Raw genomic sequence first — 72,089 nt, 5'->3', positions numbered from 1 at the left:
ATTGAATTTTCCACATTGACTTACTCGCTCACCTATTGCAATATTGTATTCTATGTATGACACCCGATATATGTAAATTTCTCTTGTTTTCTTCAATACAACCCTTAAAATTTTTTTTACAAAAACGAGTTAAGATATCTTTAAATAGCTGGATTTGTTAAAATATATTTGTAGTAAACTGTGAATATTTACCTGTGGTTGCAGTGTTTTGTTATATTTGCCTGCTGAATTTGCTAAAACGCAACAGGCATCCCTGTATGAGTGCGTGTTTATCAGTTAAATAAATGTGGAAATGTAAAAAAAAAAAAAAAAAAAGAATGTGGCCCCGCAACCTCTTAACGATGTAAAAAGTCACGCTAAGCGTGCTTTTCGCCTGATTGTTTCACCTCCTAAAATCCTAACTTATCCATCCCCTTAATGGGAGGTGGATCATCAGGCTAAGTCCTCCATGGCGTATCTACAAGGGTTTCCCTATCTCTGTAGTTATAACACTGGATTTCCAGCGATATCCCCCCAAAACACCGCTATCGCTGGATTTTTTATCGCCCTGGTTATAAGCATTGTTAATAACGCGCTAACCAGGCAATAAAATCCAGCAATAGCTGGCGATAAATAAAACCGCGCTAAAAGCGGTTAGCGATATTTATCGACATCTGTAGATAATATGCCCCTACTTTTTAAATACTGAATTTCAGAGGTAAGTAAACAGTTTAATTAAATGCGTATTTACGCAGCAAAGCTTTCCTATATAAGAAAAAGGTATATGTTGAATACAGTTATTTACGGTCTGTTTCCGGGGGTCTCCTTCAGGACCTAGGCTTGTAGGAGGATATGGTCCAAAGTACCACTGGCAGTTACTAGTTACCTGCCCTGGAACATCTGGGTGCAGAGGTGCTGGTCTGGTTGGTAGATGTGCCCGCTACGCCGGTGTAAAGAAGGGGGGCCATCTGGAAACAGGCAGCAGAGGGGGACAAGTCTGGGAGCTCCCAACGGGTGACTCGGGTCACAAGGGTCCTGAGAGCAAGCAGGCACAGCCGGTTCATCTGTGCATGGGCTGGGTCGATTGGGTGCAGAGCAGATAAGTTGACTAGACTCTGTGCGCCAAAGGTCCTTGCTGTTGTCGGTCTAGCTAGTTGAGGGTGTAAAATCAGGACATTTGGTCCACTCTCGAGGTGAGTCTTCTAGATCCATAGAAATCTAAGTTCTTGGTATCAGGGATGCCCCTTAATAAAAGGGAAGTGTAGGGAAGTGACAGGTAGTAGCCAATGGGCTACTTACCTTTAGGGTGACTACACTCTCTATATGACCACTTCCTGTGGGAAGTGGGCATAATCCTGATCCAGTGAGCCTAATTCCACCAAAAACTAAGATGGTGGGTTTCTAGTTTTTGTGTTCAAATCAGGTAGCTCAACTTAGGGGTGGAATTGGCCTAATAGTGAACACGCCTACAGACTAGCTCATTGTAACGCCTGTCCTGGTGCCAAATGAGCCCAGGGCAGTGGGTTGGCATTTGCACTGTCTGGGGAAGCCGAGGTCACATATCAAAAGACGGCAGAGGCCTTTGAAGTCTCCTGCCTTGATATGCTGATTACTTAGCCATCCTGCCCTAGAGGAGGTAAAACCGCCTCTGCCCAGAGCAGGTATTGTTTCTGAACTCAGAGAGTACAGGTTCTCACCTCCAGGGGGGTCAGAAACTTGTCTGTGGTGGCAGGCTGATCAGGACCAGCCACCCAGTACACTACTAGAAGGTAACTTTTCAGGTGGCAGCTCTAAGGTGCCCTCTGGGTGATTGTATTAATAAATCCATCACTGGAATCAGTGTGGGTAGATAGCCCTACAGCCGCCCATGGTGGTCCCTGCGTTTGCTGCACCGCGGTGGCTCCATTAAAGAGGGGGGTGCTGGCAAGATTTGGCTCTGATTGCCGCACCTTGAAGGCCGCAATTTAATGCCTGGGGAGCGATTGCCACCCCCGAGACAGCAGGTAGGAATGGGAGGAGGGTGCTGCCCCCCAAACTCCTGCCGGCCTGGGCAGACCACCCCCCCATTGCTACGCCACTGATTAAAAAGAGATGTTTGATAACAAGCATCTTTGGTTTCAGTGAAGCCATCATGTAGTTGGTGGCCAGCACAAGTACTCAAAATGACTTCCCTGTTCACTTGTAATATATAAGAATCAACTTAGTCATCACAGGGGCATATCTGCTCATGCCGATATGTCCACACATGTAGTGTAACGCAGGGCTATAAGGCCTGCAGTACGGGTGACTAACCTATACTGTATGCAGTGTCTGCAGGCATAACACACAGGGATGTGTGCCATGTTGTTTTTTCACTTTTGTCTGCCCTAAGACACGCAGCCAGCAGTAGCAGTCCTCATGAGTTTAGTGAGGGGTCCCTTGGGTGGCACGATGTATGCTGCGGCCCTTACGGACCCTCTTTAGCTTCCCTAGGAACCAGGGGTGCCATTTACAAGAGAATTACATGGGGTGCTAAAGGTATTGCCAATTGAGGTAACAAATGTACAGTTTTAGGGATAGAGATATTGCACTGAGGACCTGGATAGCAGGAACCCTGTGCACTTCTGTCAAAATTACCTCAGATGTCAGGCAAAAAGTGGAGGTGACCATGTCAAAAAGGGGCACTTTCCTTCAGCGAACATGAATTATCTCAATAGAACCCACTGGATATTTTTCTCATCACAACCATAAAACCGATATAATTATAGTCGGCAAATAAAAATAGTGTTCGTCCTAGTAGACTGGAATGTATTATTTTATATGTTTAAAACATTTGTCTTTCTGCCGTAATTTAAACAAGTATTAAAACATTATATTCCAACTCCTTAGCTGCAATTATAAAAAATTCAAAACAAGGAGGTGAAATTAAGGTCACTCAGGGGACAACACAGGCATGTCTGGTGTTCCCCCTACTGTTCACCCTGTTGATTGAACCACCTGCTATTTCTATATGCAAAGATTATTGTATATCACCCCTGATGCCTAGAATAGCTACACTTGAGCATTACTCAGATTACATGATTTTTTATTCAAAGACTGATTGAACAAAAATCAAATACTTTCGATTGAATACAAGACCTCACTGAGGGAGGTAATTCAGAAATGTTGTTGTCAATGCATTGATAAATGATCTCATACCTGTTCTGCAATCCAGAGACGTTCCATCTCGCCCTATAAAATATCCGGGTGATTTATGTTACTGCTATTTATTCCGATCTTTTTTATTTAAATTACTTATCTGCTATGACAAAAGGCACAATGCTGTCAGATAGTTGGAAGTTACTGACACTTTCAATCGTTGGTAGGTGGCCTTAGTAAAAATGGCCATTCTTCTACACTTCTGTTTTTATTTCTAAACATTCCTATCAAAATGTCAAAGACATTTTATATCAAGTTAATAAAATGATTTCCAATATTATTTGGAAGGATCATAGTTCATGATTAAAGATAGGATTTACTTAGCTTGATAAAGAGGGTGAAATTTCAAATTCAGTGCCCCTTGGAATGCATGGGAATAACTTCAAATTCCAGATCAACTTAATCCTTCATAGATTTGGTTTAGTTTCCAACAGATTAAGGCATTCCTGCAGTCATTTACTATTTACTACATCCCGTGACAAGGTACAAACTATTCCAAAATACCTATTTAAAAATCACTCATCGGCATTGGATGTTATGTTGGTATAGGGTCCTTAAGCATAATGATGAGAAATCTCTACTAGTTCATCATTTCAGGAAAACTGAGAAAGAAACAGGGCTGAAAATCAGAATCAAATATTGGCTCAAACCCTCCCAGTACAGTGATATATGCTTTTGCACAGCAAATTTGAGAAGAATAGAGTTATTCTCTGGATGGTTGTTATTTTATACTCCTAGATTGTTTAATATGGTTTTCTCTATGATACTCAAGCTACTGCTTTAGCATCTGAAATGGCGTGCTGGGAGATTGGCATCATGTGATTGCAGTTTGCGGCCAAACTGTGGAATTCCCTCCCTGAGGAAATCTTGGGACAACGATCTCACACTCTTTTCCGAAAGGTTCTAAAGACCTGGTTGTTTCCTTAGATGTTTGTCCGAGTGTGCCTTACCTGCCTGCATATTGCTCTGCTGTTAGCGCCTTGACGCCCTTGGGCTAAGTTAGCGCTCTATAAATTTTATATTCATTCATTCATAGTCGCAAACCCTTCTGGATTGGGATATTTGGATTTCTTAGCCTTAAACTTGATATTCATATATCACCAGATCCATATTCTGTTTAGATATGTTAAGAACTCTATTGGATTGGTCAGCGTGAAAAGATGATTTATAGTTATGTTAATGTCTGTTACACGCTCCCCTATCTTACAATGATGGATATTCAATGGAAGCTTTTTTATTTATATGCTAGCTGGGTAAAATGGAACGAGTAAGGTTGATGGACTCATTATACGCCTTAAAGAATGATCATGTGTCTAAATGTCATAAAGTATGGAACTTTCCTGATAGTAATTAATGCAGTTTATAAATGTAATTGCTTTTTATTAGGAGTTTTTCTCTATATGTTTGTGTACTACTACAATAAATCTATTGGGCCTTATTTAGAGTTTGATGGAAGGCAAACTCCTTCGAAACGTGATGGCTATTCTTTCCACCATATTTCAAGTGCCATAGGCTATAGGGGGGGGCAGATGGGAGTATTTTGTGCATGAATACCGTGTTTAATTGTATTTATTTAATTGGAGAACAGACACTCATTAACCATTTTTTGGACCAAAGGTAGTTCAACCTGTGGTGTACGAATGAGGCTTTGATAATAAACGTTGGATGATGACTGCGTGCAAGATCCCATGTGCTCCGTCTTCAGTAACCCTAACATTAATCCATTGGCTCCACCTGGAATTGTACTAGTCCACGAACGTCATGGTTCGTTTGGCAGTCCATTTAATCCAAAGCAACTTCCATAGACTATAAAGGGATAATGTTGTCCTGTGAGAGTTCAGCCCCACGGAGAGCTCCTGAGCATTCTTGGTGGAGAACGTTTTTAACAAGGGAGTTTCTGGAGGTGGACCAGGGTACTAGAATTCACAGCATAATTGAGGCAGATTTTGATGGCACAAATAGTGTCTGTCTTTTTTATTGTTTTGTTTTATTAAAAAAGTCCTCTTATTTCAGTCAAAATAACATTACTTCACAACTTTTTTCACTTGATCCCTCCAAATATTTTATGTTTCTGATTTTTCCCTCTGTCAGCCTGTGTGTTTTTTCCATCCCTAATGATTTCATGATGTACATCTAACAGCTCATCAACATGTGATAATGTCCCCAGCCTGGCTCAGTTCCCTCTTTCTAATCCTGTCACCAAGGCGATGGTGCATCCTCCTCTGTTTGTAATTGCGTAGATCGAGTGTAATATTCTGTTTTTTCTTTTCTGTGCTTCACTTTAAATAGCTTGAAAATAAACCCATATTTGGAATGGTTAAAGCATGTACATTTAATCGTCTACAGACTCTGACTAGTAATACATGTCGTTCCGCCCATGGGCCCTTTCAGTACTGAAGAGTGAAGCACGGAGCTTGTGATTACACAACAATGCTGCTATTGCAGAACAACCTATTGTTAACCCAAGAACAAAGCATCGGTGCTTAATTAAAAATAAGTGCAGGGGCCCAAATGTATTTCTTTCAAGCCATCCACCAGTGCTGATGATTACCGAGGTTGCCCAATACCAAGGCTGCCTACTATTGTTTTCGCCTCTTTCTTCCACCACCCTACATACACTTCCTGTCTCTCGATCTCTGTCTTGTAGGTTCTTTTTCACTCGTTTTCCCCCTTTGTCAGTGTTTTCACATCTCTCTCTTGCCCTTTTGCCCCGTTCTCTCTCGCCCTGGGGCAAGGACAGTGAAAAATTAGTACGGGTCACTAAAATGAATGCTGGCATCCAACACTTGCATAAATTAAGCACTAAAAGCCACATATATGAAATGATGATTTTGTGATTACCAAATAGCGATTTTTACTGAATCGCTATTTGGTAATCGCAAAATGCTATTTATGTAGGAATCGACAAAAATGACGCGATTCCTTAATATTACCTAATAATAATTCAGTAAATAGCAAATCGCTATTAGGTAATATTACTCCATTCGTTCCTATGGGTCGAAAGGCCTATATGTGCCAATTGTTTTACAATATCTAATTTGCGATTACCTAATTGGTAATTGCAAATTAGCTAATGCAAAGCCAAAGGTGCCTGGGGGCCTATGGCCCACCTGAAGCACCCCAAAAAAAGAAAATGTGCACATGTAAAGCACACACATGTCCTAAGGGCATGTGTGCGCTAGATGGCACTTTGAACATTTACGTTTTGTGCATTTTTCAAAGTTTGCACATGGTTACCATCAACTTGCAGGTGATGGTAATAGTGTTTCCTAAATGCACAGTTTGCATTTAGGAAAAGCTTCTTACATGTGCATTAGGGATTCATAAATTGCGATTCCCTGTTTGCATTCGCAATTTAGGTAAAAATTGTGATTACCTAAATTGCGAAACCCAAAGCCTTTCATACATTCATGAAGGCCATTTTGCATTCGCAACTGGGTGAATTTAGCGATTCGCACCGTTTGCAAATGCAAAATTCTTTGATATATGTGCCCAAAGCAACTTAAGAGCCCTGGGGCTTTCAAATAGAGGCTAGCCAGGAGCCTGTACATGAAGAAACAAACCTCCTTCTGCAGAGCTCAAACCATACACGCCAACCTTCCCGATTCAGGTGGGAGACTACTGATTTCAAGGCTAATCTCCTGCCTCTCAATTTCTGCATGCAGAAACCCGATTGGCGAATGATAATCTGCTGGTAACAAGGCAGTTTAAGCTCCAAAAGGATCCCTGCCCCCAGTAGTTGTCAACAATATGAAGGATACATATAAACTTTCAGACAGTTGTGCGTGCTAGTCAGTGGATTTTCCAGCTACAAGGCAGCCTAAATCTAATGGCATCTGGAAACAAACACATGTTCCTACACGCTTCAAACACATATGTACCTATAAACCCGATACAGGTAGGTGATTCCTGATTTTTTTAAGCCAAAATAGCTTAATTTGGCTGCCTCCAGCCTGAAATTGCCTCTTCTACAATAGAAGTCATTGGTGGAAAAACATTCTCCAGATTTTTTTTTTTATCTCCCACTTTCCTCTTCTAAAATGTTGGCATGTCAGCCATGCTAAGTACTACGCATCAGGAGTCAGATGGACGCATTTTAGTGCTGTGTCCGCATCACTGCATTAAAATGCATTAGTCAGGCATAATAGCTCTAAACTTGATGCAGAGAAGCAGAGAAGTCTCAGACCGCGATGCTGCACAAGGCTGTGTGGCTTATCTCATGCTTCATAGATTAACTTGCAATGTGGAAATAACCCTCACACTGTAATATCATTATATATAGAGTGAGTTGTCCAACAGGACTCCCATTTCTAGGCGCTATAGTTTTTTTTATCAAACTGTGAGCTCACACCTCACTTTCCCTTTCTACCATTCCTTGTGATTGTTTGAGGTGTAACAGAGGTCTTCAGTTTAATCCTTTTAGAAATGATGTGCAAGTTGCAGACATGTTCGCATGCACTTCAGTGCACACAAATGTGTCATTTGTGAAATATAACTAGTTACAGGGACACAGCTGCTTTGCTCCACTTGTGCGTTACTCAGAGTGTCACACCTAAGACATTGAGCAGGCGCACCCTCGCCTAGAGGAGGGGCACCCTTAGTCACTCCATGGGCCGAAGTCCCGCCCTGCACCGGAAGTGCAACTGTCCTCGGTGGCTGGGGGAGCATAACTTTTAGGGCTCTCTGTGGTGGGCCGGCACTCTACAGGGTGAGGCGGCATGTAGGACGCCCTTTGGCTTTCCAGCACTCGTTGCCTTGATTTGGAGGTCCCATGCGGTAGCCTCCAGTGAGGTGTAAAGCTTGCCCATGGCCATCATCCTGTAGCGAGCCAGGAGCTGTGGCTCGGAGGCAGGGTTTAGGGCCATTAGTGTCACAGGCCCATCCAATATGCTGCATACACACAGGCCAATTGTGTCCTCCCGCATCGTGGCCCAGGAGGCCGTGCGGGGCTAGGGAATGGATATGAGGTGTGGGTCTAGCCGGCATGCATAGGGCGGCTGCATCTGTTCCAGCACATAAAGAAAGGGGCGGACGGGGTTGGCTACCAGGGGGGTAAGGCGTAATCCACCAGATGCCGTTCAGAGTGCAGGGAAGGCAGGTTTGAGCCCAACTTAATGCAACTCCATCCAAACTATGGGGTACGTCGGGGGTATCTTATGCTTGGTACATGAGACAATGACAGCATGCCACTCAGAGTGGGTGAGTCTCTGGCTTGTCCCTTCTACTAAAGGGTCTTTTCATTAGTGTGAGTGAGGCTGTAGACTCTTACTCTGTGGGGTATTTTCAATGCCTGGTTGTGACATGGTTCTGTGCGGGTGTTCTCCTTGGGTTGGGGGCAGGTGCAACTGGGCATGACCGGTAAAAGGATGCTGCCAGCACAACACTTAACACAGCAATTTCATATGCAGAAAAGGTCCTGTGGCAGTCATGACAGAGATAGGTCGCTAGTGTCACTACGGTGTGGTTAACAAGCGGTTTCCATTGTTTCAGCTAGCATCCACAGGGCCAGGTACCTTTGGTATCCTCAATAGTAGGTAGTGGCGACATGGCGCCAAAGCGTGCACACTCAACTACCCGGAACCTGGTGGCACAGGAAGAATTCCGCACCCTCGGCAAGCTTTGGAAAGCTGCAAAGCGTCACAGCATGTACTGGGCACTTCAGAAATTTGCAGGTGACCGGAAACAGAGCAGCAGCCAGATACGCCTGCCTCAAAGCGACAGACACAGGTCCCAGCGGAATATAGGAATGGGCAACCCGAGCAGCAGGAGAAGCCCAGGGCGCAAGCACAAGCAGCATTAGCGGGTGTGGGTGAGTCAGCCGCACAAGTCCCAGCATCCTGCAGCATGGATCAGGCAACTGGGGGTCCGGTATTCAGCGCAAGTGTGGGCACGGTGGGGCAGAGAATAGTGGTGATTGCCCCTACGGCAGCAGGTGGGGTTCTTCGCAGGTAGAGCTGGCTCCGGCAGTGATACAACCGGTGGGAGGTACCTCTTCCCGCAGGCTCTCTCACCATTGGGGGAGGCACCAGTGGCCCCCACTCTGGTCCCAGCCCCGCAGTCATGGGGGTGGGTCCAATGCAATCAACGGGCCATGCGGTAGCAGCAGAGATCCAAGGGTGGTGGCAGCGCAAGTATGTCCCAGACGGGTGCTTCACACATGACCACAGGGGCAAGTACAGTACAGTCTCTGCCTGCAGTCAGCCCCATGATTTTTGGGTCTGCTTCTCTGTTTTTTACCCCCCCCCCCCCTTCAGCAATTGCATGGTATGTCCCTGCAGACACAAAAGAGAAGATTTGTAAAAGTAAATTTATCGATATTTTTACTTAATGGGTGGGTGGTCCCAGGCAAGGCTAGGTGGGGAAGGAGAGTGAGCAGAAGCCTAAGATGGTATGAGTGGAATGGTCCCTAAAAAACTGAGTGACAGAGGTTCTCAATTTATGTGGCAATTCTGACTGAGAAGTACCCAGCACTGGTGTCCCAATTATTTGGTTATATGTCCCTGATACATGGGGCGGCCTCTGAGTTCCAAGGTTCTGCCTGGCTGCAATATGATGTTAAGTTTAGAAAGATGAATGCAGTTAGGCCAGAGATTGCTTGAGACCAGGGGGAAATTAACATTTGGCATGCCAAGTTCAACATGTCCCAGTCATCAGCAAAACCTGTGCAGCCCTTTCCGTTTGACAAAACCCTAACAAAGTATCAACACCCATTTGCTTCCACATACTTACTCACCTCCTCAGCAAGCATAATAATGGGCAAGATGTGCATATGCTGTACTACGATTTAGGGATGGGTTCTGCAACCCCTTCCACTCCCCTCCACGTCTTTCCTACCCTGGTTCTCCCCAAGAACCAGTTGTCAGTGCTGCAACAGCCTGTGGTGGTGCGAGAGAAGATGATGAAGGAGGTGGGCGCAGAGAGAGTTGCAGGACCGTTCAAGTCTCCCCCATGCTCTTCTCTGGTGTGCTCACCTCTGGGTCTTGTCCCTAAGAAAGAACTTGAAAAATTCTGCTTGATTAACAATCTGTCCTACCCTACCAGGTCGGCCGTTAACGATGGCTTAGACCAAGGACTGTGCACGGTGAGATGTTCAATGTTTTCATGGACTCAGTTAAACCATGTCTAGCAGCCAGGAAGGTCTCTTTGCACCAGTTGCAGGTCTTCGGACAGTTGAACTTCGTCCTGAGAGTGATTCTCATGAAATGGGCCTTTTCAAAGAATATTGCTAGGGCGATGTCTGGCCTGCAGGCAAAGCATCACCTCACTAGGCTGTCTGCAGAAGTCAGAGACTTGGTCATATGGAAGGGCTTCTTAGATCATTTCAATGGAACCCTTTTGTGGCAGCAACCAGCACAGTCTAGCAAGGAGGTGGCCCTCTACACTGAAACGGTGGGCAGTATTGGTTTTGGGGCAGTCTAAATAAGGGTAAGGGGTGGCAGGTAAAGGGAAAGCCTCAGAAGTATGGGCACTAATTGTTGTTAAGTGTAGCCCAAGGTATATTATCATTCAGACCAGCGTTGTCTGTGTTAAGGCGATGCACCCATCTCTGTTCAATCCTAAACAGTGCTTTCTGTGTGATGCTCTGAAGTGCCTCAAGCACCAGTCACCTAAGGCTGTCTGCTGTGTGTTCGAGCTCCCTGCAGTGTGCTTACAGCTTAGTAGTGGTCTTCAAGCATCTGACATTGCTCTTATGTTCAGTTATTCTTAGTCTCACCTGTCTCATTGTCATGCCTATATACCTCATGTCACAGGGACAAGAGAGCAGGTAGATGCACTTGGTTGTTATGGTGTGGGCATTCCCTTATTAGCAGAACAGCTCAGGAATTTTGCGGTTCCAGCCTTGAAAAGGCCCAGTTGAATGCAAGATTTATGCACCACAGGGTGGGTATTGGGGGGCTTAGATTGCAGGACCCAGTGAGCATCTTTGGGCATCTTAGGTAGGCCTTGGGGAGAAGCGGACTCCACACACCAGTTGTTTTGATCTTTCATGCGGGGGGGGATGATATGATCCCATTAGGTAGGCGGGGAATGAGAGAAGCCTTATTCTCCACTATATCTAGGATCAGAAACCTTTTACCTGCAAACTCGATACTGTGGTTGAAGGTCATTTCACGGTCAGTCTGGGGCAGGGGTGCACCAGTAAAAGCCATGAATGAGTCAGTGAAAAAACTGAATCAATCAGTCCAAAGGATCTTGGCAGGTTCCACCATGGGCACGATTCGGCATAATTTGCTCCAGCTATGGAGAGTGGAACAGTTTCACCATGACGGCGTTCACTTGTCTGTCAGGGCTCAAGAGCTTTTTATCCAGACGATACTCGGGGCAGGTGCAGAGCTCAGGCAACATCATTTGGGGGGGAGGAGGAGTGCGGCAGTAAGCTTCTCACCCTGTGGCAGGTCCCAGGCAGATAATAACAAACGGGTATACACAAGAATAGAGATTCTGAGACTGGACTGACCCAATGAGGGGGTATGATGTGTGTGTACACCGGTCAGGCAGTGGGGGCTGGACTGACCTGCTGGTGGTCCTGGACTCTCCTGCCCTAACCCGCAATGTCTGGATTGACCAAAACTTTGGGGATACTGCCTATGTTCGGGTACCCTAGCGGGCCGGTGCGCTATGCGGTGCCCAGAATCTCAATTCTTGCTAAACTCCTCTATTCCACTTGATTCTTGTGCTTTCTTTTCCACATTGGTCTAGATTTCAGCGCGGGGACACACTGTTTGGGTATAACCATGCCCTTTACAAATCCGTTTTTGTTATTATTAAGTGGTGCAATGATCTTCATGGCCAGGCCTCATTGAGAGGGCAGCAGGGTTTTGCATGGGTGTCCTGGATGGAGCCAGGAATGGGATGGGCACGTTGGGGCCTTCTGGCACAATGCGTGCAGCGATGTCACAACAAGATGGGCTGGATGCACCTAGAATGGGGAGGTGATATTTTAATGATGCGCTCATCTTCCTTACAGCCTTTGATGACTATGAATGTTTGTTTTGTAAACTAATGCAAGAATACTAAGAATACTTCTCTTTCTCGCCTTAGCTTTTGAATAACCTTGTGTGATGTAAATAAAAGGCTACGCCTTGGAAAACCATGACATTCATTTTTTCTTGAGCATTCAGCAAAGCGGTTGGAGTGAGGCGGTGTTAGAAGGAGGCCCAAAGTGGCACGTTGTGCACGTACTATGAAATGTTACACATAACCTAAAAACATAGAAATTTCATACAAGACCACAATGAAAACGAGGCAGCTATTGACATGTATGTGAAACATCAAATAGAGCAAAAGTTCTGAGCAAATGCAATCTTTAGTCCAAATGAAAGTACTCCAGAAGTCTTCAGGTTCTTTAAATCTTGTGTTTTTAATCAGATTGCATATTTCACACCTTATTATTTATAATCAATGTATCACTATCAGTTGTGGTTTCTAGGTGTCTAAGTATCCAAGGAATCTGGTTGCCACCTACCGAGTGTGGGCCAGCGTTTACAATTCCTCAGCACGGAGTATGGGTCCGTGTCAGTCGATCGAAGCCAGGCGTCTGACTCCTTGGATACTTAGACCCCTATAAACCACAACTGATAGTGACACATTGATTATAAATAATAAGGATATGATACATATGAGTCAGAGACACACTACGTGAAAGAACAAACAGCCCTGATGGAGTCGTAGGGTGACACCGGAAGACGAAACACGTGTTGGCTAGTTCAAGGCTGGTGGCAGGTTCGAGGCTGGTGTGAAATATACTATCTGATTAAAAGACAAGATTGGAAGATTCTGAAGACTTCTGGAGTACTTTGATTTGGACTAAAGATTGCATGTGCTCAGAAATGTTGTTCTATTTGATGTTTACTTGGGGATGTGGGTTGACATCCCTACTCTTGGAGCACTGTTTTGATTGTTCGCATTGAAATTACTATGGTCACAATGTTCCAGCGCGCCTAACAAAGCTTTGCGCTCTTCCTCCCCTCGCTATCTGGCGAATAAACTCAGACCGTCTGGAGGCTCAAGACCTTCTCGGAATGTGGAAAAGTGCCTTCTTGAACCCCCCTCCTTCAAAAGAGAAAAACTGTTGGCACAATCGTTCTCAGGTAATGCGGTGAGAACCTGGAACTCGCTTCCTCCTTCGCTCCGTGCCATCACCTCCATCCAGATCTTCAAAGCGGACCTCAAATCTCTTTTATTCCAAAGACACTTTCAGAACTAATTCCCTCCTTCTCAGACCCTGCCAGGAAGTTCTTTAGTCATTGTAAATTTGTCACATATGTTTATATTGTTGCTTATACATCCTGTGCTTGCTGCGTTTGAAATTGTGTTCCTTTTGCCTGCGTTGTTTTAATTCTACGGCCTGCTATTGTTCGCCAGGAAGTTCTTTAGTCATTGTAAAATTTGTCATATTTATTCTTACTTTTGCTTGTACAGTCTGTTCATGCTATTTTTGTTTGTTCTATTCCTGCAACAGTTCTCTCATGTAACGTAACTGGTTCTATTGTACAGTGCTCTGACACCTTCGGGTAAAGTACGCGCTTTATATAAATGCATTAAATAAATAAATAAAAAAAAATAAAAAATCTCGTTTCAGGCCCCCTCATTAGTAGAAAAACGAGGGGCCGGGGCCTTAGGCATCAGGGTTGGGGAGCCCAATGAAAAACTTGTTTTTCCATTGGCGTCCTCGGGTCCACAGGCCTAACAAAGCACCGACAGCCCCCCGCGATGCGGGAGGCCTCCCACCTCCGGGGTCCCATCCCGCAGGACCCTGGCCTGAGAGCTTCAGACTGGGTCTGGAAGGGGGGGCTGCATGTAATTTGCAGGGGGGCCCTCACGTTTCATTACGCCACTGCTCGGGGTCACCTCACGGGAACAAACGCTTTTAAAATAGTTTCCTCTCTCCGGTGCTCCGGGAGCGGGGGCCGAGCCTGGCGGCAGGCCTGCTGCCCGTGGCCTCACACAGACGCAGCCTGGCCTGGCGTCGGTCTCGGCGTGAGATCACAGCCCCCACCCTGCGTCGGTTCGGGGCGCCCGGTAACCTCTCATCACAAAAACTTTCCACAGCTGCCTGAGAGATGCAGCGGCCTCCTAAATATAGAAGAGGCTGGATGTCTGCCCGGCGAGGCCTTATAAACCCAACAGCTGCCCGGGCCCGTGTTTTATTCACTCGGCTATAAGAGCACAGCGAGGCAGCCCAGCCACCTGGAACCGCTCCGGCTCAGAGGCACCTCACGGAGTCATCGCGGCCGCCACGGTTTGGTTAGACCTCATTTTTTCACCAATCTCTTCCAAGCCCTCCTTCGTCAATGAGCCTGAAATCCACCTCTGCCTTCCGAAAGGAGCACAGCTTCAAGCAGAGCTCGTCCTCGTCTTCCTCCTCCTCGCTGCCACCCCGGGATCAGTACATGGAGAAGACCCTTGGCATTTTTGGCGATGACTTTGGGAACTTCCGGAGGCCCCGCACTGAGGCCCTTGGGTTTCCAGGCAAGTTTGCGTGTCTTCATTTGGAAATGCCTGTTCGCCCCCACTAGGCTCAATTGGGTTCGCAGGCAAAGTGTTGTCTTATTTGGAAACTTCGACAGTGCTTGGAAGGAAAGGTAAGTATGTATAAGAAACTTGCAGACCACCCGGAACGAGCCCCTGGGGTTGGTGGCTAAGTTTCTTTCTCATCTAAAAAGACAAGAGGTCCTAAAACGAACCACTGGGGTTCACCTGAAACGTTTGACCTCTTTGGGAACTTCCGGAGGTGTAGCTTTCAATGGTGGAGCAGGTGCAGTGGCACCAAGGCCCAGAGGCATGAGGGTCCATCGAACCCCGATTATTGCTGTATTTTATAATTCAGACAGAAACTAGGAGACCATTGTGCTTCCTTATAGTAGGAACCATAACACTGTGGCTATGCCGGTGCCCAGCGCTCCTCTATTGCTACACAGGTGAGTCTTTCTCTCCTCTCTCTCCTTGGGGGGCCTATTTGAGGCCAAAGAATGGGCCCCTCATATGTCGAGGTAAGTTTCTCTCATCTGAACATCCTAGAAGCCTGAAATCAATCCAATAGAGGTCATAAAATTACCCTTCTCTCTCTGGGACCTTTTTTTTGGGGGGACGGGGGGGCAGGAAGAAGCCTTCGGGGTTCACTGGCGAGTTTTGCCCTCCTTCAGAATCCCTAGACTAGAGTTCATGGGATGCGTCAGGTGGTTGGCACACAACTCGGTGGCGCTGTTGGCGATACTGGGTGCGTGGGGTCGGTGCTGGAGTCGTGATTGTCAGTGAATGCGTAATTGTGCGGTAGCACCAGCTGTGGCGTGCCCATGTGGAATGGGTCCGAAGCGCCAGGCCCGATGCTATAAGGAATGGCGCGCACGTGGAGACTGGTGAGCTGTGCTTAATGACGCAGTGAAACGTAGAGAATAACGCTGGAGTGCTGTCTTTGGAACGCTGTACGGTATAACGTGATAGTGCCTCTTAGGGGAGATGTAGGGAATAACGCCGGAGTGCTGTCTTTCTTTGAGGAGCTGTAGCGAATGACGTCGGAGTGCTGTTGTTATTCATGCCGCTGCGCTGCCTGTAGAGAGCTGTAGTGGATGAGGTCAGAGAGATGACTTTCTTTGAGGCGCTGTAGAGATTGATGTAGCAGTGCTGTGGTTATCCATGCCGCCGTGCTGCCTGTAGAGAGCTGTACTGGTTGACACCAGTGAGCTGTCTTTCTTTGAGGCGCTGCAGAGATTGATGTAGCAGTGCTGTGGTTATTCATGGCACCCTGCGGCCTGTAGAGAGATGTAGTGGATGACACCAGTGAGCTATCTTTCTTTGAGGAGCTGTAGAGATTGATGTAGCAGTGCTGTGGTTATTCATGCCACCCTGCTGCCTGTAGAGAGCTGTACTGGTTGACACCAGTGAGCTGTCTTTCTTTGAGGCGCTGCAGAGATTGATGTAGCAGTGCTGTGGTTATTCATGGCACCCTGCGGCCTGTAGAGAGATGTAGTAGATGACACCAGTGAGCTATCTTTCTTTGAGGAGCTGTAGAGATTGACGTAGCAGTGCTGTGGTTATCCATGCCGCCGTGCTGCCTGTAGAGAGCTGTACTGGTTGACACCAGTGAGCTGTCTTTCTTTGAGGAGCTGTAGAGATTGATGTAGCAGTGCTGTGGTTATTCATGCCACCCTGCTGCCTGTAGAGAGCTGTAGTGGTTGACACCAGTGAGCTGTCTTTCTTTGAGGAGCTGTAGAGATTGACGTAGCAGTGCTGTGGTTATTCATGCCACCCTGCTGCCTGTAGAGAGCTGTAGTGGTTGACACCAGTGAGCTGTCTTTCTTTGAGGAGCTGTAGAGATTGACGTAGCAGTGCTGTGGTTATTCATGCCACCCTGCTGCCTGTAAAGAGCTGTAGTGGTTGACACCAGTGAGCTGTCTTTCTTTGAGGAGCTGTAGAGAATGTCGTAGCAGTGCTGTGGTTATTCAAGCCGCCCTGCTGCCTGTAGAGAGCTGTAGTGGTTGACACCAGTGAGCTGTCTTTCTTTGAGGAGCTGTAGAGAATGTCGTAGCAGTGCTGTGGTTATTCAAGCCGCCCTGCTGCCTGTAGAGAGCTGTACTGGTTGACACCAGTGAGCTGTCTTTCTTTGAGGAGCTGTAGAGATTGACGTAGCAGTGCTGTGGTTATCCATGCCGCCGTGCTGCCTGTAGAGAGCTGTACTGGTTGACACCAGTGAGCTGTCTTTCTTTGAGGAGCTGTAGAGATTGATGTAGCAGTGCTGTGGTTATTCATGCCACCCTGATGCCTGTAGAGAGCTGTAGTGGTTGACACCAGTGAGCTATCTTTCTTTGAGGAGCTGTAGAGATTGACGTAGCAGTGCTGTGGTTATCCATGCCACCCTGCTGCCTGTAGAGAGCTGTAGTGGTTGACACCAGTGAGCTGTCTTTCTTTGAGGAGCTGTAGAGAATGTCGTAGCAGTGCTGTGGTTATTCAAGCCGCCCTGCTGCCTGTAGAGAGCTGTAGTGGTTGACACCAGTGAGCTGTCTTTCTTTGAGGAGCTGTAGAGAATGTCGTAGCAGTGCTGTGGTTATTCATGCCACCCTGCTGCCTGTAGAGAGCTGTAGTGGTTGACACCAGTGAGCTGTCTTTCTTTGAGGCGCTGCAGAGATTGATGTAGCAGTGCTGTGGTTATTCATGGCACCCTGCGGCCTGTAGAGAGATGTAGTGGATGACACCAGTGAGCTATCTTTCTTTGAGGAGCTGTAGAGATTGATGTAGCAGTGCTGTGGTTATTCATGCCACCCTGCTGCCTGTAGAGAGCTGTACTGGTTGACACCAGTGAGCTGTCTTTCTTTGAGGCGCTGCAGAGATTGATGTAGCAGTGCTGTGGTTATTCATGGCACCCTGCGGCCTGTAGAGAGATGTAGTGGATGACACCAGTGAGCTATCTTTCTTTGAGGAGCTGTAGAGATTGACGTAGCAGTGCTGTGGTTATCCATGCCGCCGTGCTGCCTGTAGAGAGCTGTACTGGTTGACACCAGTGAGCTGTCTTTCTTTGAGGAGCTGTAGAGATTGATGTAGCAGTGCTGTGGTTATTCATGCCACCCTGCTGCCTGTAGAGAGCTGTAGTGGTTGACACCAGTGAGCTGTCTTTCTTTGAGGAGCTGTAGAGATTGACGTAGCAGTGCTGTGGTTATTCATGCCACCCTGCTGCCTGTAGAGAGCTGTAGTGGTTGACACCAGTGAGCTGTCTTTCTTTGAGGAGCTGTAGAGATTGACGTAGCAGTGCTGTGGTTATTCATGCCACCCTGCTGCCTGTAAAGAGCTGTAGTGGTTGACACCAGTGAGCTGTCTTTCTTTGAGGAGCTGTAGAGAATGTCGTAGCAGTGCTGTGGTTATTCAAGCCGCCCTGCTGCCTGTAGAGAGCTGTAGTGGTTGACACCAGTGAGCTGTCTTTCTTTGAGGAGCTGTAGAGAATGTCGTAGCAGTGCTGTGGTTATTCAAGCCGCCCTGCTGCCTGTAGAGAGCTGTACTGGTTGACACCAGTGAGCTGTCTTTCTTTGAGGAGCTGTAGAGATTGACGTAGCAGTGCTGTGGTTATCCATGCCGCCGTGCTGCCTGTAGAGAGCTGTACTGGTTGACACCAGTGAGCTGTCTTTCTTTGAGGAGCTGTAGAGATTGATGTAGCAGTGCTGTGGTTATTCATGCCACCCTGCTGCCTGTAGAGAGCTGTAGTGGTTGACACCAGTGAGCTATCTTTCTTTGAGGAGCTGTAGAGATTGACGTAGCAGTGCTGTGGTTATCCATGCCACCCTGCTGCCTGTAGAGAGCTGTAGTGGTTGACACCAGTGAGCTGTCTTTCTTTGAGGAGCTGTAGAGAATGTCGTAGCAGTGCTGTGGTTATTCAAGCCGCCCTGCTGCCTGTAGAGAGCTGTAGTGGTTGACACCAGTGAGCTGTCTTTCTTTGAGGAGCTGTAGAGAATGTCGTAGCAGTGCTGTGGTTATTCATGCCACCCTGCTGCCTGTAGAGAGCTGTAGTGGTTGACACCAGTGAGCTGTCTTTCTTTGAGGAGCTGTAGAGAATGTCGTAGCAGTGCTGTGGTTATCCATGCCACCCTGCTGCCTGTAGAGAGCTGTAGTGGTTGACACTAGTGAGCTGTCTTTCTTTCAGGAGCTGTGGAGATTGATGTAGCAGTGCTGTGGTTATCCATGCCACCCTGCTGCCTGTAGAGAGCTGTAGGGGATCTGTACAGAGTGCTGTCTTTCAAGAGCACTTGAACATGGCATGGAGTGCTGTGGGTGCTGTTGGGAGTGATTCCACCGTGCTGTCTTCTCTTCGGAGAGCTGTAGGGGATGATGTAGGAGTGTTAGGTTGGCGCTAGCTGCTGTCGGAGTTATAAGAGTGCTGTGTTTGAGAGCTGTGAGGGCTGATGCATGAGAGCGGCCTCCGAGTGCGCCGCAGGGGCAGGGCATGGTGTACTCGAGCTGTGTGAGACGTAGAATCAGTGCAGGCGGAACTGAGGATGCGTGTTGTAGGAACGCTCTTAGTAGATGTCATGTAGTGAATGTCACGGAGTCGCCGGTAGCAATGAGTTTGCTGGGAGCGGTGTGCAGCCACTGCCTGTGAGGGAACTGCAGGGCCGGTTGCAGATAAAAACCGTGGATAAGGATTATTTTAGGCCCTAATCCAACAACTCTGGGTGCAGGGGTCCTGTGGGGAATGGTGCAAGAGCCCTGGGTATGGGATCCAGCAATGAATGATGCAGAGGTGCTGACTGCTGAGTCATGCAGTGCCGTTGGCTGTGGGGTCTGCAGGGAATGGTGCAGGGGCGCTGGCTGCTGAGTCATGCATGGAATGGTGCAGGGACGTTGGCTGTGGGGTCTGCAGGGAATGATGCAGGGGCGCTGACTGCTGAGTCATGCAGGGACGTTGGCTGTGGGGTCTGCAGAGAATGGTGCAGGTGCGCTGGCTGCTGAGTCATGCATGGAATGGTGCAGGGACGTTGGCTGTGGGGTCTGCAGGGAATGGTGCAGGGGCGCTGACTGCTGAGTCATGCAGGGACGTTGGCTGTGGGGTCTGCAGGGAATGGTGCAGGTGCGCTGGCTGCTGAGTCATGCATGGAATGGTGCAGGGACGTTGGCTGTGGGGTCTGCAGGGAATGATGCAGGGGCGCTGACTGCTGAGTCATGCAGGGACGTTGGCTGTGGGGTCTGCAGAGAATGGTGCAGGTGCGCTGGCTGCTGAGTCATGCATGGAATGGTGCAGGGACGTTGGCTGTGGGGTCTGCAGGGAATGGTGCAGGGGCGCTGACTGCTGAGTCATGCAGGGACGTTGGCTGTGGGGTCTGCAGAGAATGGTGCAGGTGCGCTGGCTGCTGAGTCATGCATGGAATGGTGCAGGGACGTTGGCTGTGGGGTCTGCAGGGAATAATACAGAAGCTACTAGCTGTGGGGTCATAGAATGATGCAGAGGCACTGGCTGCTGAGTCATGCAGTGACGTTGGCTGTGGGGTCTGCAGAGAATGGTGCAGAGGCGCTGGCTGCTGAGTCATGCACAGAATGGTGCAGGGACGTTGGCTGTGGGGTCTGCAGGGAATAATACAGAAGCTACTAGCTGTGGGGTCATAGAATGATGCAGAGGCGCTGGCTGCTGAGTCATGCAGGGACGTTGGCTTTGGGGTCCTGCAATGAATGATGCGGGGGAACTGGATGTGGGGTCTTGTTGGGAATGGTACAAAGGCGCTGGATCTGGGGTCTTAGAATGATGTAGGGGCGCTGGTTACTGAGTCATGCAGGGATGCTGGCTGTGGAGTCTGCAGTGACTGATGCAGAAGCTACTAGCGGTGGCATCTTAGAATCATGCAGGTGCTCTGGCTGCTGAGTCATGCACAGAATGGTGCAGGCACGTTGGATGTGGGGTCTGCAGGGAATGGTGCAGAGGCGCTGGTTGCGGCATCATGTAGGGAATGGTGCAGGGACATTGGCTGTGGGGCCTTGCAGGGAAAGGTGCAGAGGCTCTTTGCCTGTGGGGTCTTACACTGAATGGTGCAGTGGCCTCGCTATGGGGTCACGTTGGGGAAGACGGAGAAGTCCTGTCTTAGGACGGAGAAGTGATGTCTTAGAACCCTGCAGGGAATACTTCCGGAGTGTACAATATGCAAAAACAACAGTTGATGGACAGAATGCAGAACAATGTCATACATTCACCCCAGTACAGTGATCTGGGCCTAAATCCATCATTGTTTTTGCTCCCCATGCTGTTCCAGTTTGAACCAAGCCACATGCAAATCAGTCTTGATCCTGCGCCCAATGGGAACAGTCCAGCCAAACTGCCTGGCCAGGTCCTCCCTGGATGGGAACAAACATCTTAGGAACAGTTTCGGGCTTTCAGCCCTCATCAGTCAGGATAGTTTGACTCCAGTGGCATGGAGAGCACGGGACACACGTCTGGGCATACCCGTACCACTTGGGGTGACAAATGCAAAAGAAACAATTGATGGACAGAATGCAGAACAATGTCATACATTCACCCCAGTACAGAGATTTGGGCCTAAATCCATCGTTTTTTGCTCACCCTGCCATTCCAGTTTGAACCAAGCCATATGCAAATCAGTCTTGATCCTGCGCCCAATGGGAACAGTCTAGCCGAACGGCCCGGCCAGTCCTCCCTGAACTGGAAACAAGCATCCTAGGACCGGTTTTGGGGTTTCACCCTTCATCAGCCAGGATAGCTAGACTCCAGTGGCATGGAGGGCACGGGACCCATGTCTGGGCATACCCGTCCTAATCGGCTCACTGTGCCACTGGATTCAAGCTATCCGGGCTGATGAGGGGTGAAACCCCGAAACCGGTCCTAGGATGCTTTTTTCCGGTCCAGGGATGACCTGGCTTGGCAGTTCGGGCTGGACTGTTCCCATGAGGCACAGGGTCAAGACTGATTTGCATATTGCAGGGTTGAAACTGGGGTGGCATGGTGAGCAAAATAATGATGGATTTAACCCAGATCTCTTGACTGGGGGTGAATGTTTTGATTTGTTCTGCATTCCGTTCATCAATTGTGTGTCTTTTGCTTTCTCACCTGGAGTGTGCAATATGGCCTGGAGTCCTTGTCCTGGGTGTCTTGTAGATATGGTGGAGAATCCCTAGCTGTGGTTCCTGAAAGAAATTGTGCAGGGGCACCGACTTTGGGTCTTACTGGGGGATGTGTAGGGGTGCCGGCTTTAGGTCCTACTGGGAGTGGTGCTAGGGCGCCGGCATTGGGACTTACTGGGGGTGTTGCAGAGGCGCCGGCTTTGGGTCCTACTGGGAGTGGTGCAGGGGCGCTGGCTGTAGATTCTGCAGGGATTGGGGCCACTGGCTGTTGTTCCGGCAGGGATTGGTGCAGGGGTGCCGACTTTGGGTCTTACTGGGGGACGTGCAGGGGCACCGGCTTTGGGTCCTACTGGGAGTGGTGCAGGGGTGACGGCTTTGGGTCCTACTGGAAGTGGTGCAGGGGCGCTGGCTGTAGATTCTGTAGGGATAGGGGGCACTGGCTGTAGATTCTGCAGGGACTGGGGGCGCTGGCTGTAGATTCTGCAGGGATAGGGGGCGCTGGCTGTAGATTCTGCAGGGATAGGGGGCACTGGCTGTAGATTCTGCAGGGACTGGGGGCGCTGGCTGTAGATTCTGCAGGGATAGGGGGCGCTGGCTGTAGATTCTGCAGGGATAGGGGGCACTGGCTGTAGATTCTGCAGGGACTGGGGGCGCTGGCTGTAGATTCTGCAGGGATAGGGGGCGCTGGCTGTAGATTCTGCAGGGATAGGGGGCACTGGCTGTAGATTCTGCAGGGACTGGGGGCGCTGGCTGTAGATTCTGCAGGGATAGGGGGCGCTGGCTGTAGATTCTGCAGGGATAGGGGGCACTGGCTGTAGATTCTGCAGGGACTGGGGGCGCTGGCTGTAGTTCCGGTAGGGATCGGTGCAGGGGCACTGGTTGTATATCCGACAGAGATTGGTTCAGGTGTGTCTGCTGTGGGATCCTGCAGGATGCTGCGTGGGCCCTGACGCGACAGCAGTGAGGGAATGGCGCGCGAGCAGTTTGCTCTCCTTGGAGGGCACTGAAGGGCAAACTGTGCACAGTAGCGGCCCTCTTGATGGCAGTGACTGGGACGCTTGATTGGTTCCGTTAACATCTCTTCTGAGATAATCAAGGCCAGGCTCGCGCACGCGTGACTTTTGACGCACGTAATGTGTATTTTTAAAGAGCGCGCACACTGGGGTGTACCGGCGTCCAATCAAGAGGACGCACGGCACAATACATTAGAATGCCAGACATGTGTTATTATCGTCAGAAGGCACCACACGCCGAGGCAAACCAGCAATACGAGTCATGCGAAAACGCACAATCTACACTGCCTATAGTGCTAGGAGGCCTCACCAATTGCTTCTGGGCGCTACACAGTTGAGTTGCAAGTAAAATAAGTAAATGCTGACTCCAAAATTATAATTGTGTCGAACAAATGGCAGAATTGTGCTATTCAAATGGTGAAACCTGGACAGAAGGGCTTACGTTTGTGCAGTTGAGATAAAATCTGGATGCAAGACATGCATGATACTCTTTTAGGGCGACCGGTAGTGCAAGGAGTTATATATCTTTACTGTCGAAGTATGACTATATGAATGTACTGGTGTTTTAGATGGCATGAGCTTAGTAATGGGACAGTGCAGTGTTGCACAATAGAATGGAGTGTAGGGAGTTGAAACAAGACCATGTAGATCAAGCAGGGATTCGCATCTTACAATTCCATAATTGTATTTGATATATTTCCATTTTTAAGCAGATGGAGATTAAGTAACTTGCCAGGAATCACACCATGTTCAATTCAGTGCCTATTTGAACCATGTCACCAGGTTCTCATGTCAGAATGTTATCTTATAGGCCATGTCTCTTCCATGCAAACAATGAACTGACCATAACACAATGACGTTAGTTTATATATCGAGGAATTCTATTGTAAGGCAGGTACATTATTAAAAGTTGCTGCAAGGGGTGGGTGCAGCTCTCACGTGTACAAATACATTAAATTACAAGGCGAATGGACCTATGATACACGTCAAAAATGGTTTAACTGAGAACCAACTTATCCATGAGCCATGTTACGAATAGCACACTGTGTTCCAGATCCTGTGGGGGTCAAAGAGTTCAGTGTAAACATAGAGTTAGTTGACATTTCGGCACATATTATGTATCAGATATCCACAGTCTTCACCAGGGTCCAAAACAAACATCAGTTGGTTAGCCCCCTGCATGCACAATTGTTGGCTTCGGGTTTCAGCTGTGTCACCCAGTCTCTATTTCCAGCCTGTGGTCACTAAGGCCCGGCTTTAACAAAAAGTTGGTGAGTGCAGCGCAACCCTGCAGGGAATTTTGCAGCACTGTATTGCATGAATGCTAAAATATTACACAGCATCATGCTTACTAAGAGTAAAGAAGAAGAATTCAGATTTTTTCAGTTATCTGTGGCCTTGTGCTTCTCCACCAAAGATAAGCAGGAATCTACCTGCCATATACATTCAATTTTTTCTTGGTGATGTTCTAAATCAACACATATGAATTCCAGTGTCCACGAAAACATCATACAAAAAACAATTTGTTTTATATCCAAGAAAGATTATATGGAAACGTAATACATGTGCACACTTTTAAAAACAGCTTCAGTCCAGACTATACCCAACATTTCCCTTAGGTTACAATACATACTTTGCTCTTTAAGTTACAACCTCGTTTTTTCTTCCTTTTTACAAATTCATAAACATGATAATGTTTAATTGATTTCAAAATGTCTTTTTCCCATAGTCAATACGTGAATTACGTATTTGTGCACTTTTTCAGAGCTAACTCAGCCATTATATCTACCTATTGGGATTGTGATAACCTCAAACTATCACATATCTTTTTATTGATGTAAAAGTCATAGCTGGAGGTCAACCAGAGCTGAAACTGATTTCCACTGTTTTGCATTTACTTTACTGCTATATGTTTCCAATCCTCTTTGCTACCATTTTCACAGTTGGAATGCTTTGTATTTAAAGACTGTTGGGGTTTGTTTTGATATTCTTTAAATATTGTTGTAGTGCATAGTTTTTCGACAAACCCTTTTTTCTCCCAGCACTTTCCATTTCTCCACCCCCTCCCCATCGACAGAAGGGCTTCATGCACAAAGTGCTTTAATAATTACAAAACCTCACATTCAGTAATTCTGAATGGTTGCGCCCACTAAAACACATTTTTAAAATGTACTAAGCACATTTAACAGTTTGTAAAATGTTCTCCATATCCTTAAATGGGTTTAGTAAGCATTAAGGAATGCTATTTGGTAGGGGCGTTTTAAGGGCATTCTTTCCAAATACCAATTCATTAAGGTATGTATTCATGTTTTGGAACCAAAATCTAGTTAGCAGTGCTTAATCTGAGCCAGTGGTTGCCAGTGGGGCCTACTGGCATTCATTTTTGGGCACTTATTTTTTCTTATCGGACATTTCCCGAGAATAAGAGAGGGAGAAATATACAAAGCCGAAAGAGGAAGAGAAACACGGACATCATCACAAAGGGAGAAAGCAGGAACCTGCAAGAGTGAGTTAAAAGAGCAAGGAGTGTCTGATAGTGGATTAAAGAGCCAGGAGGTGGATTTAAGACTATGCTCCTTACCATCAAGCACACCAAAATGTATTTACATCGGCAACAGGCTTTGGGTACCGGCACTCATTATTTTACAAATTATGTACTGCTAGTCGCAAAGCATTAATATTTTACCACACACCCATAGAGGGAGGTAACTTGTTTGCAAACTGGAAGGGGTCACCAAGGGGTCCCTTTGTCAATGGTAAAAAAAATAATTCTACAGTAGGTGTAAAAAAAGTTTGTAAATATTTTAATTTTCTTCTTTTTTAAAAACGTTGTCCCGTTTTCCTTCTAGAGAAAAAGCTACATTAAAAAAGAAAAAAAGTAAGTCTCAGACATGGTGGTCTGCTGATCCCAGCATGCTACTGTGTTTGTAGCCACTCGTAGTGGATCACAATTTCCAACCAATCTCATAAATATTTATGAGGTATGTCGAATTACTGCCCACTGTGTTTCTGTATTTTGTAAACTGACCTATTAATACATGTCGGTTCGGAAAATACGGATACATTCGCAATTGAAACCCTTTTTAGGTTTCGACCTGGCGAAAAGCTGCGCCGCGCAGCTTTTCGGCACAGGTCGAAATCTTTTGTTAGAGTATTGTGGCTTGGGCACCGCCTCACTCTCCCATTGGCTACCTCCAAAAATGGAGGCTAGCCATTGGAAGTGAGATCTGCCTGTCATCGTTCGAGGCGATTCGTGGGCGTTTCGCCGATGTTTTTCTCATCCTGCCTCTTTTCTGACGTCATGTGGCTGTGGGCGTGTATATATATTTTTTTTGTCCCATGATGTTTTCGTCATTTTAAAAGTGCCTTTAGCCAGAGTGGTTGGCTCTCGCCAACCACTCTGGCTAAAGCGCACTTTTAAAATGTGTCCGTAAGCGTGCCTGCGCTCTGTGCCCAGTTAGCGTTCGTGTGTTGTTTTTGTGTGCCTGCCTCAGAGCGTGTTTGCGCGCCCTGTATTTCCAATGCATTCCACGCGCGTGCGCTCGCGTGTTTTAAGTATGCATTGTAAACAATGGTTGTGTTATTGCCGATGCCTTTCACATTTCCAAGCGCCGTGCACACTACACCACTTTAATGCATCCTTTCTCATTGATAAATACAAAACACTGGGGCACATCCCGCAGCATTTGAACCGGCCATACAAACATGTTAACCGGATTTCACTATACTCTCTTAATGTTATGTTTATTGCCCAATAGTTAGGCGCTTTGGTGCAGTTGCATCAGTAGTGACTAGAGGTCACACACCAGCACAAGAGAAGTGTGCGAGGCAGCAGTACAACGCTCTGCGAATATGTCCCGATCACAGCAGTAACACCGGACACTGCTCCTAGAGGTCCCTTTTACCCAATGTTGGCTTTGAGTGTACAAGTCTGCTACACAACAAGCTGCTCCTGGAGGTCCCGTCACCAGCGCTATGCACAGGACTGCAACACCACACGCTTCTCCTAGAGGTCCCCTCACCGGCTCCAGCGCTGTGTATTATTTATTTATCCAATTTTATATAGCGCGGACTTTACCCATGTCAGAGCGCTTTACAATATAGCCAAGTATGTTACTAGAGGAGATTTACAAAGTTACAGGATACAAACAGAATAGTTGAAGAAATGACATAAAATAAGAGGTGGCACTCACAACTGAAACACCACACACTGCTCATAGAGGCCCCCTTCACGGGCTCCAGCGCTATGTACAAGACTGCAACACTACACGCTGCTCCTAGAGGTCCCCATAACTGGCTTCGGCGCTGTGCACAAGAATGAAACACCACACGCTGCTCCTAGAGGTCCCCATAACTGGCTTCAGCGCTATGTACAGGACATCAATACCACATGCTGCTCCTAGAACCCCCATAACTGGCTTCAGTGCTATGTACAAGACTGCAACATCACACACTGCCCCTAGAGGTCCCCATAACTGGCTTCTGCACTATGTACAAGAATGAAACACCACACGCTGCTCCCAGAGGTCCCCTCCCCGGCGCTATATACAAGACTGCAACACCACACGCTGCCCCAAGAGGTCCCCATAACTGGCTTCAGCGCTATATACAAGACTCCAACACCACATGCTGCTCCTAGAGGCCCCATAACTGGCTTCGGCGCTATGTACAAGACTGCTACACACACGCGGCTCCTAGAGGTCCCGTCACCAGTGCTATGTACAAGACTGCAACAACACACACTGCTCCTAGGTCCCCTCACCAGCTTCAGCGCTATATACAAGACTGCAACACCACACACTGCTCCTAAAGGTCCCCTTCCTGGCTCCAGCGCTATATACAAGACTGCAACACCACTTGCTGCTTCCAGAGGTCGCCATAACTGGCTTCTGAGCTATTTACAAGAATGAAACACCACACACTGCTACTAGAGGCCTCCTTCACCGGCTGCAGCGCTATGTACAAGAATGAAACACCACACGCTGCTCCTGGAGGTCCCCATAACTGGCTTCAGTGCTATGTGCAAGAATGAAACACCACACGCTGCGCCTAGCTCACCTGCTTCAGCGCTGTGTACAAGAATGAAACACCACACGCTGCTCCGAGAGGTCCCCATAACTGGCTTCAGCGCTATGTACAAGAATTAAACCCCACACGCTGCTCCTAGAGGTCCCCATAACTGGCTTCAGCGCTATGTACAGGACGGCAACACCACACGCTGCTCCTAGAGGCCCCCATAACTGGCTTCAGCGCTATGTACAAGAATTAAACCCCACACGCTGCTCCTAGAGGTCCCCATAACTGGCTTCAGCGCTGTGTACAAGACTGCAACACCACACGCTGCCCCTAGAGGTCCCCAAAACTGGCTTCAGTGCTATGTACATGAATGAAACACCACACGCTGCTCCTAGAGGTCCCCTCCCCGGCTCCAGTGCTACATACAAGACTGCAACACCATACGCTGCTCCTCGAGGCCCCCTTCACCGGCTCCAGCGCTATGTACAAGAATGAAACACCACACGCTGCCCCTAGAGGTCCCCATAACTGGCTTCAGCGCTATGTACAAGAATGAAACACCACACGCTGCCCCTAGAGGTCCCCAAGATCGGCTTCAGTGCTGCGCACAAGACTGCTACACCAGACGCTGTTCCTAGAGGTCCCGTCACCAGCGCTATGAACAAGACTCCAGCGCTATATACAAGAATGAAACACCACACGCTGCCCCTAGAGGTCCCCAAGATCGGCTTCAGTGCTGCGCACAAGACTGCTACACCAGACGCTGTTCCTAGAGGTCCCGTCACCAGCGCTATGAACAAGACTCCAGCGCTATGTACAAGACTGCAACACCACATGCTGCTCCTAGAGGTCCCCATAACTGGCTTCAGAGCTATGTACAAGACGACAACACCACACGCTGCTCCTAGAGGTCCACATAACTGACTAAAGCACTATGTACAAGAATGAAACACCACACACTGCTCCTAGAGGCCCGCTTCACCGGTTCCAGCGCTATGTACAAAACTGCTACACCACACGCTGCTCCTAGCTAGAGGTCCCCTCACCGGCTTCAGCACTGCTTACAAGAATGAAACACCACACGCTGCTCCCAGAGGTCCTCATAACTGGCCTCAGTGCTATGTACAAGACTGTGCTAGAGTGCAGAGTGCATAGGGAGTGCAGAGTGCATAGGGAGTGCAGAGTGCAGAGTGCAGAGTGCAGAGTGCATAGGGAGTGCAGAATGCATAGGGAGTGCAGAGTGCATAGGGAGTGCAGAGTGCATAGGGAGTGCAGGGTGCATAGGGAGTGCAGAGTGCATAGGGAGTGCAGAGTGCATAGGGAGTGCAGAGTGCATAGGGAGTGCATAGGGAGTGCAGAGTGCATAGGGAGTGCAGAGTGCATAGGGAGTGCAGAGTGCATAGGGAGTGCAGAGTGCATAGGGAGTGCAGAGTGCATAGGGAGTGCAGAGTGCAGAGTGCATAGGGAGTGCAGAGTGCATAGGGAGTGCAGAGGGAGTGCAGAGTGCATAGGGAGTGCAGAGTGCATAGGGAGTGCAGAGTGCATAGGGAGTGCAGAGTGCATAGGGAGTGCAGAGTGAGTGCAGAGTGCATAGGGAGTGCAGAGTGCATAGGGAGTTCAGAGTGCATAGGGAGTGCAGAGTGCAGAGTGCATAGGGAGTTCAGAGTGCAGATTGCATAGGGAGTTCAGAGTGCAGAGTGCATAGAGAGTGCAGAGTGCATAGGGAGTTCAGAGTGCAGAGTGCATAGGGAGTGCAGAGTGCATAGGGAGTGCAGAGTGCATAGGGAGTGCAGAGTGCATAGGGAGTGCAGGGTGCATAGGGAGTGCAGAGTGCATAGGGAGTGCAGAGTGCATAGGGAGTGCAGAGTGCAGAGTGCATAGGGAGTGCAGAGTGCATAGGGAGTGCAGAGTGCATAGGGAGTGCAGAGTGCATAGGGAGTGCAGAGTGCATAGGGAGTGCATAGGGAGTGCAGAGTGCATAGGGAGTGCAGAGTGCATAGGGAGTGCAGAGTGCATAGGAAGTGAATAGGGAGTGCAGAGTGCATAGGGAGTGCAGAGTGCACAGGGAGTGCAGAGTGCACAGGGAGTGCAGAGTGCATAGGGAGTTCAGAGTGCAGAGTGCATAGGGAGTTCAGAGTGCAGAGTGCATAGGGAGTTCAGAGTGCAGAGTGCATAGGGAGTTCAGAGTGCAGAGTGCATAGGGAGTTCAGAGTTCAGAGTGCATAGGGAGTTCAGAGTGCATAGGGAGTTCAGAGTTCATAGGGAGTGCAGAGTGCATAGGGAGTGCAGAGTGCATAGGGAGTGCAGAGTGCGGAGTGCAGAGTGCATAGGGAGTGCAGAGTGCATATGTAGTGCAGAGTGCATAGGGAGTGCAGAGTGCATAGGGAGTGCAGAGTGCATAGGGAGTGCAGAGTGCATAGGGAGTGCAGAGTGCAGAGTGCATAGGGAGTGCAGAGTGCAGAGTGCATAGGGAGTGCAGAGTGCATAGGGAGTGCAGAGTGCATAGGGAGTGCAGGGTGCATAGGGAGTGCAGAGTGCAGAGTGCATAGGGAGTGCAGAGTGCAGAGTGCATGGGAAATGCAGAGTCAGAGTGAGTAGGGAGTGCAGAGTGCAGAGTGAGTAGGGAGTGCTAGGGAGTGCTAGAGTGCAGAGTGCATAGGGAGTGCAGAGTGCATAGGGAGTGCAGAGTGCATAGGGAGTGCAGAGTGCATAGGGAGTGCAGAGTGCATAGGGAGTGCAGAGTGCATAGGGAGTGCATAGGGAGTGCAGAGTGCATAGGGAGTGCAGAGTGCATAGGGAGTGCAGAGTGCATAGGGAGTGCATAGGGAGTGCTGAGTGCATAGGGAGTGCAGAGTGCATAGGGAGTGCAGAGTGCATAGGGAGTGCAGAGTGCATAGGGAGTGCAGAGTGAGTAGGGAGTGCTAGGGAGTGCTAGAGAGTGCAGAGTGAGTAGGGAGTGCTAGGGAGTGCTAGAGAGTGCAGAGTGAGTAGGGAGTTCTAGGGAGTGCTAGAGAGTGCAGAGTGAGTAGGGAGTGCTAGAGAGTGCAGAGTGACTGCAGAGATTAAGCTAATGGCAATGTAAATGACAATGCCATTTATTTATCTGTTTTCAAAACCAACACATAAATACAAATTTTGTCATTTACAATGCCAATAACTCTAACTTTTCCAAAGGCGAAACCATTGCATTGTAAATGCTTGTTATTTAATGCATTCTTTGAACATGGTGCCCTATAGTTCCTTGATGTCTTTGCGACCACTTGCAACTCTCAGGTACAGAAGCACCTCTTTGAGAGTAGTGGCGACAAACTTATGTAGTGGTATGCCTTTTCCTAGACAGCCAAAGCTCTACAGGAATATTTCTTCAGTGGCATGTGGCAGACTCAGTTACAACAGTATCTCTTAGTTGGCAACATGGACACACCTAGGTACATTTGTGCCTCTTTAGTGACAGCGGTGGCATACCCAAGTACAAGTGTGGCACTTCAGTCCAGTGCAAGCACAGTAAGGAATAGAAGTGCCTTACTCTGCATAGATGAAGGTCACATTACTTACCCAAGTGTCCTGGGACAGTCTACTTCTCACTCAGGGACTGCAGTGTTTGTTCACGGAGAGTAGGAGCAAATTCGGGTATAGGAGTGCCTTTTCATGGGGGGCACACACATACATGAGGCCTGTTCCTGGGAAGTAGGGTACTTGAATGCCTGTTTAGGGCCAGATGGAACACACTTAGTTGCATAAGTGCCTCTCTAGGTGGCGTGTGGCATACACCTGTACTGTACACCAACATTGGGGCCACACTCAGGTTCAAGTGTGTCCCTTAAGGAACAACAGGGAGCAGACACATTCAAATAAAGGAGTGCCTCTTCAAGGACTCTAATGGGACACTCAGATAAGGGAGTGTCTCTTCAAGGACTCTAACGGAACACTCAGATAAAGGAGTGCCTCTTCGAGGACTCTCAGAAGACACTCAGATAAAGGAGTGCCTCTTCAAGGACTCTCAGAAGACACTCAGATAAAGGAGTGCCTCTTCAAGAACTCTGAAGGGCACTCAGACAAAATGAATACCACTTCAAGGACTCTAAGGGACACTCAGATAAAGGAGTGCCTCTTCAAGGACTCCAAATGGGTACTTGGGTAAAGGTGTGCCTCTTCAAGGACCCTAGGAAGACACTCAGATAAAGGAGTGCCTTTTCAAGGACTCTAAGGGACACTCAGATAAAGGACTGCCTCTTCAAGGACTCTAAGGGACACTCAGATAAAGGACTGCCTCTTCAAGGACTCTAAGGGACACTCAGATAAAGGAGTGCCTCTTCAAGGACTCTAAGGGACACTCAGATAAAGGAGTGCCTCTTCAAGGACTCTAGGAAGATACTCAGATAAAGGAGTGCCTTTCCATGGACTCTGAAGGGAAACTCAGATAAAGGAGTACCTTTCCATGGACTCTAAAGGGACACTCAGATAAAGAAGTGCCTCTTCAAGGACTCTGAAAGGCACTCAGATAAAGGAGTGCCTCTTCAAGGACTCTGAAAGGCACTCAGATAAAGGAGTGCCTCTTCAAGGACTCTGAAAGGCACTCAGATAAAGGAGTGCCTCTTCAATGACTCTGAAGGGGCACTCAGATAAAGGAGTGCCTCACCAACGGCTCTATGAAGACACTCAGATAAAGGAGTGCCTCTTCAGCAGCATTGGGGTCACACTCGGCTGAAACTGTGTCTCGTAAAAAGCAACGAGGAAACAGGCACACTCAGATAAACGAGCGCCTCTTCAAGGACTCTAAGGGGACACTCACATTCAAACATTCCCTTTCATGGTCATATGGGCCACACTCACGTAAAGGGATGCCTCTTTAGGTACTGTGCGGCACAGTCATGTACAGGGTTACCTCTTTAGTGCAGCTGTAAAATGTAAATCCAGTACTTGTATAGCACACAAATCACCCCCGAAGGGGTATCTCGGCGCGGGGGGCCGTTGGAAAGATTAAGCGAGCTATTGCCCAGAGTCGCATGGTGCTGGGCAGACCGCTGCTTCCGGAGTCAGGGATCGAACCGTGATCCCCAGCATCCAGCGTCTGTCGCCCTGGCTGCGGCGCCACACCGCTTCCTCACGTAGAGGATGCTCTTTATCAATAATGTGAGAACGCTTGTACACCATCCCTCTTCAAGGACAGGTGCGGGGTACATCCAGGTGCACTTGTGCATTTTCATGGAAAGGAGAGGCACAGTGGGAAGCAGGAGGGAACAGTGGCGTAACAAAACCTCAGGGTACCTCCACACTTTAAGGTGAGGGGAGCCCTATTACCCATTCCCTAACTTTCTTGCTGCTTCTGAGTGTTTTATTTGTTTGCAGCTGGCAAGCCGTAGGGCCCCCTTTGAGGTGAATGGTGTGGGCCCCACCCCGCACCATGGGGGCTGCGGGGGCATCCGTTACACCTCTAGGAGGATAACTTCAGGGACAATGAGGGCACACTTGGGGACATGAGCAGCTTGGCAGGGACAGTAGAGGCAAACTCTGCTACAAGAATCCCTCTTCAGCACCAGAGATACATTGCGGCACTAAAGGCAGGCCCAGGTGGATGAAATAGGACATCCCTCACCACCCGGGGTATTTGGGGACAAATAGAGGATGTATGATCAGCTGTGTTGCCAGATTTTGATACCCATCCTAAGCCCATTGCTGCTGAAGTATAATCCCAAATGAAGCAGACCAGGTAGCAGCCCAAGTGTAGCCCGTACTTGCAACTCTAAAATAATCCAAACATAGCGTTTAGGGGACATTTAAAAGCATAGATCTAATTTCTTCCCTCAAATTTTGATTTTTTGTTTTGGAATCAATGTCAACTGTCAATAAGAATTTATTGAACAGATGAAACTACAAATCTAATTTCTATTGAAGACAACTATGAAGGAGTTCCAGTGTCTAAAATACTAAATGTATTTTAAATATTAAAAAGAGAAATGTACAAGTGGGGACATTCTCACAATGTGTTGCAAGGTGAACGTTCTTCTACCTATATTTTTACTGGCCTTTCTGCTTTAAATGGCTAGATACTGCGTAACAGAACTTCTGTCATTTGAAAGGTAGAGTAGCAGTACCTCTCCGTTGGCACTGAATTCTCTTAATCGAGTGTACCAGCACCTCTCTCAAATGATACTGGGGGAGTACGTACCATCCGTTTAAAGCAGTCACCGGTTTTACACCAAATTACAATTTATGCAGGTAAAAAAATACTAGCAATGTTGTGATTCTAGTTGTAGCAGGTGCTGTTCATTATCAGCTCAAACCCCTTATTTTGTGCCCGAGCTCTTGAGTTTCTCAATTCCATGAGAGACAGGTGGGGGACCGACCCAAGCCTGTCCAAAATGATCCCATAAATGGGGTTCCACGCCACCCTAGCTCCCCCGCAAGGTTGGAAGTCACTCGAATGCATAAAGTGATAGAGACAAGCTGACGACATTTCTGCATTTTAGAATATAACAATTCTCAGGTCGTATTTATGACAACTTCATAAACACAACATTAACAAATTCTCCAGAATTCTTGCATCATATATACAATATTTACATCAACATGATTTAACAGGTAAACAAATACATGCCATCTCCTGACCACATATCGTAAGGATTCATGGTTGTCCACCACCCAGGCACCATGGCATCGACTATTCCAGAGGATTCGGGGTCTGTGATCCCCCTATCACAGGTACTTCAGTATTTTCATATCACAAGGCATCTCACCTGCCCCCTCAACATAGAGGGAGCGTGGGCCAGCATGAAGTATGGACCCCCAAACACAACCATAACAGAGCCTACCCAAAAGAGATTCCCCCCCTGGCACCCAATGGGAAATCCATGGGAGACCAAGGTATGGCCTGGTTACCTTGGTCCCCTGGTGCAGTCGCCATCTCCCGCCATCCTCTTGGGCCATGTAACGGAGTTCAATGACAGACTATTGAAAATCACTGCCGTGGGCGTCCTGAGCCCTTCTCTACACCTCCATGGCACCCCCAGCCCCGATGTAAGCCAAAAGACGTCCTAATTCCAATTTGAATTCGCCTGCACTTCCATCACTGATGCCAAGGTTGTCCACCTGTTTTGTGTTCAAACATGAATCCTTCCGTAACTCCACCAAAAGGAAACTATCCAAGGGAGATGGGAGGGCGGAAAGATGCTGATCCTTGGGCGCAGTGGGGATCGCTTGTCGTCGGTCATTGGGGGCAGCCAGGCAGGGAAGAAACCATGTAAGTTGCGAAGGGGAAAAGCTTCCCTTTTAACCCACCTGGCTTCCCCCACGACTGCCCAGGCGCTCTCCCCCCTCCCCTCCCCACCGATAGCCTGTCAGTCAATTGGGACCCTCCTGGAAGCCTGCAAAAATGTAAAAACGCGGCAAATCCGGCTTGCACCTGTCCTGCGAGCCCACCATCAGTTGGCAATGACCCCTGAGTCCAGTAGATCATCCAATCCAGGAATGTAATTTTTTAATTCTGGGACTGCCCTTATTTTATAATATGTTAAAAAAACAACAAAAAAAACAGGACAGGATGAGCTAAGCAAGCATGAAACTGAGTAATTTCAGAGCTCTGTAATAGTCTCACAAGGGGTATAGAAAGTGATATATATATATATATATATATATGCAATACAGTACAAGGACACTTGCTGATTCCTTGCAAAGCTTTATTTTGCAAGGAATTGAATTTATTTACCATAAGCTGTGTTAAAAAATACTTTCTTCCTTTTACTCACATACTTGAGCAGTGTTTCAGAATCTCACTCCCTCCGGCTCCTTCTGTAGGATAGGACTTGGAGGGGGACGGACTTGGCCTGAGTTGGGGTTAGGAAGGTGAAAGGCACTGTGACAGATAACGATACTGATTCAACAAGCAGTGGCATCGCCAATAAATCTATTTTATTGGCTTTCGTCAATTATTTTTAGTTTTGCTCTACAGTAGTACATGCTGATGTGCAGCATGACAAAATATAATGTAAGAGTTCTTAACTAAAAACAAAAAAGTAGAGCCTGAAAATGGAGCAGTGGAATAATACAAATAATGCTCCAGGGGAGGAACAAACACCAGAAGAGGAAGGAAAGCTCACATAAGTGGACAAATAAGAAACAAGCAAATGAGAGCCAACCTATCTTAAGCAATGGGTGGCGTTAGGCCCACTGTAAGCTAACAGTGTGTCTTTAAAAAGATAGCACAAGTGCTATCTTAGGCAGGACCAGAAATCAGAGCCTTCTGCTGGGCAAGCTGCCACCATACAGGCAGGGCCGGGACAGTGCAGCCAAGGTCTGTACAGAACTCCTTGTAGCATGAGGCAGACCTCCTTTTCTTGGCCTATCTCAGGTCTTCTCTTCTTCTTGCAGCCACAGGGTGGGCAGGACTCACCACTTGCACTGCTCACGACGCAATGCAGAGAGTACAGAGATACTGTAACCTCAGAAGGACTAGGGCAAACTCTTGTCTACCTCCTGCCTAGCCTAGATAGATAAAGCAAACACAAAGAGATGATGGATAGAGCGCTGAAACTTTTCAAACACCCACCCCTAGTCACAGTTCTGAGATGAATCCATCATCGTTCTTTAGCTCACTTCGCCACCCCAGTTCAGACCTAGCCATATGCAAATCAGTCTTTACCCTCTTCCTCATGGAAACAGTCAATCCCGAACTGCCAAGCCAGGTCTTCTCTGGACGGAAACAAGCATCCTGGGACCGGTTTCAGGGTAACAGAAGGAGATGATGGACGGAGCGCTGAAACTTTTCAAACACCACCATTCATAGATCTGGGTTGAATACATCATCGTTCTTCAGCTCACTTCGCCACCCCAGTTCAGACCCAACCATATGCAAATCAGTCCTCATGGGAAAAGTCCAGCCCGAACTGCCAAACCAGGTCTTCCCTGGACCAGAAACAAGCCTCCTGGGATAGATGCCACATGGTTGTCGTGAGGTGGCAAGGGTAGTCTTCCAGTGCAGGCAATGAGCCAGCTGATGCAGCCCTGAAAATAATGTGTCCTCATCACAACAAAACTGAATTAAAGCCATAAATGGGGTCGAAATGATGACATCAGTCCCACACTGATCACATTGGTCCAGTTGCTCTTGGGTAGGCCAGAAGCGTGAAGCAGGGCCATAATTGGTAATACTTTCGCACTGTCTGCATTGTTGGCAGCCCTACGACACAGAGGACTGGGTGCTGGCCAGAGCATGGAGCCTGTCTGAAGGCCATATTATTGCCATTATGGGGAAGTAGGTGCTCCACCTAAAAATAGGATGCCAACGGGCCACTTATAAGTACACATATAGCAAACCTTTTAAAGTTTATGTTCTCACACATGAGAAAAATATCACCCATTTGTGCAAGAAGAAGGCCAATCCGACAACTCTCACAGTCACTGCAGATAGTGACACTGCGATATCATGGCTGTTACATCAGAGGCCTGAAGTGATCTGCCCACCAAGCACATGTAGAGTTCCCTCAGGGATCCCACAAATTGAGAAGGGCCTATGTGTAGCTCCCTCAGAAGCCCCACCACTATACATTTGGGAGGTGTCAGGAAACCACCGGGCAGTTTGCAGAGATAGGGGATGATAACCCGATTTGGCTCTCACGTTGGGTAAACTTGGACAATGATGGCAGACAAGGGGCTGCCCTCCGCACTGCAGTGCCTTAGGCCAATGAATCTTGTAGGAGGAAGCAGTTCAGGCCTTGAAGACAGGGAAGCAGCAGGCCTCACTGTCAACTCACCATTGTTTGAAGGATGTCTCCCTCTTTTTAGTGATGTTAATCCTCTTGAGGGACCACGTTCGTCCGTGGACTTTAGTGCGGTCACCCTCTTTGCAGACCTTCAGCCATCACCTACGATGGTTTGTCCTTAATTCGCTTTAGTTCATTGCTTGAATGAAAATATAAAGTGTAAGTACTCACTACTCCAGAGAATCGTTTTGCTCCAGAGAGCTGCCAGTACTCTCCCACTAAAAGTATTGCACCACAGCTAAGAAGTTCTGGTGATCTCGTTTTCAAATTAATGAAGGGTAGACCTGGCAGTACCTGCCCACTTGTAGCACTGCTTTGAGGGGATCACTGTCTAAGATATCTTGGGCCTCATTTATGAGAACTGACGCATTGCTGCGTGAAAGCAGCGATGCGTCACTTCTCAGTGCGCACTCCTTGCGATATACCTGATGCGTCATATTTACTGTATGACGGATCATGTTGCAAGGAGTTACAGATACGTCAGTATTTCTGACGTATCTGTATGGCGAAAAAGTGACTCATTGCTGGAGTGTGTCACAAAAGTGACGCAACTCCAGCAATGCATCCTTTCACATGGGGAAATCCCCATGTGAAAGGGCCTGCCTCAGTCAAAAATTTGACGCAATAGCGTCCTAGAAGTGACGCAGTGAAATCTCGTAGATTTAACAGCGTCACTTTTACGAGGCTTTTTGCGGGGGAACACCCCCCTGCATACATTATACCTGATGCAGGTATAATGTAGCGTAGGGGTTTACAAAGTGACGCATCTGCTTAGATGCGTCACTTTGTAAATAGTGCGCAACAGGAGCCATGTTTTACGCCCCGGAAGCGCAAAACTGACACAAGGGCTCATAAATGAGGCCCCCTATGTCACTATGCCAAGAGGCCGACAGGTAGAGCGATATGTGTGGATGTGCGGGGAATAGTGGCACCTCGACGGACAGCATGGGGAGCATTTTACATCAGTTGTGTGTGCCTTTCAGAATGCAACCGGGCTTGATGAGGTCCATTTTCTTTGCTTGTGTTGGGCCCGATAAAGGATTGAAGCAGTACTAGACTGGCAAGGCACATGCGTTCTTTAGATTGCTGCATTTTCTCCAAGGAGGATATCACTTGTTAGAGTTTGGAGGTTCTTCAGGAGCCAAGAGCTCTTACCTGAAAAAGGTTATTGTATTGTAAAATGTATATTGCACTTGCTACTCCAATATTAGGCAAAGAAGCACATGCCTACAAGAGTAGCATGCTACACCGTGTAGGGTGTGAGGTTGGAAGGGTGTTGTCTTTCTTTTGATCCTAATTGGGAAGTGTTTCTATGTCATGCGTGATGACCACATACGTGTGATTATCATGTAATGTGAGATAGTGCTTAGCCGTGTGATGTATGAAGAGGTGTGAGAGACTGTGCAGTTTCATGGTTTTCAGAAAGCTGCCAGCTTTAAACAGCTCTGCACATCCCTTTATTGTATTTTTTATAATTATAGTTCACTAAGATGGTTACTGCACTGGGTGGTCCATTCACACATTTTTTGTTTAATGTGTATGGTCCTGAGCGTGGCGTGCCTGGTTCAAATGGGAGATTGTGGAAATATCGGCTGAGATGGATATTTTTTACTATCATCCCATATATGCAGTGGCAGCTGCCACAACATGAAGGTGGGGGGAGGGGGATGGGGGATGGGGTGGGACAAGGTGGGGGGGACGGTGAGGGAAAAATAATACGTTTTTTTTAATGTACCTTTTGCCCACAGTCTCCGTAGGCCACCGCTGCCTCTGAGCTCTCTCAGCAGTCTCTGGGAAGGCAGAGGCTGCTCAGGCAATCCTGGCGCTGCTCTCCGAAAGCAGCACCAGGATTAGTCTGAGCGGCCTGATCTGCCGCTCAGACACTGCCTGTGAGCCTGTGGCATTTCTCTAACCCGGCTGTGAACACAGCTGGGTTGGAAAAATAGAATTACGCAAGTATGTTTGGCCAGCCTAGGACGGCTGGCCAAACAGACATGCACACTTTTAAGTGCCTCCATCTGTCTGTCATGGCCCAGCCCCGCCCTGCACGCATGTCAGAATCAGTCAAAGAAAAGAAAATTATATTGTTTCATTAACATTTTTTTATTGGACTGACTCTGACGATTCGGGCAATGCTCTTCGGCCATTACGGAGGAGCCGCCACTGCATATATGATTGTGATTGTGAGATGTCAAGAAGCTGTCATAGTATGTAGCTAGTTGGGTCCTGGATTTGTGGACTAAACTAGAGCCCTCCATTGGCCAGGAGTATGTGGCAGAACCCTTCCGTTAGTCTGTGTCTGTTCAGTTGGTGATGGTGGGTTTATTGAGGTGGCTGGTACTATACTATGTGATGGGCATGATCTGTAGGAGTTCTTTCTTATTTGAGTGTAAGGGTGTCAAGTAGCATGCGGGATTTATTATGCAGCCTGTTTGAACCACAATTGGCTGCTTGACCGCTGAGTGGTTATGGTATTAGTATTAGTGAGGGCCAGGTAAGTTATATAATAATTTACTTTACAAAAAAATGATCAGGCTAGATACAAGTCAACCCTACATAACTTATCTTGGTATAGATAGTGGATGAATGTGCAATGACAGCCAAGTGACCCCTTTCAGTACTGATGAATTTATGCAACCTATTTTCATTGAGTATAGAGTTCACTTATGAGAGTCACTTGGTGAGATAGATACTAAGGTGTGCAGTGTATTATTTTGTGACATGCACACTACAACCTGTTACAGTATTTTTCCAAGTTAGAGATTTTAGCACGTTTCTCTAATGGTTGTGGACACATGGGATGACGCAGTCATGTCATCTTCCCCGACCTGTGGCCTAGTAGCATTTATACCCTGCTCTACATAGGTGCAGCCTTTCTGTGCCCAATATCTGCTATACAAACTTGGCCTATTGCCTATGCCCTCTCTTGGAGCCTATGTCTCTGGCTTCCAGTTAGTTATTTACCAAAGGTGGCATACCTGCCAACCTTCCGCTCTCCATGCACTAAATCAGGTCACCCTGGAGTTAAGAAACATGAAAATGAGTAGAAGTGGCTAGGAATGGGTCGCCTGGATTACGGATTGTCTGGTACAGAACAAATATGTCGGGCGAAGGCTTTTCTAGTGGTGGGAGAAGGCTAAGGAGAAATAAAGTGGGCTTGGTATACACTTGGAAAGTTGATAGGAAGGGGGCGGTGAAGCGAGAGAATGGAGGAGATCAGCAGCCCTAGTCCAAGTGTGAGCAGGCTGACCAGTAGACGGGTGATCTACATTCATGTAGAAATGGTGGGAAAGAAGGCAAATGGGAGACATCAGGCCTGGAGAGAGGTAGGTCAGAATTATTGAAGGAATAGTGGAGCAGAGGTCATAGGGCTGTAGTCAAGAGGCTTCAAATTGGACGGTGCCTGTGGGGGCAACAGGGCTGTAGGCCCTGTGTGGGTCCAATAAGCCCAGAATAGTAAAAGTTAGCTAATACGTTTTGGAGTGAGGATTGAGTCATTGGAGCCAAACAGGGTTGGGGTGCTAATTTGTATAGCAGTTATGAGGGATCTTCAAAGTATTTGTGGGACGTCAGGGGCATCACTAGTGTGTAGGGCAGAAGGGCTGGGGACACAGAGTGTGAGCTTTGTCCTTATTCTGTATTAAAGGTACCTTTTCTGCAAACTCAGAACAAGCCTGTATGTTTGGTCCAACCTTCAAGTGTCTCCTTGGCTGCCATGCACAGGTTCTTTGGGGTTTTATCTGAAACACTGGGGACACAGTCATAAACAGGACAGTCACCGTAGAGCAGGTAAGCTCATACCTGTGAAGAGGCATGAGTTTTCAAGAAGAAAAAGAGGTACTCATGTGCCGCAGTATTAGTTGGGGAAGGGCAAAGTTAGGCACTAGAGTATCATTTCAAGTAGCAGTAAATGGTGGCACACCCAGGAACAGGAGCTCCTCATTGGAGAAAGTGGGGGCAGATATTTTGCTTTGGGGACAGCTGAATGGAATCATCCCAGCACAGTGGTGACTCCTCATGGTCAGTGGGAGCTCCATCAGGGAAAGAAGAGTCTCTTTTTGGAGATTGTTGAAGCCGCATTCACCACACATTTGTGTATCATCAATGAGAGTGAACGATGCACTCAGGCACAAGAGTGTCTCTTCATTGGGTAATAACACAGGTATTCAGGAAGAAATCATGATAGAGATTACTGCATTCATTGGTCTACTATAGCAGTGTGGTGGGTGACACAACCAAGGGCAATACTCTCCTGATAGAGTGCTAGAGGATATATCCAGGTATATATATGTGTCTTGGTAAATGGTGATGTGAGTCCTTTGTGCTCTGTAAAGGGTGGTGGAGGGCACATTCAGGTGCTCTACTGTCTTGGCAGAGGGTGTTGGTGGAGGGCACTTATGTGCTTAAGTGCTTTGGTAAAGGGTGGTGGAGGCCTAAATAGGTGCATTAGTGTATTGGTAGATGGCAGTGGTGGGCAAACTCAGGGGCATTAGTGTCTTGTAGACCACAGTGGAGGGCGCGCTTAGGCCCTTTAGTGCCTTGTTAGATTGTGGTGGAGAGCCCATTCAGATACTTTAGTGTGTTAGTAGAGCGTTCTGAAGGGCACAATCAGATGTGTTAGTTAGTGTCTTGATACATGGTGGTGGCAGAGAGAACACTCTGGTACATAACTGACTTGGTAGAGAGTAGTTGAGGGCACCTCAGGTGCATTGGTGCCTTGGTAGATTGTCTTAGATGGCATATTCTAGTACATTAGTGTCTTGGTACATTGTGGCATGGGGCTCTTATGCCCAGTTGTCTCTTGGTTCATGGTAGAGGAGGGCACTTATTACTTATGTGCCTAAGTGCCTTGGTAGACGATGGTGGAGGGCACATTCAGCTGCATAGTATCTTAGTAGATGGTTGGAAGGGAAAACGTATATTCCTTAGTGCTTTAGTAGAGGGTGGTTGAGGGCAATTTCAGTTGTAATAGTGCTCAGTAAAGGGTGGTGGAGGGTACATTTTGGTGCATTAGTGTCTTCATAGAGGGTGGAGACAGGCACACACATGCACATGGGAATCTTGGTAGTGGGTAGTGCAGTTCAGTCTCCGATACATTACTGTATTAGTAGAGAGCACACTTAGTTACATTAGTGTCTTTGATAGAGTATAGCCGATGGCACTCTCGGATGCATTAGTGTCTTGGTAGAGAGTGGTGGAGAGCTCATTCACATACATTACTGTCTTTCCAAAGAACACTGGAGAACATATTGGGAAACAGTGTATTGTCAGAAGATACTGCACATCACTCAATGGAGTATTAGTGGAAGAGAGTGTTGTAGGGTACACTCTGTCACGTTAGTGACTTCGTTCAAAGTAGTGGTAGACATAATGAGGCACATTAGTGTCTTCGTAGAGCGTGGTGGAGAGCAAACTCGGGTATCTTCGTTTCATGGTAGAGTGTAGCAGATGTAATATTCAGGCCAAAGTAACAAATCTATGCTATGTTATATCAATCAATCAGTATTGTTAAGCATAACTACTCACTTGCTAGGGTCTCAAGGCGTGGGGGGGGCGAGGGAGCGCTGCAGGTCCTACTGTGCAACGAGGTGCAGTCGAGGAGCCAGGTCCTGAGATCCTTCCTGAAGTGGGTTAGTGACGGGGATAGACTGAGGCGGAGAGGCAAGGCGTTCCAGGTCTTGGCGGCATAGTAGGAGAAGGATCTTCCTCTGGCCCTGGTCTTATGAATCCGAGGAACGGTGGCGAGAGCCAGTTAGGCGGAGCAGAGGTTTCTGGTGGGTACTTGGAATGAGAGCCGGAGGTTCAGGTATGCTGGTCCAGTGTCGTGGAGGGCTTTGTAGGCGTGTGTAAGGATCTTGAACGTGATTTTTTTGGTGACTGGGAGCCAGTGAAGTTCTCACAGGTGTTTGGAAATGTGACTGCGGCGGGGGAGTTTGAGGACCAGTCTGGCTCCGCATTCTCAACATTCTGTAGTTTCCTGAGGAGTTTCTGGCTGATGCCTGCGTAGAGTGTAGTGCCATAGTCGAGTCTGCTTCTGATGAGTGCGTGACCGTCTTTCTGGCCTCAGTGGGGATCCAGCTGAAGGTCTTTTGGAGCAGGCGCAGAGTGTGGAAGCGTGAGACAGGGTTGGTCTGGCAGTTAATCGTGAGCGAGAAGTCTTGTTTGATGCCGAGGTTTCGTGTGTGGCCTGTGGGTGTAGGTGGGTTCCTAACATGTCCTTACTAAATAAATACTATCCTATGTTCTATTAAGATATTCTTTGCTGTGGTATGCTCTCCTAAGCTAACCTATTAAGCTATGCTGTGGTATGCTGTGTTATGTTATACTATGTTGTTGTAGTATGCTGTTATTTTATGCTGTGCTTTACAATATTATGTTATGCTGTGTTGCGTTATATGTTCTATGTTATTTTATAACTCATAGGTTAAACTGAGCCGTTCTCTGTTTTGTTATATTATCTGTTTTGGCATGCTGTTATGAAATGATGTTATGTTTAACTATGTTATGCAACTTTATTTAATGATATGTTGTGTTTTGTTACATTATGCTGCGCTATGCTAAGTTATAAAATGGAATGTTACGCTGTTTGAAGGTATGTTATGCTACACTCTGTGGTGCTGTGGTGGTTCTATTGCAAAAAGAACAATTGATGGACAGAATGCAGAACAATGTCATACATTCAACTCAGTACAGAGATCTGGGCCTATATCCATCGTTTTTTTGCTCACCATGCCTTTCCAGTTTGAACCCAGCCATATGCAAATCAGTCTTGACCCTGTGCCCAATGGGAACAGTCGAGCCCGAACTGCCAGGCCAAGTCCTCCCTAGACTGGAAACAAGCATCTTGGGATTGGTTTCGGGGTTTCACCCCTCATCAGCCAGGATAGCTTGAATCCAGTGTCATGGAGAGCACAGGACCCACGTCTGGGCATAACCGTCCCACTCGGGTTACAATTGCAAAAGAACAATTGATGGACAGAATGCAGAACAATGTCATACATTTACTCCTGTACAGAGATCTGGGCCTAAGTGCTTTTATTAAGCTCATGGTAAACTGCCAGGAGGCTTGTTGGAACTTAGAAACTGAACTTGCTGACTTCGAGCCAAACCACACTTTCTTTCTGAAAACACAAATGCTGTGGCAATGTGTTCTACATTCTGGTTACCCACACTGAATGGCCCATCTTCAAGTCCTGGATACTGGGTTTACAGCCCAGCAATTGCTTGCCATTCGTTGACTTTATTATCGCTCTCATTTGCGTGCTTTGCTTCTTTGTGGTTTTCCCTGCCCCAGCTTGTCCATCTTGTGTTTATCCCTTCCTTGGAACATAGATTCTTTGTAGGCTCTTTGATTTGCTCGCTTTTAACCTTCACCACTCACTTTTAAGGAGCAACTTTTTTTAGCACTCCATGAGAGTGTATTTTTTTTCAGCTACTGGTACCCACTTCTTAAAACAAAGCTTACTTCCAATGTATTGCTTTTTAAAGTACTTTATTCGCTTCTATCAGTAAATAAAATAAATGGCACCTGTGCCATCTTTTGAGTATGCATGGCTGATTAAAAAATGCATGTCAACACGCATGCATGCACTTACAAAATTATACAATTGCCATGGGCAGGTTTTCATCCTATTTTTTTCTTTTGGCCTTGCTACACAGCACCTTTACAATCGGTTACACCATCGCCAAAAACTATTGCCAAATCTGTGGGTCTCAAAAGCGCGACTGAGTGACTTTGTCAATGCTTCTTGATCTTCGAAATCACAAAGATATGGTAAAGTACATGTCTCTGGCAGATGGGAGAGTCTGACCTTTTGTAGAAGGGCGGCCATGGAAGGCCACCTGGTGGACGGCGCAGAGATTCATACCTAAGACGAACTGGGTTTCATTGTCAGTGCTAAAACAACATGCAATTGGAGTTTTCATACTAAATGTCCCGTCAAAGAGGGTTTGGAGCACGCCTATATTTTAATAAATATACTTGTAGTGCGTTAGTCATGTTTTTTTAATCGTCATAACCTGCGTGCCTTAAAGTTTACTAGGCACAGTCTGCGAAAATCAAAGGCCCTGAGTTTGGCCTACGTGTGCGTGCCAGAAGGACGGACGCCGCGTGCCCGGAGCGTGGGCCTGACGTGAGGCGCGCGCTCCATCTGCGGTACGGCTCCCAACCAAGAGCAGATTAAACACGCAATGCTGCCAGCAGTGCTTGGGAGGCGAGACCCCAGGCTGTGCCAGTAATACTTCACATGGCGTCCCTGCCAGCCCGGCAGGCCTCTGGCACACGGCTCCCTAGGAAAATATTGGTCACACTGTTTTGTTCCTTTGCCCTTCTCTCCTCTTTGCTTCACGACACCTTCTTTGTTGTGACTTTTAGTATGAATATATGGTTCTTAGATGTGATTTTCTTTCGACTTCTCTGGCTGTGTGAGCTTTTGCCATCAGCAGTATTTGCTTTTTTCTTCTACTTGCATCTTTTCACTCCCCAGCACATATAATGTAGAATTTATACCGCATCCGCATCATACTATTGAAAAGGCCACAAAGAACTCCGATTCAGGTCAATTTTCTGGGACGAGCTTTCAGTGCATGGTTGAAAGGTTGTGGGGTTATGGTTATGCCTAGTGTGGGACATGCGTCCTCCAATCATAAGGCAGCAAGCTTGTCCCTTTGGATGAGCATGATTTGATGTAGAAAAGTATGAGAGTAGGTGGAGCCTCCCATGCAAATATCTACCCTCTTCTTTAGAAATGATCTGCATCAATAAAATATGTGAAGGAAAGAGCAGGGTAAGGCTCTTGCGGAGTCCAAAGTACTTGTCAGTTATTCTCACTTATGCAAGAATGTAATTCCAGAGCTGGGCCATCTGGACCGAGAAGGAACTCCCTCAAGTAGAAGCCACTTTTGAAGAAAGTAATGGTCAAGATTGGAGCCAACCCAGAAACTAGTGGTCCAGTTTGGCAGTAGATGCAGAGCTTAAGTTGACGGAAGAGTGGTCCAGTACTATGGGGCCGATTAGGATGGCGGACGGACTTGCGTCCGTCCGCCATCCCAGAGGTGGAGGGACCGTCCGCATGGACTGCGGAGGTCCCTCCATGCAAATCAGGATGTGACCGCCACCCTGGCGGTCACATCCTGGATATTTAACATTGCGGCGGGTGCTGCTTCAAGCAGCACCCGCCGCAATGTTAAAAGTGCATGTGTAACATTTACATGCACAAAGCGGCAGGCACCATGCGGTGCCTGCCGCTTTGTGCATGTAAATGCTGGGGGGTACCATAGGTACCCCCCATGTGCACCCCCCACCCGCCTACGCCCTGGGGGCCCGCAACGGGCCCCCAAAAGCAAAAGTACACATGCTTTTCCACGGCGGAAAAACCGCCGCGGAAAAGCATGTTTACTAATGCTTCCTAATTTGGCTGGCGGTGTCTGATAGACACTGCCAGCCAAAGGAGAGCTTTTCCGCCGCGGTTGTAATCCGACCGCGGCGGAAAAGCAGCGGACAGAATCCAAGACCCACCAGCCATCGTAATGCGGCGGTGGGTCTTTGGTGACTCCGCAGAGGATTTTCCGCCTCCTCCGGGCCGGCGGTGGCTTCCGCCGGCCCGGAGGAGGCGGAAAATCCTCTATCATAATCGGCCCCATAGTGTGGATCTATGTGCGTTGCACATCATTCTAATGGTTATATGTGCTAAGCAGTCAGTGTATGGATTGTAAGGCAGGTGAGCAGTGATACCAGATCCAGGGGCTGTCTGGCTTCTACGGTCTGAATTCTCTGTAGCACGTGAAGTAGTTGGAGCGGGACTCCGAGATATAGTCAGCTGGTGTAGCTGAGAGAGAAAAGCGGTAAGAGAATGGTTGCATGAATTGTTTTAAGTAAAGTAGCGTAATGGAATATTAAACAGGGATCACATGACGTACAAAGTACATTTGATTACTTGATTTGCACTACAAGGGTTTGCAGTGCATAATCACTTCTCAATTCTTTACTTATGTGGAGAAGATTTGAAGTGAACTAGGTATTGTGACCAGAAAGTGGAAGGGTGATTCCTGGGTAATTTCCTGCCTTAGGTTCATTCACCTTCAACCCCCTCATTCCTTGCTCTGTTGTGTTTCTCTGTGTGCTCTCCTACCTCCCCTCAAGCAATTCTAAGTCTCTTTGCTTCTCTTCACCTTGCTGCCACTCTTGTCTATGCACCCTGCAGCTCTCTTACCTGTTGTCCCCCTGTCCCCTTGTCAGCTCCTGCTCACTCCACTTCTCTCATGGACCCTGCCCTATCTCCCCTGAACAGATTCTGCTCTCCTCACCACCCCCCCAACAGATCCTGCAACCAATACTAATTTCTTACATGCCCTTATCTCCTCCAACCCATCTTGCGTCATGCACACCATTCGCCTAAATAGTCCAGATTTTCCTATTTTTCTCCCTTCCTCTCTCACACCCAGACAGCTCCTGTTGTCCATTTTCTGTAATGCCTACTCCCCTTTATCCTGAACAGTTCTGTTTGCTGCTTCTCTTCGACCTTTTGCCCTTCTCTTTCTTTTCCCAACATATCTTTCTCTTAAAGCTTGTCTCATGTCCCAATGAAACAGTACTTCTGTTACCACCTTTCAGAATTAGAATTTACTGACAATATTATTCCAGAAAACCGCATAGCATCGTGACGGTACCAGGGACATGGCGCATGTGTCTACAGCCTCTGCGTTTGGGTCCACCCCACTCCTCAAAAGCCTGCACCCCCAGCCTAAGTCCTTAATATATTTTTCATCAAATCGACAGGTTAAGCAACCCCAGAAGCTAATCCATGCTTCACAAATACTTTCAGAAATAAATGATAGGTTTAAGTCTTGCATAAGGTATTACTCTTGTGAAGACGGAGAGGATCTTGGATCCTCCTGTCATCAGGGGCGTTAGTAAGGCAGAGCAATCACTGCCCATGACTGTGCTATAGTTTTCAGCCCTGTAGTTCCTTCCTAGCCTAGTTAACAAATAGGACTTAATATATTTTAATATAAAGTATGCTTTCAGCTGTTGCCAGTTTTAATAGCTGGGTTGGTCCCTGTTTTCAATCAATGTGGACTAATAGGCTGCAAAAGGAAAACATTTGATGGCACTGCTATCAGAGTGTAGGTCGTGTAAGGTTACATCCACTGATGTACACGGGGTTCAGAAGGAATGTAATGTAACTTCAGTTTACCTATAGTATAGACGAAGGTCTATGACAACTCTGTGCAGCTGCCGTCCCCGCCATTTTTTTATCCCTGCCATATTTTTTTTATTTTTCCCTTTAAGCTCCCCATAGCATCCGGTTAGAAGGGCCCCTAATCCCTAGGCATCACCCAAACTGCAGGTTAGGTATATCAGGGCTACCCCTTGCATGATCCCTGAGAGGTGAGTCTCCACCATTGGTCTCCCCAAACCTTTTTGCTGATGGACCAGCCCCACTTAGTCCCTTCAAAAGATCCCTAGCTGCCGGGAGCTGACTCCTAGTGTTTTTAGGATACAAATTGGGCAGCTGCCCATGTACGTTGAAGTCCAGAAGTTCGGGCGGCAGGGACTCCATTGTGCATGTATATATTTTTAATGAATCTAATGCTGGTGAGCATTAATGTGCAGCAAATTCTTGCATGACTCGTCACAAACATTAGTGTGGCTTTCTTCCATCTCACAGGATGGAGTCGGCATTGGTGGGGATCATTGATGACATCAGAATGCTTCTTGACCATGGTTCTTCAGCTGCCCTCATCATAGTCGATCTGTCAGCAGCCTTCAACATGGCCTCCCGCTCCATCCTCCCCTAGAGGCTCTTCCAAATAAGCATCACGTCAGAAGCGCTCTTGTGGCTTGCATCCTTTCTCTCCTAAATCACAATCCGCCTTTTTGCCTCCTTTCAAATCGACCCCTCAGGAAGATGCATGTGGTATTCCTCAGTGATCTTCCTTCAGTCCCACCCTTTTTAATATATACTCCACTCTTGCATGCCTTCGGCTGTAATCTCTTGTCATATGAGGACGACACTCAAGTAGTTGTGACCATCTCCGACAATTCTGAGCTTGCTCGCAGCAATTTCTGCCTTTTAGTTCAGTTGTACTTTGAAAGAGCAACAAATGCCTTAAACTCAGCACAGACAAATCCGAGGTTCTGCTTTTCAGCAAGAAGGCTAACCGTTTTGACTCCTCCTGGTGGCCCTGTGACTTTGGTCTCCCTCTGACACCAGAGAGCAGACAAAGAACCTAGAGATAGTTTTTAACTGTAATCTTACCTTCTCTAAACACATAGGCAAGTTCCCAGTACATGCTTCAATCTCCTTCAGATGAGCAGTAAGGTATTCCCACATCTTCCTCTTTCTGTACGCAAAACTATAGTCTATGCAATAATCACCTTCTACCTGGACTATGGCAATGTCATTTATTCGGGGCTTCCAGATCACTTTACCCGCAGACTTCGATTGGTTCAGAACTCCCCAGCTTGACTGATTCTCCAGCTTTGACTCTATTTCTGAGGTTCTGAAAGCCCTTCTTTGGCTTCTCATTAAAAAAGCGCACCAGTTTAAAGCCTTATGCTTCCCTCACTGTGCCCTATACAATGTCGGCTCCCATTTACCTTCGGGAAAAATTCAAGCACTTGTTTCCATTGAGTGCCTTATGATGCTTCTCATCTCTCACATTGTCACTCCCCTTCATCACAAAAGCGAGACTCAGGGGTTGAGCCTTCTCCTACTTATCGTCTAAACCCAGTAGGGGCCTGTGGAGGGAGTTCCGCGGGGCGGTGGTTCAGGGCGGGGTAGGGGCAGAGTTGGGGGGGGGGGTAGTAAACTCCGTCTCACGGCCGATCGGAGTAATGTAAAGAAATAAATAAATAAAATAAATTTCATTGCGTGTGCTGAAACGCATTTTATTTATTTATTTATTTGCATTACTCCGGTCGTCCGTGAGCCGGAGTTTACTACCCTCCACACTGCCCCTCCCCCGCCCCGCCGCCCACAGAACTTCCTCCATGGGCTGCTACTGTCTAAACCAGTGATACTCAAAGTGCGGGCCGGGGCCACATGCGGCCCTCCTGACCTTTACATGCAGCCCTCTGCTCAACAGTAGCACTGGGCTGCTGTTTATTCAACACAGCACTGACATTAAAAATATGTTAAATAAATAGATATACATTTATTTAAAGGTGAATTTAAGTTAAAGAAAGCAAGTAACTAGGGTATCCTGGACAGCTTACATTTATTTAGAAACACCTTTATTTTTAAAGACATCTTATGGCAAAAGTGTAAACGTATGTTAAAGTCTGTTAAACATTCGAAAAGTGTATATTATTAACATGCAAAACCTTTTCACCGTAGTACATCAGATTATATCAGTGCATCCAGAAGTATTTTGTTTTAGAAGTGATAATGTTAAAACATGAATTTTGAAATGTTCACACCCCCCCGCGCACCCGTCCTGATAACAGTGCCAATAGTGAACTAAGAGGCAATGCAGTGTTATATGCACCTTAGGTAGCCTTGGTTTATATCATACATGAACAACACTGTGGTTTATTGAATCAAACACAGGAGAAGGTTTTTACAACACACATCTTGAAGTCATGGATTTCGAGATCCTCATTTGTACTAATAAAAAGGAGGGAATGTAAAATAAAACAATTGCCCAGGAGCACACAATTTAGTTAAGTGGAGAAGCCGGGATTAATCCCAAATTTTTGGTTTCGCATTGTGCAATTCAGACACTAATATGCTTTGCTTCCCCTTTATCCATCTTACAGTGAATGGCTCCCGAACCCCCGACCGCCACCCTGCTGGCCCTCCATCATATCACAGTCCAAACTTTGTGGTCCCTGGAAAAAAATTTACAAATACCCATGATCTAAACTTTGGAATTGTCTTCCATGTTCATTGAAAAATACACAGGACAAGGTTGCAGGCTGTATTCAACAATTAGTTCCATCAAACTGGATACCTTCTTGCAGAAGGCCAGCTGAAATGGATGTGCTGCTATGAAGAAGCTCTAATCTAGAGAAACCTGTATCTTTAGCCCAGTGAATTTGCCCATTCTGGAAGATTGGCTTTGGTGGTTTGTCCTGTTTCTCCAGAGGTCTGAAAGTCACAAAATGTTTTAAATCTCAACTTTTCAGAGGTCTTTGGAGAAGTCCCATTATACACGGGTCCCAGGACAGCAAGAACAGCATTTTGAGGGTCATGACTCACTCCAGCAGAGGCCACCAGTAGGGTCCAGTCCAGGTCCGTTAGCTACTAGTCGACTGGCTATTTCAGAGAAAAGGCCTCTTGGAGCTAGTTTTTCACCTGTGTCCTCACAGGATGTCAGCCAAATGACCCTTGGAGAATAGTCTTGTCCAGGGTACACGTGGGAGCAGGCCCAGCCCTTTCAGGTCCCCTCACAGGTCTCAGACCACAGGTGCAGTCCTTCTTTTGTTCTTCCACAGGTCCATAAAGTGTTCTGAGGACGGTGCCTTGGGACACCATGTCCCTACTTGGCACCAGCTAATGGTCAGGGATGTCGCCTGGATCCTCCCTGATCAATGGGGTAAAAGTTCCCTGGGGCAACCCTACCAAATTTTGCAGCAGTTCCTGTTTGCCTTTTGGCAAACAATTCCATAGTGCACCTTACTTCCGAAATCAAAGATAAAAAACCCTTCTCCCCTTTAGAGAGCCTTTGTGCCCACCCAGAGGTGTGGTTGGGGTAATGAGCAGCCCCCTTCTCTGTGGTCACTCAAAACCGGTTCTGGGGTATAGCTCTCCTTCCCCTGAGTTTGGCACCATGCCAGCCTAACTAGGGGCAAAGGCTGACCCTTTTGAAGTTAATTAAGTTCCTGGGTCCACCCCAACTTGTCTTCCTACCTTGGAAAGGAAAACACACACTGGTCATTGTCACTGCTCTGGGATCAGTTTTCATGTCTCTTTATGGGCAAGCACGTGCCGTACAATTGCTGAAGAGCTAATATGAATTAGCCACTGGGCGCTTCAGATAGAGAAAATACATCTTGTTAAAAGTAACTTATTAAAAAATGTATTACAAATTTGACGTCACCATTGAATTAGGTTTTTAATAGATATTAAAAAGAGTTGTTTATTTTTCTAGATGGCCACAAACCCGAGATAGCACAGTTAATATTATAATATGTACTCTAGTTTTCTCATAGAACAGCCAGGGCCTTACAGAGAGAAAATAGCTTTTAGAGCTTTACCACTGCAGGGACATGGTGACATTACATTCCAAACCATGTATTATGTACTTATATGAATGTTAAATAAGCCCAATAGGATTTAGCCAATTTAACCATATTTTAGGGGTCAGAGAACACGCACTTGAGCCTGGACAGGCAGTGTAAAAAAACAGCAGCATCAGTCCAGGAAAAGGGGGTGAGCATGCAAAAAAGGGCATTTTCTCACATATTGTACTTGCAGCTTCTCTGCTTGTGTGCTCAAAACGCCACCTCGAGACTATAAATCCCACACTGAACCCTGTCTCACTGTATAAGATTGTGCATTATGGTGTGTATTAAGTGTACTTCCAGATTGGATTGCATTTTGTTTATATGTATATACATATTAGTACAGGAGGTATATCCCTTCTTATTGGGTGAAAATAATCAAGGGAATCGAAAGTTGAAATTATTGTTCTGAGTGTTTTGTCTTTATGTTCCCTTTGCAGGGCGTTCAGGGGATGTGGGGAATGTCAAGACCCTTGGAAATAACTACCAGTTTGCTGTGGATGTGAGTGACTTCTCCCCTGAAGATATCATTGTCACCACCTCCAATAATCAGATCGAAGTCCGTGCCGAAAAGGTAGGAAGTAATCCACCCCAGGTTGCCTTTCTAGCCAACCAGAGGTCCCTGCAATCGGGAACAGTTATTGTTTATTTTTTCCTTGCTTTATGTAGCACCAAAGATGTCCCTAAACAGATACATTATGGAAGGTCCTTTACAAATAAAATGGGTTCAAAGATTTTTGGGAGGCAGATGGTACAGGCGAGACAGAGTCAGTTTATGAGTCCAACTGGGGGTAGGTGTTTTAGGCAAGAAAAGCAATCGACACAAATCAGATTGGACCAGCCTTTGTCCAGCCAGTAGATACGTTAAATTCCCGATAACTCGAGGGCATATTATCAAGGCGGGCGATATGAGATTATCGCCTCTTTTGCGGCCGGTTTTGGCCGAAAAGCAGCGATAATTTTATCGCCCTATTAGCAAGCTGTCGCTAACAGCAGTTAGCGACAGCTTGTAGGCGATAGCGAGCGGTTTGGGGCCCGCTTTGCATGTCAGCTAAATTTATCCCATATGACATGCAAAGTGGGAGTACCCAACCTGTTAGAGACTGAAAGCAGTCGCTAACATCGCTATCGCCTATTATCAACGCAGGCGTAGCGATGAAAAAATTTGCGCTAAGCGCGAATACCGCCAAAACCTAACGCCTGCTCAGACCACTTCTTAGCCTGTATATCCAATGGGAGGTGGATATTCAGGTTAAGTCCCTATTAGCGATAATGCCTGAATATCGCTGGATTTCCAGCGATATTCACGCATTTCGCCGCTATCGCCGGATATTTTATCGCTTTGGAGATAAACGTTGCTAATAGCACGATATCTCTGTAATAAAATCCGGCGATGCGCGGCGATAAAAAAATTATCGCTAAGCTCATTTAGCGATAAATATCGATAGTTGTTGATAATATGCCCCTAGATCCCATCTTATTTGAGTTAATTGAAAGCTTAATTGAACAGTCATTTTGGGGAATTTTATGAGAAACAGGAGGTTTACTGTGTTCTCGAATATAGTTTAAACTCAATAGGTGTGTGTGTGTTTTCATATGTTGTGAAGAACAGTATAGAATATATTCTTGATTTTGTCAAAAACTTTGGGGCATATTTACTAGGAAGTGGCGGAGCGGGCGATAGCTACCTTGGCTTAACACCGCGCTCCACTACTTCCAATATGCTGTACCATATTTACAAGGGTACAGTGCAGCCCTGCGTTGCCCCTGCGCTGGCACTAATTTTAGAAGCCTAGTGCCAATACAGACACCTTTGCACCCTAGTTCAAGGGTGCCTGCGTTGTAGGGGAAGATTGTTTATTGCACAGGAAGGTGTCCCTTCCTGCACTTAAACAATCTGAAATGACATTTTGAAACTTCTATGTGTGCTGCACATAGAAGTTGCAAACGTACACCTCGTCAGCTCAATTAAGGCTTGAGTTCGGCCTACAGAAACAACAAATAGCACGTAAGGGTGCTTACGTAACATGCTGGCACAAAGTCAAGAGTGCTGAGATGGGCACCCTGAACACTTACATCTGGAAAGAGCTGGAAAGAAAAATGGACTGCCCTGCAATGGTCTATCTCCAAGCAGCAATAAACACCCTTGTGCTAAAAGACCTCTGGGAAGCGAGTTGTACACATAAATGCTTTAAGCGCCTTGTTAACAAAACTGTGAAGATAAAATCCCTGGAAGAAGATAAAGTAGTACTAACTAGGAGGACTCACGGGTGGTTCGTGATCCAGAGCGGCAAATAACAAAAGGATCCCTTTTTCTGATTTTAATAGCAGCTAGGACTAAATGAGTCCCCCTACTCAACCTTATTTTATGGTGGTCATATTAGAAAGGTCCAAATTAGGAGTGTGCCACACAGAATAACAAATTCACAAATCTAACACGATTTAGACAATTTTTGAGTAATTCTATGGCAGACTGTTGTGGTACACATTCGGCAAAAAATGAGGAAAAAACAGAACACCATAATACCACTGAAAGATACTTTAACGAAGTGAGGTAAAATATTTGACCTCCAAACCCACAGGAATTAAATTAAAAAGCCTGGGTCAACTGGACATACCGAAAGAGTTAGCCCGAACAAGTACTACGGAACAGGTGGTAGAAATAAACAGAGTTCCAGTACGATACTTTTAAACTAAAGCTGCAACTTGGAGTATATCCATAAAATTGTTTTTATAAAAGAAAGCATTGTCCTGAAGAAGGTGACCAACGTTTTCACCGAAACGCCGCGTCGACAGTTTTTCTTGTTTTATATATAATGTTTTTTTTTTTTTAAATGTGTGTTGAAATGATATGTAATGTTATGTTTGAATAAATTGTATGAAAACTTGATTTTAACAATATGGTTACAAATAAGTAGACTGAAAATCTCTTTTTATAATAAATAGTAAGAATTGCAAAACTCATCTTTTCCTCATTTTCTGCCGAATGTGTACCACAACAGTCTGCCATAGAATTACTCAAAAATTGTCTAAATCATGTTAGATTTGTGAATTTGTTATTCTGTGTGGCACACTCCTAATTTGGACCTTTCTAATATGACCACCATAAAATAAGGTTGAGTAGGGGGACTATTCATTTAGTCCTAGCTGCTATTAAAATCAGAAAAAGGGATCCTTTTTTTATTTGCCGATTATCGACCCATTCCCTTTTTCTCAAAGGCTGCTTCCCAATACAACTTTTTGTGATTTCGTGATCCAGAGCTACACCAGGCCCCTACCACAGGTATACCTAGGCACTGGCTTCTCAAGGACGGCGAAGGAATCCTTTCTGCAGATGAGGATGGGGGTAATACCATCAAAAGAACACCTTCCCCCGTGGAGACGCTTGGAATCCAACACAAAGTACAGACTCTGCGAAGACCCAAAGGAGGACGTTTTGCACTTGCTATGCAGCTGCAAAGCCCTAGATAGTGAACGAAGGAGACAATTAACACAGCTTTGGAACCAAAGACGTCTGCGAACCCACCGACAAGCCTTGTTGGCAAGCTTTAACGGGGAAGACATTCAATTAGCCTGTAGACTGGTTCGCTTAATGAAATTAGTAAACAACGCGCTAAACCCAGGAGCTAGTCCATGAACTGGATAAACTCTGATCTGTTTTTGTACATATTTACATTGTTTTATATTTATTAACATTGCAAATTTTGAAACGCTTTTATATTAATGTTATTGTATTGAATTGACCTGTTTTCTTTTCTTTTTCTTTTTTATGTGCTTTGCAAAAGTGCTTAACTATGTATTTTTAGAACAATTGCAAAGATTTTTATTAATCGTGCAATAAAGAATTTAAGTGTTACCTTGGCTTAACACCGTGCTCCACTACTTCCAAAACGCTGTACCATATTTACAAGGATACAGTGCAGCCCCCTGCGCTGGCACTAATTTTAGATGCCTAGTGCCAATACAGACACCTTTGCACCATAGTTCAAGGGTGCCTGCGTTGTAGGGGAAGATTGTTTATTGCGCAGGAAGGTGTCCCTTCCTGCACTTAAACAATCTGAAATTACATTTTGAAACTTCTATGTGTGCTGCACATAGAAGCTGCAAACGTCATTTTTTTATTGATTGTTTATGTGCAGGAAGGGTCACTTTCCTGCACAAGAACAATCGATGGCCTTTTGCTGTTTCTATGTGTGCTGCACAACGCAGCAGCACATATAAAACCTGATTTTAGAAAGGGCGTTTTGTCGGTGTCATGCAACTAATTGGGATGTCTGAACAGGTGTTCAAGACCATATCTCTGACTGCATGAGTGCCATTTAGATAATAGTCTAATGACCAATAGGGGCTGTCTGAAGGCTGGCTGATATTCTTTGGTGGCCAGCAGGTTAAGTCTAGATGTGAGCTCTGAGGGTTGGCTAGTCGGAAGAATAATAACAAAAGGATCACCCTCGGATAGAGACTAAACAAGGAAAAAAGGATCCTGGAAACCAAACTTGCCTCTCTAATGAAGCACAGATAACTGTCTGGACCATAACTAAACAAAGGCTGCTACAACAAAAAAACTTTCTATTTGTGTATCTCACAAGATTATCAAACCAGCAACAGGAGACTCAAGCCTGTGTTTTTATTCAACTAATTACCATATTCTAGGAGTTGCAGTCGTTGTTGCCTTGAAATAATACGCTTGAACTATAGTGCAAACTTACACCGATCTGTGAAAAGAAGAGGACAGTTATGTAAACACTGCTAATGTACAGCCATTTAATCACACTCAAAGAATGCTGACTGAAGAGTGGAAGTACTCAACCTTATATGTGGTGTACAAGAAACTTCTGTGCCATGTATACGCTTACTGTAACTTGAGAGCACCGTGGAACCAAGAAGACTTTTTTTTTTACATAGAACGATTTCAGAAATGCTCACGGGCCACCTGAAACAATGCTCGACCACCTCTTAATGTTGGTTCTGTTCTTCCCCACATATGCCTCCGACCAATATGCCCCCCCAAGCACTACCTCCCTATTCACCAGTGACCGCATGTCATGTTGTGGTGAGGTTGCCAAAGCAACCATCAATGTGCTCCTCAATAAAACAATAAGACACTGCTTCTATATATATTTCTTAATTAAGAAAATAAAAACAGTGGCCTGCACTAACAATGCGTGGAGAAACTATCACAGAACCCCATGCTCTATTCCCCGCTCCTGCCCCTACGTGATCAACATAACCTACCGGTCACGCAAGAAGCCATTTGCAAGTGCATGCTTCTCAAGCTAGGCATACACACTTGGGGGGATCTATACCAAAAGGGGCAATTTAAAGCTCTAAAACCGAGGCACAAGAAACCTAAGAAAAAAACGCAAAAAGGGGGCAGGGTAGAAACACCCTGACCCCCAGGCCTGCTCAGCGGGGTCCCACAAAGACCCCCAAGGCCCCAAAAAGTTTTGTTTTTTTAAATCGGCAAAATCTGCACAAGGTGCGCGGATCCTGCTGATAAAAAAAAACAAAGCGCTAATGCCCAATCCCCTCCACACTGCCCCGGGGACCGCCACCCCCGGGCCAAAGTATGAGTAATTGCAAGGGCACACGGCCCCTCGCAGCCCCGGGGACCGCCACCCTGGGGCTTTTTTTATGAATAAATACACTGTGTGGAGGGGCTCATGCCCCGGGGACCACCACCCCCGGGGCATTGTAAAATATGGGAGGAGGGCCGCGCGGCCCCCTCCTGGAGCCGTGTCATGGCCCAGGGGATCGCCACCCCCCCGGGCCGGCTCCTGCAGTGTCCCGGGGTGCCCACCCCTGGGACACTGTAGTTTGCAATGACAGGGGGGGAGCCTCGGGGCTCCCACCCTGTCATTGCAAACTGCTTTGCTTCATTGAAGCGAGAGCAGGGAAACCTGCTCTCACTTCATTGAAGCAAAGCAGATTGCTTTTCCACATGGGGAGCAGCATGTTAGCTGCTCCCCATGTGGAAAAGCAATGCCGGCTCCCGAAGGACGCGGGGAGCTGGCTGGGACCGTGGGTGGATTGGGGACCCCCCACGGTCCCCAACGGAGAGGGCCAGCCCCGGGGGATGGGGTCCCCGGGGCTACTAGTGGCCCAGGAGGGGGGCCACACGGCCCCCTCCCCAAAAGTTAAAAAAAAGAAAAATAGAAAGGCCGGCCCCGGGGGATGGGTTCCCCGGGGCCATTAGTGGCCCGGGAGGGGAGCCACGCGCCCCCTCCCCCTACCCAACAGTTTAAAAAAAAAAAAAGGAAAAGGCCCCCTTCCACATATTTTAAATTAAAAACAAAAAAATTAGGGTGCAAGCCCTGAGGGATGGGGTACCCAGGGCCAAAAAAATAGAAAAAGAAGGGGGGGCTACACAGCCCCCCTTCTTAAAAAAAAAAAGACTGGCTACGCCCCCTCCTTTCATTAATTTGCAAACGCGCCCCCTGGCGTGTTTGAGGAGGGGGAACAAATTCCCCTTGAATACTGGGGGTCCCTGGGGGCCAACTAGCCCACCAGAAACCTCCAGGACGCGCTAGGGGGCTGCATTGCAGAGAGGTGTTCTGAGGCCAAGCCCCTTTTTACACCTCTCTGCAGTGCAGCTCTGTGGCGCTTACTGGAGGAAGCTGGTGGGCTAGTTGCACCCTAGGGACCATCAGTATTCAAGGGGAGTTAATCACCCAACTTAAAACGTGCCAATAGGGCGTGTTTCAACAGTGGTGATGGGAGAGGCCTGAGTTCACGTGTGCAAACACACCCTGTGGCGAGGTTTGAGTTGGGGAATTAATTCCTTGTCAATCCTGAGGGTGCCTGGGGGCCAACTAGCCCACCAGGTACCTCCAGTCAGTGCCACGGAGCTGCATTGCAGAGTGTTGTAAAAAGGCCGTGGCCTCTGAACACTTCTCTGCAACGCAGCCCCCTGGCGCATACTGGAGGTACCTGGTGGGCTAGTTGGCCCCCAGGTACCCACAGGATTGAGGAGGAATTAATTCTCTAACTTAAAACATGCCACAAGGCGTGTTTGCAGACATGTCACCTCCGGCCACGCCCCCTTCCTTCACCACTGCGCAAACGCGCCCCGTGGCATGTTTTAAGTTGGGGAATTAATTCTCTTTCAATAGTGAGGGTTACTGAGGGCCAAATAGCCCAACAGGTATCTCCAGTATGCTCCAGGGAGCTGCGTTGCAGACAGGTATTTAGAGGCCACGCCCCTTTTTACACCTCTCTGCAACGCAGCTCTGTGGCACTTATTGGAGGTGCCTAGTGGGCTAGTTTGATCCTAGGGACCCTTAGGATTCAAGGGGACTTAATCTCTCTACTTAGAACGGCCACAGGGTGCGTTTACACAGTAGTGAAGGGAGGGGACGGGGCCTGAGGTGACATGTGCAAAAACACCCTATGGCGCATTTTAAGTTGGGGAAAAAAATCCCCTTCAATCCTGAGGGACCCTGGGGGCCAAGGAGCCCACCAGGTGCTTCCAGGAAGCACCACTGCGCTGCGTTGCAGAGAGGTGGTGCAGGCCGTGCCCCTTTTTACATCTCTCTGCTACGCAGCTCTGTGGCGCTTACTGGATGCACCTAGTGGACTAGTTGGACCCTAGGGACCTTCAGGATTCAAGGGAAATTATTTCCTCAACTTAAAAAGCGCCACAGGGCGTGTTTGCACAGTGGTGAAGGGCAGGCATGGTGTAGGAAAGTGGCTCTATATATACTGGACCGAAGTAAAATCAGCCAAACTACGAATTCCAATTTACTCACCTGTTATCAGGAGAGACCTCAGTGCTGCATCTTTGAGCCCAGTACTGATCCTGAAAAGTAATTCTAACCGTACTTACCAGTAACTTGAATTTCCTTCTATAGGATATCATTGCCTACTATATAAAATATATATAAATATATTTAAAAAAATATAAAAATAAAAAAACAATATTAGAATTTCAATATTTTTCAAAACATTTTTTTTCAATTTTTATAAAAAATATGTAATCTAATTAAAAAAATAAAATATCTAAAAATAAATAGTTTAAAAAAATGTAGTAAATCAGTATCAACAAAAATAAATATAACAATTAATACATTTAAAAATTGTCATTTACAAAACCTTTGAAATTCACTGAAAAAACCATAAGTTTCAGACATGTTATATTAGTAATTAGCATTTAAAAAACCTTTGTAATTCACTGAAAAAACCATAGATTTCAGACATGTTATAGTTAGGAATTAGCCTTTAAAAAAAACCTTAGAAATTCACTGAAAAAACATAGGTTTTAGGGGTGTTATAGTTAGATGGACATTTCACTCGTACAAAACCATTGAAATTCCTCCGGTATAGTTAGTCGTACTAACTATAACTCGCGCGCCCGCAATCCACTGCTGATGATGCCACATATTACATCGGTGATGTCATTTGATATGTCATCAGTGATGTCATCAGTGATGTCACTGACCATGTCATGAATGATGTAATATGTGACATCATCAGCAGTGGATTGCGGGCGCGCAAGTTATAGTTAGTACAACTAACTATAACGGAGGAATTTCAATGGTTTTGTATGAGTGAAATGTCCATCTAACTATAACACCCCTAAAACCTATGTTTTTTTCAGTGAATATATATATATATACATATATATATATTACCTAGTGGCTATCACCATTAGGTATTTATACGTAGTTTGCTTTTCCTTAGATGGAGCATTTTTTGGTTTGCTCGTAAGTTTGGACCCATTCGTCAAATCTTCAAGACATTTCTCCCCCCAAAAAGTTCATCCACCGCAGCTCTTTCCTGGAAAGTTTCGGGGTGATTTGTCTGGCAGGGGCCGAGAAAAAAGTGGGGTGCCAAAACGTGAATTCTCCATGCATTTTCCATGGACTTCTTTAAGACATGCTATTACAAAAAATGCTACATGAAATTACATCAAATTTGCCAGGAAGCTAGATCTTGGCCCGCCGGTTGTGCTTTTTTTTGATTTGGTGTAAATCCATTCAGTAGTTTTTGAGATATTAAGAGTAAAGCATATTTGTATATTTTGGCCCCGTGTGCGTCCCGCAAGAGTGCAAAATCAAAAATGGTGCACTGTGATTGATCGAGAGGCTGGGCTTTCTTGTGGGTCTTTACACTCTTGTGGGAGCAAGAGGCTCCAGCGAATCCCGCAAGCAATTTGTTTGGCTGGCTGTTGGAACGTTATAAAGAAATAGCCACCATTACTGTTTACTGTGAAAAATTGTAGGCATTGTGGAAATGACGTAAAAAAAAGTCACACAATGGAGCAGCAGAATGGCATGCTGCACCCATAGATTTAAAGAGGGGGTGTCTAAGAGATAACTACTGTAAAGAAAATAAATGTATATTGTGTTTAACTAGTTTTTATGATCTCGCAATACTCCTGCATGATCGTGAATAGTAAAAAGGAGCAGATGAGTTCTCAATACACTCTATTAGTAGGAATGCATATTGTGATCCTTGTTTTTGAGAGGAAGCCTGTAAGAGATAAGTACTGTGATGATTAGAATGTTAATTTTATTTTAAACAGAAATGTTCCGATCTTGTGCGATCCCCACAAGGTCTTGAAAAGTAGGAAGGAGAGGTGATGTTTGAATACACTCTGGTATGCACACTTGTTACTGTAGAAAGGTTTTACTGGGGATGGTGGTTATCAGAGTCTACTATTTACGCCCCTAGGCTTGTTAAGAGTTGTGAGTAGAGTTAAGGTTCTTCCCACATGCTACTATGCACACCCATCATCTAAGAGATGGGTGTTAGTGTGGAGGACAGTCCCTGGATGCAGTATAATATGCACAGCCGTGATCCAAGAGAGAGGTCTCAGCAGAGGCCAGTCTTTCTCCACACTCCCAAGTACACACACCTTACATCTGAGAGAGAGGTCTGACAAGAGAGGCCTGTCGCTCCTCATACACCCTACTACGCATATCTAAGAGAGAGAGATCTGAAAGGACAGTCCAGTCCATCCACACCCCCTACTATGCACACCCGTCATCTGAGAAAGAAGTCTGAAATGGGAGGCCAGTTCACATACAAACTCTTCTGTGCACAACCGCCATCTGAGAGAGAGGTCTTAAAGGAGAGGACAGTCCTTTCACACACCCTACTACACACACCTGTCATGTGAGAAAGAGATATCAAAGGAGAGGGCAGTCCATGCACACACCCTACTATGCACACCTGTCATGTGAAAAAGATGTTTCAAAGGAGAGGCCCATCCATGCACATACCCTACTACACACACCTGCCATTTGAGAGAGAGGTCTCAAAGAAGAGGCCAATTACCCCAATGCACCCTACTATGCACACCTTTCATCTGAGAGAGGTCTCGAAGGAGAAGCCAATCTATCCACACACCCTTCTAATTACACCTTTCTTCTGCGAGAGAGGTCTTAGCAGAGAGGCCAGTCCCTTCACACACCTTACTTTGCACATTTGTCAACTGACAGAGAGGTTTCAAAAGAGAGGCCAATCCCTCCCGCATCCTACTATGCATGTTTGTGGTCTGACATACAAGTCTCAGCAGAGAGGCCAATCCCTCCCCACACCCCATTACACACACCCATCATCCAAAAGAGGGATCTCAACTGAGAGGCCAGTCCTTTCACACACCCTACCATGGTCATCCATCATCTGAGAGAGAAGTCTCAGCAGAGAGTTCAGTCTCTCCTTACATCCTACAATACACCTCAGTTATATTCTGGAAAGCTCTGAATGGACAGGTTACTTTCTCCTCATAACCTAGTAGTGGGAACTATACCGTATAAGCAGGGAGGGGTAGGAAAAATCTGTCGGAAGTGAGAGGTCTCAGCAGAGAGGCTTGTGTGTTTGCACACTGTACGACCCACAACCAAGAATGCAGAACTGTTATCCTGTAGATAAAGGCTAAATGTTTGAGCTTGCAAGACTCTTGCGCGAGTCAGAGAAATATATGTGTGGAGGCAGGCATTTGGGTGCTTCCGCTCTCACGAAAGTTTCACGGGTGCCGCTATCCTAAAAAAGAAAAGGAGTTATAGCATGAAATAATCACATAATGTAGCAATAGGGTGGCTCTAAGAAGAGCCTTTGTGTTTATAGTGTGTAGTGTTAAGTTACACATAGAACTGGATGCATTTGTTGATGTTATTAAGAAAGATCCTGTTTCCTTCTGCTGTGAAGTGCACTTCATCTCTCCTACAGACACCTGATTTATAAAAACAGATATTGTTGTGATATGTAAACCCATGACATGGCCACGGAGAAATACAGAAACTTTTTTATTGATGTTTTTCCGAGACTTCTCAATCTTAGGACAAAACTCTTTTGACCATTGCCGTTTTTGCCTTCGATATATATTAGAATATACAAAGGCAGAATGAGTAAAGAGAGACATCAATTGTGAAAAAGTCTCTTTTATTTGGATTTCAAGTGCAACCCCTGTGATTGTGCCTAGGTCATTGCCACCACAGTGCACTATCATCAGGTCTGGGTGCTCACAATCCAAATGCTCTCATTCATTGGTAACAAGTGATGCCACTTAATGCCTCTATGTCCAAACCAGGTGATGTCCAAGTTTGGAAATCTAAGATTTCCGTCAGTACAACAATTAATGACATATTCTCTAGACCAGTGCATGAAGCTGTGTCCCGAATCATGGTGCAATATGGAGATGTCAGTCCCCAGCAAAGCAACATAGAGTTACAAGATAAGAGACAAAATGGGAGGGAGGCAAAAATATACGTGTAATTGGTAGATTTTTTGCAAGTAGAAAAGTAAGTTAGGTTGGGACCAACTGCTGATAATTTCGCGCAGAGTCACTTGATTAACAGGAGGAGCTTTTCTATTGGGTGATTTTGAAATTGTGCTATGGTCCTGCTGGAGTCTCGCAAGAGTCTTTAGCTTGTTCCATGCGTCGGACGGCCACCGTCCGTCTGACGTCATGGTGGGCGTGTGCGTCGGACACCTGTGGGCCGTCCGATTTGCACACATGTAGAATCCTGGGGGTAATTATTGCTGTTGGGACCTCATACGACCCCAAAAAATACATTTACTTTTTTTTTAAACCTACAAATTCACTGAAAAAACCACAGGCTAAAGCAACGTTATAATTTGTGCAATAAAAATATAATTTGTCGTTAAAAAAACTTTGATTTTCACAAAAAAAAGGTTAAAGTATTATTAGTTTGGCGAATTTCTCAGTCACAACATTAACATTTTAAACAAAAAAAAATAAAATAAAAGCATTTATAGTTATTGGCACTAACTTTAACTTGCACCGCCGCCATGCACTGCTTATGCACATTCAACATCACTCATAACATGTTCTATGACATCATTTATGACATCACTTATGACATCTCAAATGACATCATGGATGGCATCACTCATGACATCATCCAAATGTCACTATCACACATATTGCTCTATAAATAATTCTAACGTTAGAGGCCTGACAGTAAGTACAAAATAGTTCAGGAGAAAATCAACCATTACTACTGCCACCACACAAACAACTCACTTAGATGTTGAAAACAAGCATTATATGCAACATTGAGCCTATAGCACTTTACAGGTAGCATAGATCAAATTAACATTCGACCACTAATATTTGAGATACACTCATTGACTGCAGTGTTCAATATCTATACATTTGTTGACAGAAAGCCAAAATGGTGAATGCCAGTTGAAAAACAGATGCCCTACTATGGGCAGCTTTTTTCTGTATCAAACCCTTGACACTCAACTAACCTACATTGAGAAATGAAGGTGATATGAGCTGTAAAGTTGGTACTGTAAACAGTTTTTTGTCTATGGAGAGAGTTTACTCTGTATCACACTCTGTTTGCAGACAGTGAAACGCTCATGAGAAATGCACTAAAGTGCATTAAAAAAATCTACTAACAGTGTACAGTGTAAAAAAAACACTATTTGCTAAAAATAACCACAATCTGAAGGTGCTAAGGAACATACTACCTGCACTCTTCAGACTGTGGTGAAAACTTTACAGATAGCTCATCTATTCTAGCAAAACTAGCACATATCCATATCTTAGGGGACGATTACGATGGTGGGAAATCCGCCACCACTGGGCCGGCGGGGAGGACCGCTGCATCAAAGGCGGGCGGTCCTTTTTCCAGCAGCGATGGCGGGCGGAATTTGTCCGCCCGCCATCGTAATCGGCCCCTTAGTTCCTGGTACATGCAGTCTTCTATGTTAAATATAAATTATCATGCTGACACAATTCTCCTTAATAAGTCAAGGCAGCTTACAAAAGTTAGAATCTATTACATAGAATCTTCCTCGCTGTAGGAAACATTTTCTGTAGAACTAAAAAGCTTGTCTAAAGCATAATAAACACAAGTCAACTGTACACAGAGTTATTCTTAAAAATAAAATGTATAACGTGTTCAATAACTCTACACAGCAATGGTGCATTACAAGCACATGCATTTTGTAAACATGCATTAACTGAATCCTAGCTGTGCAAAATGAGGTAGAAAAGTAAAAAGGACAGCTTTGCGCCACTATGTAAACTATAAAACAAAGTAGAATACTCTTTGGATGAAGTTATCAGTGATGTCATCAATGATGTCATTTGAGATGTCATCAGTGATGTCATAAATGATATCATAGAACATGTCATGAGTGCTGTAGTGTGTGAGGTCATAAGAATTGCATGGCGGGCGCAAGTTATAGTTAGTTCTGCTAACTATAACTGCTGAATTTCTGTTGCTTTTGAGTTTAAAGCGTTGAAGTTGTTAGTTACTTTAACCTGTTTTTTCAGTGAATACATACATATTCAGTGAATACATACATATATATATATATATATATATATATATATATATATATATATATATATATATATATATATATATATATATATATATATATATATATATATATATATATATATATATATATATATCCACAAAAACCCGTTTGCTTGTGCCCAAGCCACTCTCCACAGGAAGCCGCAATGGGGTAGCAAACCCCTATAAATCCATCAAAGCGTGCTCCATGTATTCAAAAAAGGACATGACGTGGCTTAATTGCTTCCACCAGTGTGATTTATTTCATGGCTGAATCAAGGCTCAATGCGTTTTGGAGCTCCTGGCTCCTTGTTTGTGAACAAGGAGCCAGGAGCTCCGAAAATCGTTGAGACTTGATTCAGCCATGAAATAATTCATGTTGATGGATGCAATTAAGCCAATTCATGTCCTTTTTTTAATACACGGAGCACACTTCGATGGATATATATATATGTATATATATATTTTTTTTTTTACGGGTTTCACTTAACTGATAAATACCTAAATTTTCGTTGTAAAGGCATGTATGGAAAAGGCATATGCCTGGTAAAGACTAGGTTGATAAAAGCAATGCATGTTAAAGGCATTGCATGGTAATAACTGCATGGTAATGTATGGTAATGACTGTGTGGTAAAGGTTGTTTCCCATGTACAGTACATGACTTGGAGGAGAAAGCTGGTCGACCCCTAATTTTCTCTATCATACCCCAGCTTAGCCAGTTAATTGAGAGCCTAGTGACCTGTGTATGCCTTGGAGGTCACAGACCAGGATGAGTTGTGGTTAACGTGCTCATGTTGTTTTGAAGCACTCGTAGGCACTTGCAGTAAGACCTTCATGTTATTGTCCTGTCATGCAGGTATATACTCTTCCCACCCTGACACTCTCTTTGATTTTTCTTCCAGCTTGCTGCTGATGGAACTGTTATGAACACCTTCACACACAAGTGTCAATTGCCAGAGGATGTGGACCCCACCACAGTCACCTCCGCACTGGGTGAAGATGGCATGCTCACCGTCAAAGCCAAGCGGCACCCAGCCAAGCACACCGAGCATGTCCAACAGACCTTCCGGACTGAAATCAAGATCTGAGACAGTGGGGGTGTAGAAGCAACCCTTTAACCTTATGGGGAGGGGAACTGGAATTCAGCCTTAGCCGCCTGTACCTAGACATATAATAACATTCCCCAATTCTGCTATTTATTGCCTTGGGATGAACATATATCCCTAAAGTGTGATGTGTAGTCTTTGTGTGCCACTGTATCATGGGAGGTCTACTCTTGCATTTTCTCTGAGCTCTGCTGGACTCCCATTATTATAGGCTTAAGAGTGACACCATGTCACCAGGACACGTAGGGAGTTACTTAGAGTTTGGTGGATGGCTCACCATTCCTCCAGGATCGCTGCTCTTATATGCATCGGGACCCTGGCTAACAACCACCTGACAACCACTCACCATATTTAGAGAACTCTACCTGCCTGGCAAAAATCTCTGTGTCTTCAAAGGAGTCACCACCATGGCGACTCCTTGGAAGGCACTGTAAGTTTGTCAAATAGCTACAATGTTCATGCGCCTTCCCAGCAAACTTTGTTGCTTTTCCAGAACAAATTTCCAAAGTGGTACCTTGTTTAAAAAAAAAAAAGAATGACTATGTCAGCCAAGGAGAGGGGCGTAAGGCCCCTTTTTATTTTTTTTCTGTTCAGGATCGCCAGACTTTTCCTGGCGGTCCCGCACAGGAATAAATTATACCAGAATGCCCAACCTGAATAGGGCGAATAGTCCTAGTTACTTAGACCAATGGCCCGATATCTGTGCCACTGTTAGTCTAGGTTTCTGCTGGAAGAGCCAGCAGGCCTTCCCCCAGAAGAAACATGAATGTTCCCTCATCTCTAAATAGTTGAGACGGACCATTGGTTTGCCAGACAGGGTACTTCACCATATTTGTGGCAAATAACCGTATCCGCTAAATGCTAAATATCCCCCTTAGCAGTTCTGTGTTTTTAAACAAAAAATATATTCTGGGAGCAATACTCCCAGCTCCCTTGAATTAAAGTGATTGAACTACGGTGCAGAATTCACCAATCGCTAAAAAGTAAACTTGGTCCCCTGCTTGTACAGTACCATTTGATCAAACTCCCTGGATGCTGATTGTAAAGTGAAAATGCTCAGCCTGTGTGTGGTGTACATGATGCACTCTTCAAAATTCATATGCTATGTATATGCTTTCTATAACCCGAGGGCCCCGTGGGAAACAAGGGGACAGGACACGAACCAATGGATGGTGAGGGAGCAGCTGGTAACAGAGGCAGACACAACCAATATAAGAGTAAATCCTTTAATGAAGGAAGTACTGATTACAAGGGTTATAGTGGGCTTGGCAAAACTAAAGATTTAATTTAAAAGCACATACTTTAATTTTGTCCAAACCTGATATTGATCTGGCTACCAACTACATGGCCTATTGACTGTCCTTGTTTCAACCCATGTCTTCAAGGAGGAGTAAATTATTCACAACTATCCAGGCCTGTCTGTGTGTTAATTGATATGTGGGCCACAAACACTGAAGAAACACATTTCTCAAAACAAGCAACTGGTGGCCAGCTCCAGTTTCCAGTAGACTACAGACCCTACTCATGTACCCCACCTCATGTTCAGAAAGGATCTAAATTGTAATTTTCCTGACTAACTTGTAATTAATTATGCCCTTTCCCTTTTTCCCTTTCTTATAAGTATAAAATCAACTACCGTCTCAACTATCAAATCTACTCTATACTACTTTCCCATGTAGTTCTCCCCTTTTTCCTCTTAGATCTCAAGTCATAATAATGAACAATTATCAGATTCAATATTAATATTGTGTTTTCTGTACACCAAATAAGAATTTACTGTGGTCTACTTAGAAAGATAATCATTTTCTATGACAGCTCACCATTCCTTTGGCGCAGTAATATGAATGTGTGATACATTTTCCAATGCCAAGTGTAATTTCTTTCTTATTGAAAAAGGATGTACCATGTGTTGAGTATACAAAAAATATGTAAAACGCCTGCGGTGATTTCCACAGACATTAAATAAAAAACTATAGATATGTGCATGGATAGTTTAAAATCAAGACTTCAGATATCAAGTTCTACACTGCTTTGGGCTTTGAAAGAACACTGGGTGATTCCAATTGACTCGCCATTTAAGTTTCTAATCTTCTAGAACAGTGGCTCTTAACCTTTTGACTTATGTCGACCCCTACTTAATCATTACTGGAACCCAAGGACCCCCACAGAATCATGATTGGAATTCGGGGACCCAGACTGAGTGATTACTGAAAGTCAAGGACCCCGGCCTAAGTATTTTTAATCATTTGGAACTCAAAACAACACATACAAAATACAGAAACAAGCATTCATCAAACTAATATATAAATGATTAAATATTTTATCTAATTCACAAAACAAATATAAAAGAAATCTAAATTTAAATGTTAGCGGGACAGTTGGAACTTCTCTAAATTGAATTGAAACCACTCATTGTTCATAGTATATTCTGCTTGATGCTTTTTCACTGCTCCCATTAATCAATAATACATGTTATTGTACATTTTGCCTCTTTATTTATAAACACAATCTGTTAATATTATTTCATTTACTACGTTTTGTGGACCCCCAGAGTAAGCCTTGTGGCTCCTCTGGGGTTCCCGGACCACAGGTTAACAACCACTGATCTAGCACATGGGTACAAGATCTACATTTATCGATGCAGTGTGAATCTGCCTCAGCTGTTTTGCCCTTATTAATCTTGAGCGCCTTCATGCTGTTCTAGTTCTGCTTGGCACCCATCGTGGATCAGCCGTATTAGGCTTCATGTCGGACATCTTAATCTTCCCTATACTCTTGGAGACGTGTATGTGCATCAGCTAATCTAAATTCACCTCTGCTTCTAGGATTGTCCCATTTTATATGATTATCTTTTCCTTCCACTCCAGAAACAAACCAATTGTGCGTAAGTGATAGGTCTCAAACCACAAAGAAATTTAATTCTACATTGAGTTAAGTTTCATACAAGAGTATTAGCTTTATTTTTTTCATATTCGGCCAGGAATGGCCAAAATATACTTCGAAAATCTGTTTTGTGCTTGTCTTGTAATGCATCCCATTTAATACAAGTGGACTTATAATGTGGTAAAGTTCAAGCCTTCTTTTAAATTAGTCTCCACTGCAACATATTTGGATGGTATTAGCGGTGATGTACTGCACCCCACCAAACACCCGATTTCACAGCAGACAGTGCTGGAAGGGGGCATAGCATGGCCGAGCTTTACAACAGAGGGTGCTGGTGCCACAACTCTTTAAAAAAGATTAAGATAAAGTGCATGGATTGTATGGCAAAAGATTTAAATTAAGCAAAGTGTATAGACAAAATAAGCAGATTCACAGATTCGTCCTCGAGGACCACAATCACACCACGTTTTTTCAGTTTCCTTCAGGGTTTTCTAATAACCAACTTATTCGGATATTCTGAAAAAACTGACATGGCTCTGGCCCACAAGAGCAGCATTGGATAGCCTTGTCTAGCTTTAGCCAGCTTCTCTCTCAGGACAATGAGCCCGATTCACAAAACTAACTTAAGACTAAATCCTAAACTTACTACCATTTTGGTATTCACAGAAGGCACTTACTCATTTCGGTATTCACTCCTAACTTTAGGACTCCTAAATGCCTTCTGTGAATACCGAACGTCTTAAAGTTAGGATTTTTCTCAGTTTAGGAGTCCTAAAGTTAGGACTCCTAACTTTTTCTACTCCGAAATTGAGAAAAAGCCTAACTTTAAGACTTTCGGTATTCACAGAAGGCATTTAGGAGTCCTGATGTTAGGAGTCCTAACTTTACTACTCCTAAACTGAGAAAAATCCTAACTTTAAGACTTTCAGTATTCACAGAAGGCATTTAGGAGTCCTAAAGTTAGGAGTCCTAACTTTACTACTACTAAACTGAGAAAAATCCTAACTTTAATACTTTCGGTATTCACAGAAGGCATTTAGGAGTCCTAAAGTTAGGACTCCAAACTTCTGTGAATACCGAAATGAGTAAGTGCCTTCTGTGAATACCAAACTGAGTAAGTGCCTTCTGTGAATACCAAAATCGTAGTAAGTTTAGGATTTTGTCTTAAGTTAGTTCTGTGAATCGGGCCCAATATGACCTCCCTCATTTAACTGCACCAGGCCCGGCTGATGCTATTATAAGCACAAACAGGTCAACCAAATAGTTATGTGTTTGTCACAGATGTACCTGGATATGATTGTAAAGGAGGTCTGAGGAAGGGATTTTTTCTCAATAATATTTTAAATAAAATTGTTACAGATGGCACATCCAAGACTAATACCATGAACTCATCGATGTCATATCCAAGAGGCTTTTATGTTAGAGTTGCTGGTAACAGAAGGTAGTTTCATTTTTGTAGTCAGGGGATTTGCTGTGGCTGCCTTAATTTCAGTGTCTTAGATCAAAAAGGTTAATACTGAAGGTTAGCAGTGTTTAGATAATTTTATATATAAACACAGGCTGTTATTACAAACAACAACTACATTTGGATCCA

At 45.9% G+C, this 72,089-nt stretch overlaps 1 protein-coding gene across 1 annotated transcript; it reads left to right on the top strand.

Annotated features, from left to right (window-relative positions):
* The first annotated feature begins 14,302 nt into the window (after positions 1-14,302).
* Positions 14,303-69,595, top strand: HSPB7 (heat shock protein family B (small) member 7). The gene is made up of 3 exons (XM_078642542.1): positions 14,303-14,628; positions 53,162-53,295; positions 67,409-69,595. The coding sequence occupies exons 1-3, from the start codon at positions 14,451-14,453 to the stop codon at positions 67,592-67,594; spliced, it is 498 nt and encodes a 165-aa protein (XP_078498668.1). The 5' UTR covers positions 14,303-14,450; the 3' UTR covers positions 67,595-69,595.
* Positions 69,596-72,089: the final 2,494 nt, after the last annotated feature.

This window comes from Lissotriton helveticus, chromosome 5_1, assembly GCF_964261635.1.
Source record: "Lissotriton helveticus chromosome 5_1, aLisHel1.1, whole genome shotgun sequence".
In the NCBI taxonomy this organism is placed as follows: Eukaryota; Metazoa; Chordata; class Amphibia; order Caudata; family Salamandridae; genus Lissotriton; species Lissotriton helveticus.
Note: the sequence above shows the minus strand (reverse complement) of the source record. Positions and strands in the feature narration are given on the sequence as shown.

Excerpts from the sequence above, each read along its gene's own strand:
- HSPB7 (XM_078642542.1), top strand. The coding sequence starts at position 14,451 with ATGAGCCTGAAATCCACCTCTGCCTTCCGAAAGGAGCACAGCTTCAAG. Across the intron at positions 14,629-53,161 it reads TGAGGCCCTTGGGTTTCCAG|GGCGTTCAGGGGATGTGGGG; the intron begins GCAAGTTTGCGT and ends TTCCCTTTGCAG. Across the intron at positions 53,296-67,408 it reads TCGAAGTCCGTGCCGAAAAG|CTTGCTGCTGATGGAACTGT; the intron begins GTAGGAAGTAAT and ends TTTTTCTTCCAG.